At 40.9% G+C, this 62,500-nt stretch overlaps 5 protein-coding genes across 6 annotated transcripts; all 5 read left to right on the top strand.

Moving 5' to 3' along the window:
- Nucleotides 1–9,337: 9,337 nt before the first annotated feature.
- Nucleotides 9,338–12,101, top strand: LOC125376745 (aspartate and glycine-rich protein-like). The gene is made up of 3 exons (XM_048388534.1): nt 9,338–9,491; nt 10,867–11,272; nt 12,024–12,101. Exon 2 carries the CDS (start codon nt 10,884–10,886, stop codon nt 11,217–11,219), a length of 336 nt encoding a protein of 111 aa, XP_048244491.1. The 5' UTR covers nt 9,338–9,491; nt 10,867–10,883; the 3' UTR covers nt 11,220–11,272; nt 12,024–12,101.
- Nucleotides 12,102–31,520: 19,419 nt separating this feature from the next.
- LOC125376744 (aspartate and glycine-rich protein-like) lies at nt 31,521–34,319 on the top strand. 2 transcript variants are annotated; one of them, XM_048388532.1, is made up of 3 exons: nt 31,521–31,674; nt 33,050–33,476; nt 34,242–34,319. In XM_048388532.1, exon 2 carries the CDS (start codon nt 33,067–33,069, stop codon nt 33,421–33,423), a length of 357 nt encoding a protein of 118 aa, XP_048244489.1. In that variant the 5' UTR covers nt 31,521–31,674; nt 33,050–33,066; the 3' UTR covers nt 33,424–33,476; nt 34,242–34,319. The 2 variants fall into 2 exon arrangements, with proteins under 2 accessions (XP_048244489.1, XP_048244490.1); XM_048388533.1 differs by lacking the exon at nt 31,521–31,674 and adding an exon at nt 32,028–32,158.
- A 3,164-nt stretch (nt 34,320–37,483) lies between these two features.
- Nucleotides 37,484–42,081, top strand: LOC124152439 (kappaPI-actitoxin-Ael3a-like). Its single transcript, XM_046525374.2, has 5 exons — nt 37,484–37,577; nt 38,257–38,402; nt 38,747–38,867; nt 39,836–39,911; nt 41,716–42,081. Exons 3-5 carry the CDS (start codon nt 38,799–38,801, stop codon nt 41,901–41,903), a joined length of 333 nt encoding a protein of 110 aa, XP_046381330.2. The 5' UTR covers nt 37,484–37,577; nt 38,257–38,402; nt 38,747–38,798; the 3' UTR covers nt 41,904–42,081.
- Nucleotides 42,082–51,071: 8,990 nt separating this feature from the next.
- On the top strand, nt 51,072–54,231 carry LOC124127262 (aspartate and glycine-rich protein-like). Its single transcript, XM_048388576.1, has 2 exons — nt 51,072–51,384; nt 54,206–54,231. The coding sequence occupies exons 1-2, from the start codon at nt 51,072–51,074 to the stop codon at nt 54,229–54,231; spliced, it is 339 nt and encodes a 112-aa protein (XP_048244533.1).
- A 3,312-nt stretch (nt 54,232–57,543) lies between these two features.
- Nucleotides 57,544–62,069, top strand: LOC125376753 (eppin-like). The gene is made up of 5 exons (XM_048388568.1): nt 57,544–57,577; nt 58,257–58,402; nt 58,760–58,881; nt 59,849–59,924; nt 61,704–62,069. The coding sequence occupies exons 2-5, from the start codon at nt 58,264–58,266 to the stop codon at nt 61,889–61,891; spliced, it is 525 nt and encodes a 174-aa protein (XP_048244525.1). The 5' UTR covers nt 57,544–57,577; nt 58,257–58,263; the 3' UTR covers nt 61,892–62,069.
- Nucleotides 62,070–62,500: the final 431 nt, after the last annotated feature.

Raw genomic sequence — 62,500 nt, 5'->3', positions numbered from 1 at the left:
CTGGCTAGACTAACATCTAGTTTCTGAAATGAAAATAGTTTACAAAAATAAAAACAATTGTTTAATTATATTAATAAAATATATAACTGCAGTAATCTAGTCTTGCCAAATATGATTGACCTGCATCGGCTGTATTGGATATATTTGTTTTAGGAACTGTATGACAGGCCTAAAATGCGTCACGAAAGTAATGCGATTAACTTTGCTTTTGACCTGTAAAAGCTAACCAGCAAACGAAAACGGTTTAACCTCACTGTGCCTTACTTACTTACTTTGGAGATTTAACGTGCGCTTTCCGACTGATGCGTATTTCGCACACGGGCCTGGCCAGGCCATTTAATGTGTTTCCGAAAGGGACGAAAGTGGTGTGTGCAACCCAAGAGGGGGCTTTAGGGGTTGCTTATATAGAATTTGGGAATTACAAACCACCCTCAATCTAAACAAGGCTCTAACTCTAGAAGCAATACTAAACCCACAAAATAAACTAGAAAACTTCAAGGCCTTAGGCGTATTCTTAATAAAAACGGAACTAATAAAACGCATCTAAAAACACAATAATCTATCAAAATCACATAAACAAACAAACATCCTCCATACCCAGCTCCCTTATTCTCCTCCCCAACCCCATCGGCATCTATTCCAAATCTCAAAATTCCCAAATTCTATATAAGCAACCCCTAAAGCCCCCTCTTGGGTTGCACACACCACTTTCGTCCCTTTCGGAAACACATTAAATGGCCTGGCCAGGCCCGTGTGCGAAATACGCATCAGTCGGAAAGCGCACGTTAAATCTCCAAATTAAGTAAGTAAGTAAGTAAGTCATACTGCCATAACAAAATGGCTAATGCTCAACTTAATGACTTAAGTCATCCAAACATCTTTAAATTTATTGACAAGAATGAACAATCACTTTCAGAGACATTATTGATGCAAATTCATGCCGGAGGACGACTGCCACCAAAGAGAAGGAAATATCTCTAATTAGACGACAACATCCTGACAGAGAAGGACAACTTGTTGACTGGCAGACTCACACCAATTGAATATGCTGACGCTGTGGCTGAATATGTTGGATTGTGAACTGCATATTTCTGCTGTAAAGTGAATTTGAAATGTATATTTATTTATGCAATACGTAATCTATCAATATGAAATATATGAAATTTTATGAAATATATGCTTCTGTAAAGTGAATGTACTGTTGATGTGTATATGAAATTTTATGAAGAAGAAGAAGAAGAAAAAGAAGACGAAGAAGAAGAAAATTTTATTTACGTGTCACACACTGTACAACAATGACAATAAAAATACACAAATAGTGTGTATAGTGTCCGGTCATTATGGCCTACGAGACACGCAGGACGTCACATACATATGAGTAAAAATGAGAAATATCACAGTACATATATATACATAAAAATGAGTTATCACCAGTGCAAGGTCAAAAGGAGAGCATTCTGATACTAAGAAACTAAGAACTAGAGACGAAAGACTCAGTTGTCTTCGCTGATACATGTGATGAAGAAGCGCGTCTAGGGGTCTAGCCACCCTATTGTTCCGCATAAAAAACACGGTCTGAACGGCAGCGGACATCTGTATAAAGTTTGGAGTTGATTGAGAAGCTAAATTCCATAAATCATAGCGTAAATCTGTATAGAGAGAACAAAAAAGATAGAGAGGAAAGAAGTGTATTTCATCCTCAACAGCATTGCAATTACAGAATTTACACATACGTTGAATAAGCGGTGTTTTAGGGCGGGTGAATCTTCCCAATTCTATTTCTAATGGCAGTGAGCCGCAGTGAAACTTACTTAATATACTGCGCTGACATCTGTTCATCAATAAACTGACATAGGGTTCTACTGATAAAGAATCTTTAAACAATCTGTATGTACGTAAGGTATTACCATTTACCTGGCCCGTATCGTCCCAGAGCCCACGTAACCAATCAGAATAGTCTAAGGATAACAGACATACTTTAGACAAGTTAAACTCTTCAGTAGAAATATTATTTAGATCATAAATTGGTAAATGTAAACTGAGAAAGTAGTTGAAAACTGTATTATTCCAGGATCTACGGAATTTTACTGACCATCTGCAAATAAAACTCAGCATTCGGGATTGATCTGCAGCATGCAAACTGCGCCAAAACCGAAGAATTTCAATTTTTTGTAAATGAGGATGTCCAGCCACTTTTATCACGGACAGCCAAATATGGAGTCTACACGCTCGGTTTGGGACAGCATTTATACAGCTAAATTCCTTAGTTCCCCAAATTGCCGATCCATAAGATAAGATAGGCTGGACCAAGTTATTGTACAAAGTCATAAAAATGTTATAAGCTAAACCACCAGCTGCTTCGAATTTACAAATTATAACACCAAGTGCCCTATTTGCAGATTTAGCTATTTCTTTAACTGTAAAGTTCAAATCAAGATGTTCCTGTAACCAAACACCTAGGTATTTATAAGCGTGAGTACTTTCAACCTGATCAGACCCAATTGTAAAAACAAAATCGGACATTTTAATGTAACTGGGACGATAGTGCACAACTTTAGTTTTCTTGATGTTGACAAGTAAGCGCCAACGTGCGCACCAGTTTGCTACACAATCTAACATCCGCTGTAAAGAGTGCTCGTGAGGTGCTACGAGGGCAACATCGCCAGCATACATTAGGATACTCAGCATGTCAGTGTCCAGGTGGATACCACAGTGTAAGCTATCAATTTCAACAACCAAATCATTGATAAATACAGAGAACAAAGTTGGTGATAACACACCCTTGACGTACACCTGAGTATACTGGAAAGCGGTCTGTGTGGTGATCATTTATTCTAACACATGACCAAGTATCGTCATACATTGCCAAGACTGCTTGAAGAAAATTACCGTTTACACCAATTTTCATAAGTTTATATCATAGACATTTACGATGAATTTTTATCAAAGCTTTCATAGCATCAATGTAACACACAGATGACGATTGTTTTGATAGTTTCCAGTTATTTATCACTGAAAATAAGCTGTAAATGTGCTCTTGTGTATTTCTCTTTGAGCGGAATCCGTTTTGTTCATCTACCAGTATGTTATTTACCTCTAGCAAATTAAAACGACAATTTAATATATCAGAATAAATCTTACAAGGCAATGACAGGAGAGCAATACCCCGGTAGCCCAACTGGTCGCGGGGATCGGTGTCACTTTTTTTTAATTGGGTTAATCAAACTTGTTCGCCACGAGTCGGGGCATACCTTATTATCAAAGCAATAGGAAAACATTCTAAATAAGATATCGATGCAAGTATCGTTCTTTAGGGCCTCAGCCGGGAGTAGGTCAAAACCAACTGCTTTCGCGCGTTTTGCTCGTGCAACTGCACGAACAACTTCCGGCACTGTAATCGGTGAATCTAGGTCACGGGTATCAAACTGGCAGTCCACTCTCACCTGATCATTTGCCAACTCATCACAAATCTTATGGAAGTGACCATCATCAAAACTAGGAGATGTACTCTCAATGAATAGAGAACTATATTCATCTGTCCATGTATTCAAGACTACACCTCAATCTGTAGATATACCACTGTCATGTTTCACCTCACAGGGGACATCATACCCTCGGGCATTACTGATACCAATCTTGCCTACTGCTTTCCAAAAGCTGCGCGAGTCACTGTCACAGTGCTTATCTAATAGACGTTGTTGCTCACTGAGCTGATGAGCCCTTTTATACTTACGTAATAAAATATAATATAATAATATAGTGCCTGTCTGTTTGCTATGAATACACATTAATATAAAAGGAATGAAATGAAACTTTAGCTCACTAACTACTATTACTCTACAATGTAATTGTAGTCGTGTATGTGAATTTTTGCCACCAATATGTGCTCACTAACATGATAGGGCTGTAGTTCAAATAACATGTTATGTAAGGTATCAGTCACACTTATAATCACCAAATCATGTGCAGCAAGTGCACATGTATATTAGATATCAACCAAATAGCATTAAATGTTACGGTTAGTTGATATAAACTAGTTAGTAGGGCAACAATGATGTTGTGCCCAAATCTGGTACCTATTCTGCCCCCAAGCCCTATGGAAAAACGTCGAAAATAATCATTGCTTGGTTATAACTAATTGTTAACAATAAACGATCAATCCACGTTTTGTGTCTTATGTAAGATATATGCATGGAATATTTTCTGATAAGAGGGAATAGAAGTTGATCGAGGTTGTAAATATAACGATTTTGACGCCTTCTTTTGTATTTATGTGGGGCGGTCGGGTAGCCTAGTGGTTAAAGCGTTCGCTCGTCACGCCGGTGTCCTGGTATAAACTCTCCCCCGTACAAATTCTCCCCCGGGGTGTGGGGGGGGGGGGGGGGGGGGGGGGGGGGGGGGGGGTGTGGAAGGGGGTTGAGGGGGTTATTTTGGGGGCGAATATATTTCGTGACACCGGAACTACTGATGTAACTGATTTCAGAGATCTTATTAATCCTCGCAAACATTCGGTTTTAACACTAACTACGTAAAAACTGTCAACATATCCACGCCGTTATACTCTGATTAAAGATCTAAAATATATTCCTTAATACAGGCTACGATTTGAAAATGGTATCAATGTAATACCAGGGGCTAGAATATCATGGTGCAACCAGGATTCTGTTAAACATACAACATCATAACTATCTAATTCAGCACTGATTAAATCTACTTTAAAATCTACTAAGACTGCGTACGTTTACATGTATAATCTTTATAAGCAAAGTAACCCAAAATATAGATAAATGTGTATCATCTTCCCGAAATGATTAGCATGTAGAATAGATTCAAAAACACCTGTATTGAACAACATCAACCGGCATCGTCAAAGCAAAGTGTACATGTAATTGTTACAATGGGGCTGGCGGTGATTATTAATGAAGAACATCTTGTTAAAAAGACACACTGAAACTGATTTGCATAACTGATGACCACAACATATTGAAAAATATCAAAATAGTAAAAATGATACAGTTTAACCTCACACTGAAGAGAAAACAAGAACGACACAGAGAAGTAAAATAACGTCATATAGAACTGAGATAAAGTAATCTTTAAAAAAAATATATTATTATGAAAAACGAAAGGAAAGGTGGGACCCCCCCCCCCCCCCCCCCCCCCCCTTCCACACCCTCCAAATAAAAAAAATAATACTAAAATTCAACAAATAACCATCCCCCACCCCCCACCCCCCACCCCACACCCCACACAAGTAACTAAATGTATAACTCAGAAAAAATAAAGGAGAAAAAAAATGAATAAAAAAACACATAAACAAATTAACATTAAAACTATTGGCAACTGCATGGCAAGTATTTATAAAACGACCGGGGCAGGAAATATTCTGGGGGGAGATTTTATTTCGTAGGGTGGGGGAGAGTTTATTTCGAGAGGGGCGGAACTGTACCGGTATAAATTCGCCGGGGGGGGGGGGGGGGGGGGGGGGGGGGAGATTTTATTCTGGGGGCGAATATATTTCGTGACACCGGAAACCCGGGTTCGATTCCCGACATGGGTACAATGTGTGAAGCCCATCTCTGGTGTTCCTTGCCGTGATATTGCTGGAATGTTGCTAAAAGCGGCGTAAAACCATACTCACTCACTCGCTATTCATGTACAACGCGTCTGTTAAAATAATATGTATGTCCGTTTATATACAGGATTTCTCTTTTACGATTCGTTGTCGGAAGTGACAAGATCAAAGTGGGAGCTTGCGGTAAGTACAGTTTTTTGGTTCCCTAAAGTACAAGTAGATGTCTTCAAAAAGCACTATGTACTATGGGGAACAGCGTTGAGCGGGCTGTTTTTCTTTCAAACTCTTTCTCTTTCATGTTTTATTTCCTGAATGATGAGAATACTTCTCCTGCCCTTTGATTTCATAGAAGTTAGATCAACAGTTACACATGTTGAATGCAGTCTAGCATTGTCGTGTTGAAGGATAACTTGATGGAAACAACATGCGGCTGAGGGGTTTCATCACAATAGCGTTGGGTCGTTCAGTTGCCTGGCACTGGGTATATTCTAAAAGTGTGAGAGAAATTTGCCTACATTATTTTGCTGCCAAAGCCAAATCTGTCGATTTGCCGATGTCGGTGCACCCTAGCTTACCCATATTCTCAGTGCGGCATAAATCGCTTACCCAAATGTCGCTGAACAATGTTCCATCGTTGTTTGGGGCATATACTGTATGTATTCATACACCTGAAATGTTTTTCAATCTCGTCATTTTTTTCCGTTTTGATATATACAACTGTTTTTGGTATAACTATTGTAGATAAAACATGTTTTACGTTGTCGAATTTATTTATAAGCATTGACTGTGTATTTCTTTCCGGTGTGTTGAGGTATGAATCGAAAAACCGATGTGGAAACTTTTGTAAGAAACCGCTACATCGGTTTTTCGATTCATACCTCAATGAACCGAAAAAATTACACAGTCAATCCTTAATTGCAAACTTATGAGTGGACCTTGTTCAAAATGTTTGTACTTGTAAACTGTTTTAGTTTTTAACTTCTACTCAACATGTGTTGATGTGTTACATAACTTCGTTACAGTGATACAAGTTACAATAAGCAAGATGTTGCACAGTTGTGCATTATTCGCTACAGTGGAATTCTTGTGTACACGATGCCTGCATTCAGTCAGTAAGAAAAGATATGTAAAATCATCTGCGTGCGCGAGCTGAAAAGCTACATTAGGTTCTTACGCATATTGGATTATATAATTTGTGTACGCAAGCAACTCAAAAGGTTTATGGTGATTTACAAATGCAGTTTGCGTATTTTACGCAGCTTATCTGGAGATCGTGAGAAGTATGAATACATTAACATCTTGTACAGATCCCCCCATTCCCCCTTCCCCTCCCATACCCCATTGATTATAGTAGAATATATCACACGAGTACCTCGCATATACAAATATACATGAGCACCTCGCGTATACAAATATACATGCACGTGCACATGCTCGCAAACGCGTCTTAATAAAGCACTATGGTAGCCTTGACACATTCCATAAAATCACGTTCTTATCAAATATCATAAAGACAGGTTGATCAGTTTGCATACATATTTAACAATGTTGGGGAAAGTGAAGGATTTAGGTGTGTGCCATTTCACCAATGAAGAGAACAATCTGCAAAATAACGGGACGGTTAAATGTGAGCCATTATTCATGGGAACAATCGACTCGAATATCTAGACGATTGTTGATGCGGCGTTAAACAACAATCACTGAATCACTCAAAAGAAATAGATATGTTTAATTTTGAATCATCCTAAACAATACAAATATAAACCATGTCATAATTACTTATAAGCACCGCGCCAGGAAAAGTACCAGACGCCTCAATCGCTTACCCGTCAATATCATTGCAAGGAGAGAAAGGACTCCCGGTAACAGTGATGAGTACTAATTAAACATTCAAATAATGTTATACGCCACTATATCAGTTTTATTTGTAACTTGCTAATAATTTTGATTGGCTTTTTGCACATACAAAACAATTATAGAACAATACCAAGCAATATCCCCCTTTACCAACATTTACAAAGCAACACAGTGCTCAACTTAAAACTCTTCATTTTGCACATATACAATAATTATACACGAATACATAACAATTATCTACCTTTACTGATATATAAAAGAAAAACAATTTTGGATACATCATATATACAAACTTGTATATTTTTGTATATGTCATATACACAAACTTGTATATTTTTGTATATCGCATCATTCCAAACTTGTATAAGCTTTGGATATATCATCTTTCCAAAGCATATACAAGCTTGTATATATGGATGTTTTTTGCAGTGCATTGGCTTTTGGCAGGTCCCCGCCCATTTCGTGGTGTTTGGCCGTATATTCCGACCCTTCCGATGCCTGATGGGGTGTCGGTTTGGCAACGCCCCGTCTGATGTACGTGTCCACGTCGACCAGAATACACCTGTGCTGTGAGTAGAATGGTAGCTTCTCTCTTTAGCAAATTGAAATGTAATTTTAGAATCAAGGTGACTCTGAATGTCGTTCTAATTACTTCATTTTTAATCATTTGCAAGGTGGGACACAAGTACTGACGTTGTCCTCTTGATTTGGTTTTTTGGAATGAAGTATTGTACTGAATGAGGTCGATATAATGCCAAGTCTTTTTTGGTTCCATAAGCGGAAAGTCGGTGGTTCGATCCCCAGTTGCGTCATACAACACGACGCTAAGTGCAATAATTCTCTGCAGGACGTCACGCCAGGTGAACGTTCTAATCAGCCAGCTGACTTGGTAGTTTTTGAATTCTCGTTTCAAGGAAAGCATTCGGAACAACTTATCGGTATTCTGTATTTCGAAAACTTAAACGGCAGTTCCGAAGGGAGGCTCATAAAAGAGGCTTCACTTTGTGGACTCTACTTCAATGGCATCTATTCAGAAGTAAATACTATAGAACGGGCATGTTTGTTCTTCTGTGGGTTGGCTTTTGTTTCGACTGAAATTTCTGAAATTAATTATTAAAGACAACTTTCGTCTTTTCTAGGTTTACTGAATGTGGCGAGTATTTATATTTCGGCTCTGCATACAATGTGGTGAGCGTCTACATTTCGGTCCTGCATGCAATGTGGTGAGTGTCGACATTTCGGCACTGCATGCAATGTGGTGAGTGTCTACATTTCGGCTCTGCATGTAATGTGGTAAGCGTCTACATTTCGGCACTGCATCCAATGTGGTGAGTGTCTACATTTCGGCACTGCATGCAATGTCTTGAGTGTCGACATTTCGGCCCTGCATGTAATGTGGTGACTCTCGACATTTCGGCCCTGCATGCAATGTGGCGAGTGGCGACATTTCGGCTCTGCATGTAATGTGGTGAGTGTCGACATTTCGGCCCTGCATGCAATGTGGCGAGTGTCGACATTTCGGCCCTGCATGTAATGTGGTGAGTGTCGACATTTCGGCTCTGCATGCAATGTTGTGAGTGTCGACATTTTGGCCCTGCATGTAATGTGGTGAGTGTGGACATTTCGACCCTGCATGCAATGTGGCGAGTGGCGACATCTCGGCCCTGCATGCAATGTGGCGAGTGGCGACAGTTCGGCTCTGTATGCAATGTGGTGAGTGTCGACATTTTGGCCCTGCATGTAATGTGGTGAGTGTCGACATTTCGGCCCTGCATGCAGTGTGGCAAGGGTCTACGTGCCCTGTCGTACTCGTCTTTGTGGATAAAAACAATACAACAGGATGAAACCTGCCGGTTGTCAGAAATTATCTAGGGCACGAGAGGCCTATTTTAGAAGATGACAGATGGACAAAGTAAAAACCATTTGTGGAAAACTACCTCGCCATACATCATAACCAGTCACGTGGAAAACCAAGAAAAGGTATAAAGGGAGGCGTTTCGACATCCTTGCATCCCGCACTTCTCCCGCAACTGTGTCCGATCTGATCTGTAGTGAAATTGTAAGTACAGTTTTAACTTGTTCAACCATTAGTATATCTTCGTAAACCATTAATAAATCTTAGTTGAGCATTAGCAAATCTTAGTAAAGAATTAGTAAGTCTTGCTTTTTTATGCTAACCATACGCACTGACAGTGTTGTCAGTTGAACAGGACATGCTCAGCCGAACACGTGCTGCCCTCACTGTTAGTTGGCGATGATTAGAGAGTGAATGAGTGAGTTAGGTTTAACGCATGTCTTAGTGTGGGAGGAAAGTGATGCAGGTCTCAGATGTTTAGCACTTTGGTGAAACCGAAGAGCATGGGTATGGTGCTGACAAACCAAGAAACATAGTATTCAAAACCACAATCATAGGTTTCTGATGTGCCCAAGGGACTTCGCTCAGTACAGCGAATTGCGAATTATCTATAAGCCAATCTTGTCTGCATTGACAGTTGGCATCCTCCTTGGTCTAGTGGATGGAGCGTCCGGTGGGAGATCGGAAGGTCGGTAGTTCGATCCCTTGAGCGGGTCTTACCCATGAAAGATGGTACTTGTTAAAAGATGGTAGTTGTAGTTAACCTGCCTGGCCCTCGTCATTCAGGGGACAAAATGACAGTGGTCAACTCGGAGTCAGTATACTGTGACTGAGTTGGGTTGTCAATCTGAAAATGCAGTATGGTGTCTCAGTGGGCTAGAACTATAACACCAGCATTAGTCCGGATTATCACAAGCACACCACACCCTTCCACACACGCACACGTGCATGCACATCGCTTTATAAGTGCAATAAGCTTGAACGCGACGCCTCACTGAGGCTGACTTATATCATTATGGATTTCAATTTCTTTAATAAGTCTTCCAATGCAAAGTAACGAAATGTCGCATAGCAAGAAAAAAGAAGTCAATGCAATGATTCCAGATTGTAGATATCTATGAATTTGTCAGGTCCGTGTTTTGGAACTCGTGTCTGAGAGATGCGAATACGGGGATACTTCAAATAGTGGTGTCTGTGTTTACTGTTATAAGTGGCGGTGGGGTTGTCTTGTGGTTAAAGCGTACGCTCGTCACGCCGAAGGCCTGTGTTTGATTCCCCACATAGGTACAATATGTGAAGCCTATTTCTGGTGTCCTCCGAATTGATATTGCTGGAATATTTCTAAAAGCGGCGAAAAGCCATAGTCTCACTTACTGCCATAAACTAGCATGCAGGATGAAGGAATCTAATTATACGTGATTAAATGTAAACGATGTCTTAAATATGAGTCGTTCATGTTGTTTGTCACTTGTTTGTCAATTAAATCACGGCAATGAGAGGTAGTGGGGGTTTGATGGCAAGTCTTAACAAGATTTTATCAGCACATGAATGATATTGAAGAGTCTTTCTTACTTCACAGCTATTTGACCAGCAGACATGAAGTTCGCCGTATTTCTCCTTGTCTTGGCATGTGTTTGCGCTGTCGCCCTAAGCGCTCCTCGTAAAAGGAGGTGCAGACGCAAAGGGGAGAACGGCAACGGCAATGGCAATGGCAACGGTGAGAACGGCAATGGCAATGGCAACGGTGAGAACGGCAACGGCATTGGCAACGGTGAGAACGGCAACGGCAACGGCAATGGCACCGGTGAGAACGGCAATGGAGAATGTAACGAAGGGAACAATGGTGGCAAAGCTGATGACCCGAACGGTAACGGCAATGGCAACGACAACGGTAAAGACAACGGTAACGGCAATGGCAATGGCGACTCGTAACGGCAACGTTAACTGAGGTCGAACAAATGCTCTTCCAGCGCATCTTTCTAAATGTAAGTTATATGAATGTGACATACACTTTGAGTTAACTGTTTTTTGTAAATAAACGCGACGAACCTTTTCCATAAACTTGTTGAATTTATATTTCTTACCTTTGAAATGACATGCCGGCAAAGCAGCAATTTATATTTAAATAAGCATGGATGCATTGAACACATGCACAATTCACGCCAGAGGGTATATGGGCAACATTGATTCTCATCATGTCGGTTCGAAAGGCTAAATTGTACTGGTACATGCGATGGCACAAAGTGGTCAGAGCATGTACCATTATGCAATCAGTATCCATTATCCATTATCTCAACTCCTATACCTGTTGGGGATGTTGCAAACATAACGGACTGACCAGTCCTCAATGAAAATTGAGGCTAAAGAACTTTTTTTGTTAAAAACCCAAACATCTTGCAACAATGTTTTTTTTGTCAACAGTCTGAAGCATAATACAATTTTGAAACATATTATGGGATAATTCTCCCCTCCCCTTCCCCCTCCCCCATTAAATGGTTCATTAAATCATGTAATAAGCAAATATGCAGCCCTATCACGGTGGCTTGTGAGTAATCGAGTCTGTTTTACCGGTGGTCGATAGAATGAAGGCTTAACGGTGTACCAAGACGAGAATATCAGTTTTATATTGGGGTTAGAAATCTAACCATTATACCACCACACATCCAGTGTGGTCCTCAGATACGTTCTGATGATGTACGGGCGGATAACGTACTAAACGTATGCTTTTACTTTCAGGTGAAGCAGTTTCCCATCGAACGTAATCAAGAATGAATGTCCTGCAATCTTGAATAAATACTTTTCCCTATCTTTCAATCTTTGTCGACAATGCTTTTGTTGTTAATTATTGAGAGCTATGACGCTTAATAGATGTTTGACGATAGGAGTAAATTATTTAGATCGGGGCTCTCGACGAAAGTGAAAGTTTAAAACCGTAACACTCGTATTGAAATCAGGTGCCACGCGCAACACAGTATCCTATCAAAAAAACAATAGGAGAGGAAATGCCTTGGTTGGACATCATACTGGTCAGTTATCAGCTTTAGATGTCCAGTGGTATTATAACCGCAGGTCTAAATCAATACTATTGACATCATTTCTCCCCCTTTGTGGGGGGAACGGTTGGCCAGGTCGTCTAAGGTTTGTCAGTACCATACCAATACTCATGGGTTTCATCAAAGTGGTTATTTAAAACGTCTGAGGCCTGTATCACTTATACCGTTATATAAACGGCATACTGTTCAAAGCGGCGTTAAATCCATTCACTCACTTACGCAATTCAAACACAACCTGATACATTAAATACACGTCTATCTGTAATAGTAATCGGGCATGTCCACCTTGGACATTTGAGAATTCTTTCAATTGTTGGGGATTCATGGAAGAATAAGCCACAACAGGGCTTTCCCCCCACATTACACGGAAGCTGACAGGGCGTGATGTAACTGCATTAAGCCCAGCTCACTCACTCTCCACTTTTGTAGATTTAAGGTTCCCAGTATCAAATGTTGTCACACATGATAACTTTCAAAGGATTGTGGCCACTTGCAATCAGGTCAATCAGTTTATTTCGTAAAGAGGCATGCATATTTCATACCGTAAAGCGCATGATAGCAACAGATTATAATCTCATTTAGAAATGGATTTGTACATTCATGTTGTTGTGTAGTAGGATACAAATAAGTAAATTTAGCTAAAAAGAGTGTGAAATCTATTTTCAAGAGGGGGCAGATTTGCGTCCCTTGGACACACCAGAAACCTATGACTGTGGGTTCGAATCCCGGTTCGTCCAGATTATGTTTCTAAGTTTTTCATCACCATACCCGTGCTCGTGGCTTTCACCGAAGTGGTAAACGTCTGAGACCTGCATCACCTCGTGGCTTTCATCCCACAATAAGCTGATACGTCGTAGTACAACTGGAAGTCTGTTCAAAGCGGCGTTAAACTATACGCACTCACTCACTCACTTGTCATTTCCGTGTTCTCTTTTATTAACATCGTGGCAAACAATGCCGATCCGATAAATGTGAGCGCTATGACATGGTCGTCACATTTGTTATTGCCATAACCAAAGCTTTCCCTTTTCCATTGTCATTATAATATACTCATCTTTGTGCGTTGCCAGGATTCAAGGAACAAAAAGACCTTCTTTGATTGTTCTAAGAGTTAGGGTTAATCTTTTGCGACAAGAATTTGTTGGTACATTTGCTAGACCCTACAATCCATCTCTCCTGGTACGGTGTGTTATGGAGCTTTATATAGAGATCCAGGGCAAAAGTTGATGGTGATATTGTTTTGTTACATCAATCTTTACACTTATAAGCGCAACTGGATTAGTGAAGTGACAGTATGAGCGGGTCTGTTGAAGCGCCTTAAAAGGGCAGTTTATGATCATGTTTCTCACAATCCTTTCTTTAATCGTAAATAATCGCAGTGCCGTGTACGAATATGTCATTAACATATTCTTATGAGTCTATCAAAAGTGATTATACGTGAAGGTGAACGTATGCTGCCCCACCGGGAACACCCGTCACTAACACACGCAAAGGCATGTCAACTGTTCACCTAAAGCACACACGGCAATGGTGCACGCCAAAATATAGAATTGCACCAAACATCACAATAGCCACTCATGCATCATATTTGGAAATTTTCTCCACATGTTGGTCGTCAAACGTGTTGAAGGTCGTACTGAGGCATTGAATGTTGTAACCCTGATCAAACAACTTTTGAACAAGAACCGAATGACGCTGTATTCATAGAAAGAGCATTCTTGATTGCATGTCAAAAGTTGTGAAATGAAGACACCAAAGACAGGTGCTGCTGAAACAGTACTCGACATACGTATCATCCCTCGAGGAACATAAGGCCAGTAGAGCCCCTTGGCTCAACCCTTCACAGCGAATTGCGTCGTCTTTGACTGCATGGTCACTCGTGCCCTCTCATTATATCTCCCGTGGTTTATATTAATTATTATATTTATCATTATGTTACTTTTTAACTGTCATATACTAAAACCATACACAGGGTGTGTGTTAGTTTAGCTTGATAAATACCGCCTCCGTGGTCTAGTGGAGCGTCTGCCCGGAGAGCGAAAGGTCAGGGATTCGATCCCTGGCCGCGTGATACCGAAAGACGTTAAACGAAGGTACTTGTTGTTAACCTGCCTTTCGCTCTGCATTAAGGGGCTAAAATAAAGACTGCTCGACTCCGAGTCCGAGTATGCTGTGTATTCATGTTCAACTACGGCATGGTATCACAGTGTGCTAGCAATATAAACTCGGTATTACTCCGATATAGTACAGGCACACACACACCAACACACACACCAACACACACACCAAAACACACACCAAAACACACACACACACACACACACACACACACACACACACACACACACACACACACACACACACACACACACACACACACACACACACACACACACACAGAGGCATGCATGTCGCCATGAAATTGCAACGATATTAAAAAACAACAACGTGTAACCACATTTCTCCTCACCTAGCACGCACGCACACACACACACACACACACATGTAATATGGTACGATGTATGTGTTTTTTTTATATTTGTTCCAAATATATGTTATTGTCCAAGGTGACAAAGGGATGGGGCACAAGTGTCATACTGATTGCCACTTCCACGCTATATACAATTAAACATAATATCTCGCATCGGAAATGAACCCTGTACACTTGAAGTCATTGTGGAAACATAGTGCACAATACACACACACACACGCACGCATGCACGCACGCACGCACGCACGCACGCACGCAAGCACGCACGCACGCACGCACGCACACACACACACGCGCACACACACACACACACACACACATATATACATCTGACCGCGAGTACACAACCCCGTGGTTTGACACGCACTGGCTGCAGGGATTAACTTAACAATTAACAGGAAAAGCTATTCAAACCTGTATGTACAAAGCTATACAAATGTAGTTTACAAATTGAAGCCAGATAAATGTGCATGAAGCCAGTTTAAAATACGAATAGGTATTTAAAACATGGTCGACTCACCATGGTCGACTGGTATGTAAACAAGAAAGCATGGATGACTTCATTAATATTCAAAGCCTGGCTACTGATCTTGGATCGGCAAATGCGATTGGAGCAACGCCACGTGGTATTGCTGTTGGACAACGCCCCATCCCATGCTACTGTCGACATAACTAATGTGAAATGTCACTTTATTGCCACCAAACACCACATCGCACATTCAGCCACTAGACGCCGGGATCATAAAGAATTTCAAGCTTTATTATAAGAAACAGCAAATGAAATTGCACCTCGACAATGTTGATGCTGAAGAACCACAAGCCCTAGACGTCAAGCGAGCAGGGGACTTTGAGAAATGTGCCTTCAAAATGTCAGAAACAGAAAACACTGACAGACTATTTTAAGTAGATGAAGCAAGTTGTTAAGACAGTAGCACTTGCATTTACACGAGGAAACGTGTGTCGTTGATCATGTGATAAATTCAGTGAGTAATGTCTCTATTGTTATGTATAAATGGGAAAATTATTATTATTTTTGCACAGTCATTAATTATAAATTAAGGAATGAATGAATAAACAACATAACAATATTAATATTTCGTTTTTAATGATTTTATTACAAGGTACACACGGTTATTATCTATCGTGAAGACGTCCGATTTTCGATCACAAATCACTTAATTTCGTTAATCCGACATACTCGTTAATCCGACACAATCATGTGCAACCAACGATGTCGGATTAACGAGACTTGACTGTACAGTGCTTCACTCATCACAGAAATCATTTGTCTCTTTTCCTCATTTGCTTGTAAATATTGTGTTGGAATAAGGATGAATATTTTCCACTGTCTGGGAAATGTCGCCTGAAGATACTTGGATACTGAAATAGCATATATTGAGTACATGAAGGACCGCTACGTCATACATTACAAGAACTAATATCCTGAGAACTAAATCTAACAATATAGCTTATCTCATTCACAAACAATCATTGCACACTGTAGCCATTGAAGCTGGGGTCCCAGGCAGTGTATTGTGTAGTAATTCAAGACTGAGTTCAGATTGTTTCATAACCTAAGCCTTATCACCATCTCACTGTTTTTAAATAGTAGTTAGCACCTCCTCTCCCCAAAAATCACATACAAACGTCGATCGAATGGATAGCGCGTATGTTTGTGCTTAAGTCACTTGGACATTGTTTAGCTTCATAAACTGTTCATAAGAAACATGTCAGACAGCTTTGACATCATTGATGACTTAGTCTTATGAGATGATGTAAACATTAGGGGAAATGAGCTCAAGTAAATACAGAAACAGAGGGTCTAAAATTGCCACAGTGTTAGGCCCGAAAGTCTATTTAGGATTTAAATTGTGATTAAGGAGGTAGAGGGTAGAGAGAGAACAAGATAACAAATCTTAACAAAACCTACCTTCCAAACAACCTTGGCAGTCAACTCGCACAGGTAAAAATGGCTATTAATTCTCATGTGTGTCAGGTTGCCCTAACCTCGCCGTCACAGAAGAAGAAGAAAGAAAGACACAAAACAAATGCATTGTCTAAACTAGGCTACATATGCATTTCTTCAGCCGTTTCAATAATGCAGTGCGCTGTCACAGCATGCTGTGTAGGTCTGTACAGCACAACGTTTTTTATTAGTAATTGGTCGATCCTTCATAAATAACATTTTTGCCATTCATTTCACATATGCCTCGATAAAATTGAGGTAGGGGAAGGACTTCTGGTCAGTTAACAAGATATTCAGATATCCAGAAACTCGTTTATCCGGACAACATTTTAGAAAAAGCAATTGTCCGGATAAGCGAGGTTCGACTGTTAGCGCGTGATACATGACAAAACAGATGTGTTAGGACCTGATTCGCACTTGCTGAAGGGATACCAATGGACCCTGATCATTATACATTGGTTGCTTATTTATATGTATCCACGTCACACACACACCAAGAACAAGTACACTTATTTGAATATTACTAATATTACATGAATGTTACTGAGCAGTCAGTCAGCGTTTATATCTTTGTGCTTAATCAGCAGCATTGTGCCTTTCACGTATATTACAACTTTGTAAGTTAACTTTCCTTTCCAGAAATACCATAGAATTGTGACAGAGATTAACTTCTACCCCAAGAGACGTGTCTTTGACTAAAATCTGCTTTGTTATTTTGATTTCAAGTGATAGCCTTCACCTTGAAGGAATTTATATTTTTATTATTTCATTTTTTTTTTCATAAATATCACTCTGAATTTTGGGTTTTGAAATAGCATGTTGCAGAAATAACTCCTGTTGGACCCTTAGACTTGCAAGAAATCTCTAATCATTGGCCGAAACATGCCCCATTTGTGCTTCTTGCTTTGTCAGACCATACCAATACTTGTGAATTTCTCAAAAGCTTTAAAAGGGTTAAAGCTATTTTTTGAAGTATTAATGGGTTGATTGGTGACTACCACAGAAGTAGCAAATGGAGTTATGTCCGATGAAATTCTCTGTTTTGACTTGTGCCATACGTTTCCGTGTTTTTCGGGTTTAACAACTAACTTGCTTTTGCATGTGTTTGTTCCACCGGTGGTGCAGGATACGCTCACCTTTTTGCAAACACCTGTTATCCTCACTGTTTGATAGTAGTTTATACACGTGAGTATGTATAAGTTGTATGTCATCTTAATACTTCTCTTGTGTATAGTAATCCCTCTTTTTTGGGTGTACTACAAACATAAATCAAAGTTTCTTTTGAGCTAGCATGAATATCATAAAATACTTAGCAAGTCTATGCTTATCATTCCCTCTACTCCTACCAAAGGCTCTAATTGTGGCTAATCGTTAAATATTCTTCACGAATACTGTAAATCATGAAACGTGTAACCAAATTAATGCGAGTTTAGACCGCTGGCTAGACTAACATCTAGTTTCTGAAATGAAAATAGTTTACAAAAATAAAAACAATTGTTTAATTATAATAATAAAATATATAACTGCAGTAATCTAGTCTTGCCAAATATGATTGACCTGCATCGGCTGTATTGGATATATTTGTTTTAGGAACTGTATGACAGGCCTAAAATGCGTCACGAAAGTAATGCGATTAACTTTGCTTTTGACCTGTAAAAGCTAACCAGCAAACGAAAACGGTTTAACCTCACTGTGCCTTACTTACTTACTTTGGAGATTTAACGTGCGCTTTCCGACTGATGCGTATTTCGCACACGGGCCTGGCCAGGCCATTTAATGTGTTTCCGAAAGGGGCGAAAGTGGTGTGTGCAACCCAAGAGGGGGCTTTAGGGGTTGCTTATATAGAATTTGGGAATTTTGAGATTTGGAATAGATGCCGATGGGGTTGGGGAGGAGAATAAGGGAGCTGGGTATGGAGGATGTTTGTTTGTTTATGTGATTTTGATAGATTATTGTGTTTTTAGATGCGTTTTATCAGTTCCGTTTTGATTAAGAATACGCCTAAGGCCTTGAAGTTTTCTAGTTTATTTTGTGGGTTTAGTATTGCTTCTAGTGTGAGAGTCTTGTTTAGATTGAGGGTGGTTTGTAATGCGGTTCGATGTGTTAGGTAGTGTGTGCTGTGCCCTCACCCCAAATGTTGTTATAGTGGATTGTAGGGGAGTAAGAGACACAGATCACTTAATCACTTGGTATAGTCTGTGTCATTAAAGTGAACCCTCTTCTGAGGGTGAACTCTGTTCAGTGTCTAACTGTTATTTGATGATAATAGGTGAACAGTTTTCTCATGTACATTATTTGATGATAATAGGTGAACAGTTTTCTCATGTACATGATTAAATGCATAGGGATAATTAAAATTATATATGAGTGATTGGTGTCAATCTTGGAAGTGTATAAAATAGCATTTTGCAAGTCATACTGCCTAGACTACGGCTGCGCCATATACAACACCCTAAACAACTCTCTATCTAAAAAACTTGACTCAATACAATATCAGGCTCTCAAACTAATTACACGCACCCAACATGGCACCTCCTGCACCTCACTTCAGGCCTTAACAGGAGAAATGCCACTAAGTCTACGCAGGGAACAGCTAAGCTTAAATTTCTGGGCCGCGTCCCAATCAAACCCTCTCATCCAAAACTTAATAAACCAAAACATCAGCCCCAAAAACCAAGTTCTAGCTCGTAAACACCCCTTACTTACCCCAATATCCCAAAGAATAACAAACTACCTAAATGAACACCAAATTAAAAATCTTAAACAAAACTGCAAACAATCAAATATCTTCACCCCTAAACTTAAAATACCCAAAATAGACACAACACTAGCTAGCCAAATAAATAAACAAACCGACCCAAACATAGCTAAAACTACCACACTAGCATACATACACGAAAATTGGCCAAATTGGTGTCACATTTACACGGACGGATCCTCAGATCCGACCTCCAAACACACAGGTTTCGGAGTCCATACCACACAACCAACTAAAACCACACAATCCTTCCGACTCCCAAACAACCAATCAATATTCACGGCAGAACTAATGGGCATGGCCTCAGCCCTCCATAATCAAGAATCCAGAAACCACAAAAAAATCCTAATACTTACCGACTCCCTAAGTGGACTGCAAGCCCTCCAAAACAAAAATACCAAAAACCGACCTAAATTAATAAATCAAATACTTAAAAGCTCCAACGACCTAACTAAGGCAGGCAAACAAATAACCTTCTTGTGGATACCCGCCCACGTAGGAATATACGGTAATGAAAACGCCGATAAAGCAGCTAAACTATCCCTCAAAATCCCAGAAATAAGCTTAAACTTACCCATCTCAAAATCAGAAATTAAAAGTGTAAACAAGCAAAAAATCACCAAAAAATGGCATAACCTATATCTAAACTCAAATAGCCAAATCAAAAAAGTGCTCAGCAAACCACTAACCAAACCAAAAATTCTCCATCCATAAAAAAAAATCGACAGAGTAATCACTAAACTCCAAACAGGACACACCAACCTAAATAACCACCTAAAAAAATTTAAAAAACACACTACAGGTAACTGCCCACACTGCAAACAACCAGAAACCCCAGAACACGCACTCATCCACTGCACACACTACCTAACACATCGAACCGCATTACAAACCACCCTCAATCTAAACAAGGCTCTAACTCTAGAAGCAATACTAAACCCACAAAATAAACTAGAAAACTTCAAGGCCTTAGGCGTATTCTTAATCAAAACGGAACTAATAAAACGCATCTAAAAACACAATAACTCACCAAATCAAAATCACATAAACAAACAAACATCCACCATACCCAGCTCCCTTAGTTCTCCTCCCCAATCCCATCGGCATCTATTCCAAATCTCAAAATTCCCAAATTCTATATAAGCAACCCCTAAAACCCCCCTCTTGGGTTGCACAGACCACCTTCGCCCCTTTCGGAAACACATTAAATGGCCTGGCCAGGCCCGTGTGCGAAATACGCAACAGTCGGAAAGCGCACGTTAAATCTCCAAAGTAAGTAAGTAAGTAAGTAAGTAAGTCATACTGCCATAACAAAATGGCTAATGCTCAAGTTAATGTTCGATTTGTTGCTATCTCCCAAGGTGGACAGAACTTAGTTTTCAATGGACACAGATTCCGAATTAAGGACAGAAGAAACACCACCATACATTGGCGTTGCTGCTGGGAGGACTGTCCGGCGACAGGAGAGACGCGTGGAACCATTTTGGGACCCTGGGTTCCAGGACAACCAATCACTTAGAAGGCTGGCACTCCAGGCTGAAGAAATCGGTCCCAAGTCATCCAAACATCTTTAAATTTATTGACAAGAATGAACAATCACTTTCAGGGACATTATTGATGCAAATTCATGCCGGAGGACGACTGCCACCAAAGAGAAGGAAATATCTCTAATTAGACGACAACATCCTGACAGAGAAGGACAACTTGTTGACTGGCAGACTCACACCAATTGAATATGCTGACGCTGTGGCTGAATATGTTGGATTGTGAACTGCATATTTCTGCTGTAAAGTGAATTGAAATGTATATTTATTTATGCAATACGTAAGCTATCAATATGAAATATATGAAATTTTATGAAATCTATGCTTCTGTAAAGTGAATGTACTGTTGAAATGTATATGAAATTTTATGAAGAAGAAGAAGAAGAAAAAGAAGAAGAAGAAGAAGAAAATTTTATTTACGTCTCACACACTGTACAACAATGACAATAAAAATACACAAATAGTGTGTATAGTGTCCGGTCATTATGGCCTACGATACACACAGGACGTCACATACATATGAGTAAAAATGAGAAATATCACAGTACATATATATACATAAAAATGAGTTATTACCAGTGCAAGGTCAAAAGGAGAGCATTCTGATACTAAGAAATAAAATACATTGAACTAAGTAGAGACGAAAGACTCAGTTGTCTTCGCTGATACATGTGATGAAGAAGCGCGGCTACGGGTCTAGCCACCCTAATGTTCCGCATAAAAAAACACGGTCTGAACGGCAGCGGACATCTGTATAAAGTTTGGAGTTGATTGAGAAGCTAAATTCCATAAATCATAGCGTAAATCTGTATAGAGAGAACAAAAAAGATCCCCAACAGCATTGCAATTACAGAATTTACACATACGTTCAATAAGCGGTGTTTTAGGGCAGTGAGCCGAAGTGAAACTTACTTAATATACTGCGCTGACATCTGTTCATCAATAAACTGACATAGGGTTCTACTGATAAAGAATCTTTAAACAATCTGTATGTACGTAAGGTATTACCATTTACCTGGCCCGTATCGTCCCAGAGCCCACGTAACCAATCAGAATAGTCTAAGGATAACAGACATACTTTAGACAAGTTAAACTTTTCAGTAGAAATATTATTTAGATCATAAATTGGTAAATGTAAACTGAGAAAGTAGTTGAAAACTGTATTATTCCAGGATCTACGGAATTTTACTGACCATCTGCAAATAAAACTCAGCATTCGGGATTGATCTGCAGCATGCAAACTGCGCCAAAACCGAAGAATTTCAATTTTTTGTAAATGAGGATGTCCAGCCACTTTTATCACGGACAGCCAAATTTGGAGTCTACACGCTCGGTTTGGGACAGCATTTATACAGCTAAATTCCTTAGTTCCCCAAATTGCCGATCCATGGGATAAGATAGGCTGGACCAAGTTATTGTACAAAGTTATAAAAATGTTATAAGCTAAACCACCAGCTGCTTCGAATTTACAAATTATAACACCAAGTGCCCTATTTGCAGATTTAGCTATTTCTTTAACTGTAAAGTTCAAATCAAGATGTTCCGTCTCACACACTGTACAACAATGACAATAAAAATACACAAATAGTGTGTATAGTGTCCGGTCATTATGGCCTACGATACACACAGGACGTCACATACATATGAGTAAAAATGAGAAATATCACAGTACATATATATACATAAAAATGAGTTATTACCAGTGCAAGGTCAAAAGGAGAGCATTCTGATACTAAGAAATAAAATACATTGAACTAAGTAGAGACGAAAGACTCAGTTGTCTTCGCTGATACATGTGATGAAGAAGCGCGGCTACGGGTCTAGCCACCCTAATGTTCCGCATAAAAAAACACGGTCTGAACGGCAGCGGACATCTGTATAAAGTTTGGAGTTGATTGAGAAGCTAAATTCCATAAATCATAGCGTAAATCTGTATAGAGAGAACAAAAAAGATCCCCAACAGCATTGCAATTACAGAATTTACACATACGTTCAATAAGCGGTGTTTTAGGGCAGTGAGCCGAAGTGAAACTTACTTAATATACTGCGCTGACATCTGTTCATCAATAAACTGACATAGGGTTCTACTGATAAAGAATCTTTAAACAATCTGTATGTACGTAAGGTATTACCATTTACCTGGCCCGTATCGTCCCAGAGCCCACGTAACCAATCAGAATAGTCTAAGGATAACGGACATACTTTAGACAAGTTAAACTTTTCAGTAGAAATATTATTTAGATCATAAATTGGTAAATGTAAACTGAGAAAGTAGTTGAAAACTGTATTATTCCAGGATCTACGGAATTTTACTGACCATCTGCAAATAAAACTCAGCATTCGGGATTGATCTGCAGCATGCAAACTGCGCCAAAACCGAAGAATTTCAATTTTTTGTAAATGAGGATGTCCAGCCACTTTTATCACGGACAGCCAAATTTGGAGTCTACACGCTCGGTTTGGGACAGCATTTATACAGCTAAATTCCTTAGTTCCCCAAATTGCCGATCCATGGGATAAGATAGGCTGGACCAAGTTATTGTACAAAGTTATAAAAATGTTATAAGCTAAACCACCAGCTGCTTCGAATTTACAAATTATAACACCAAGTGCCCTATTTGCAGATTTAGCTATTTCTTTAACTGTAAAGTTCAAATCAAGATGTTCCTGTAACCAAACACCTAGGTATTTATAAGCGTGAGTACTTTCAACCTGATCAGACCCAAATGTAAAAACAAAATCGGACATTTTAATGTAACTGGGACGATAGTGCACAACTTTAGTTTTCTTGATGTTGACAAGTAAGCGCCAACGTGCACACCAGTTTGCTACACAATCTAACATCCGCTGTAAAGAGTGCTCGTCAGGTGCTACGAGGGCAACATCGTCAGCATACATTAGGATACTCAGCATGTCAGTGTCCAGGTGGATACCACAGTGTAAGCTATCAATTTCAACAACCAAATCATTGATAAATACAGAGAACAAAGTTGGTGATATAACACACCCTTGACGCACACCTGAGTATACTGGAAAGCGGTCTGTGTGGTGATAATTTATTCTAACACATGACCAAGTATCGTCATAGATTGCCTGGCCTGCTTGAAGAAAATTACCGTTAACACCAATTTTCATAAGTTTATACCATAGACATTTACGATTAATTTTATCAAAGCTTTCATAGCATCAATGTAACACACGGATGACGATTGTTTTGATAGTTTCCTGTTATTTATCACTGAAAATAAGCTGTAAATGTACTCTTGTGTATTTCTCTTTGAGCGGAATCCGTTTTGTTCATCTACCAGTATGTTATTTACCTCTAGCCAATTACTTAAACGACAATTTAATATATCAGAATAAATCTTACAAGGCAATGACAGGAGAGCAATACCCCGGTAGCCCAACTGGTCGCGGGGATCGGTGTCACTTTTTTTTAATTGGGTTAATCAAACTTGTTCGCCACGAGTCGGGGCATACCTTATTATCAAAGCAATAGGAAAACATACTAGATATCGATGCAAGTATCGTTCTTTAGGGCCTCAGCCGGGAGTAGGTCAAAACCAACTGCTTTCGCGCGTTTTGCTCGTGCAACTGCACGAACAACTTCCGACACTGTAATCGGTGAATCTAGGTCACGGGTATCAAACTGGCAGTCCACTCTCACCTGATTATTTGCCAACTCATCACAAATCTTATGGAAGTGACCATCATTAAAACTAGGAGATGTACTCTCAATGAATAGAGAACTATATTCATCTTTCCATGTATTCAAGACTACACCTCTATCTGTAGATATACCACTGTCATGTTTCACCTCACAGGGGACATCATACCCTCGGGCATTACTGATATCAATCTTGCCTACTGCTTTCCAAAAGCTGCGCGAGTCACTGTCATAGTACTTATCTAATAGACGTTGTTGCTCACTGAGCTGATGAGCCCTTTTATACTTACGTAATAAAATATAATATAATAATATAGTGCCTGTCTGTTTGCTATGAATACACATTAATATAAAAGGAATGAAATGAAACTTTAGCTCACTAACTACTACTACTCTACAATGTAATTGTAGTCGTGTATGTGAATTTTTGCCACCAATATGTGCTCACTAACATGATAGGGCTGTAGTTCAAATAACATGTTATGTAAGGTATCAGTCACACTTATAATCACCAAATCATGTGCAGCAAGTGCACATGTATATTAGATATCAACCAAATAGCATTAAATGTTACGGTTAGTTGATATAAACTAGTTAGTAGGGCAACAATGATGTTGTGCCCAAATCTGGTACCTATTCTGCCCCCAAGCCCTATGGAAAAACGTCGAAAATAATCATTGCTTGGTTATTACTATTTGTTAACAATAAATGATCAATCCACGTTTTGTGCCTTATGTAAGATATATGTATGGAATATTTTCTGATAAGAGGGAATAGAAGTTGATCGAGGTTGTAAATATAACGATTTTGACGCCTTCTTTTGTATTTATGTGGGGCGGTCGGGTAGCCTAGTGGTTAAAGCGATCGCTCGTCACGCCGAAAACCCGGTTTCGATTCCCGACATGGGTACAATGTGTGAAGCCCATCTCTGGTGTTCCTTGCCGTGATATTGCTGGAATGTTGCTAAAAGCGGCGTAAAACCATGCTCACTCACTCGCTATTCATGTACAACGCGTCTGTTAAAATAATATGTATGTCCGTTTATATACAGGATTTCTCTTTTACGATTCTTTGTCGGAAGTGACAAGATCAAAGTGGGAGCTTGCGGTAAGTACAGTTTTTTTGTTCCCTAAAGTACAAGTAGATGTCTTCAAAAAGCACTATGTACTATGGGGAACAGCTGTTTTTCTTTCAAACTCTTTCTCTTTCATGTTTTATTTCCTGAATGATGAGAATACTTCTCCTGCCCTTTGATTTCATAGAAGTTACACATGTTGTATGCAGTCTAGCATTGTCGTGTTGAAGGATAACTTGATGGAAACAACATGCGGCTGAGGGGTTTCATCACAATAGCGTTGGGTCGTTCAGTTGCCTGGCACTAGGTATATTCTACCAGTGTGAGAGAAATTTGCCTACATTATTTTGCTTCCAAAGCCAAATCTGTCGATTTGCCGATGTCGGTGCACCCTAGCTTACCCATATTCTCAGTGCGGCATAAATCGCTTACCCAAATGTCGCTGAACAATGTTCCATCGTTGTTTGGGGCATATACTGTATGTATTCATACACCTGGAATGTTTTTCAATCTCGTCATTTTTGTCTGTTTTGATATATACAACTGTTTTTGGTATAACTATTGTAGATAAAACATGTTTTACGTTGTCGAATTTATTTATAAGCATTGACTGTGTATTTCTTTCCGGTTTGTTGAGGTATGAATCGAAAAACCGATGTGGAAACTTTTGTAAGAAACCGCTACATCGGTTTTTCGATTCATACCTTAATGAACCGAAAAAATTACACAGTCAATCCTTAATTGCAAACCTATGAGTGGACCTTGTTCAAAATATTTGTACTTGTATACTGTTTTAGTTTTTAACTTCTACTCAACATGTGTTGATGTGTTACATAACTTCGTTACAGTGATACAAGTTACAATAAGCAAGATGTTGCACAGTTGTGCATTATTCGCTACAGTGGAATTCTTGTGTACACGATGCCTGCATTCAGTCAGTAAGAAAAGATATGTAAAATCATCTGCGTGCGCGAGCTGAAAAGCTACATTAGGTTCTTACGCATATTGGATTATATAATTTGTGTACGCAAGCAACTCAAAAGGTTTATGGTGATTTACAAATGCAGTTTGCGTATTTTACGCAGCTTATCTGGAGATCGTGAGAAGTATGAATACATTAACATCTTGTACAGATCCCCCCATTCCCCCTTCCCCTCCCATACCCCATTGATTATAGTAGAATATATCACACGAGTACCTCGCATATACAAATATACATGAGCACCTCGCGTATACAAATATACATGCACGTGCACATGCTCGCAAACGCGTCTTAGTAAAGCACTATGGTAGCCTTGACACATTCCATAAAATCACGTTCTTATCAAATATCATAAAGACAGGTTGATCAGTTTGCATACATATTTAACAATGTTGGGGAAAGTGAAGGATTTAGGTGTGTGCCATTTCACCAATGAAGAGAACAATCTGCAAAATAACGGGACGGTTAAATGTGAGCCATTATTCATGGGAACAATCGACTCGAATATCTAGACGATTGTTGATGCGGCGTTAAACAACAATCACTGAATCACTCAAAAGAAATAGATATGTTTAATTTTGAAACATCCTAAACAATACAAATATAAACCATGTCATAATTACTTATAAGCACCGCGCCAGGAAAAGTACCAGACGCCTCAATCGCTTACCCGTCAATATCATTGCAAGGAGAGAAAGGACTCCCGGTAACAGTGATGAGTACTAATTAAACATTCAAATAATGTTATACGCCACTATATCAGTTTTATTTGTAACTTGCTAATAATTTTGATTGGCTTTTTGCACATACAAAACAATTATAGAACAATACCAAGCAATATCCCCCTTTACCAACATTTACAAAGCAACACAGTGCTCAACTTAAAACTCTTCATTTTGCACATATACAATAATTATACACGAATACATAACAATTATCTACCTTTACTGATATATAAAAGAAAAACAATTTTGGATACATCATATATACAAACTTGTATATTTTTGTATATGTCATATACACAAACTTGTATATTTTTGTATATCGCATCATTCCAAACTTGTATAAGCTTTGGATATATCATCTTTCCAAAGCATATACAAGCTTGTATATATGGATGTTTTTTGCAGTGCATTGGCTTTTGGCAGGTCCCCGCCCATTTCGTGGTGTTTGGCCGTATATTCCGACCCTTCCGATGCCTGATGGGGTGTCGGTTTGGCAACGCCCCGTCTGATGTACGTGTCCACGTCGACCAGAATACACCTGTGCTGTGAGTAGAATGGTAGCTTCTCTCTTTAGCAAATTGAAATGTAATTTTAGAATCAAGGTGACTCTGAATGTCGTTCTAATTACTTCAGTTTTAATCATTTGCAAGGTGGGACACAAGTACTGACGTTGTCCTCTTGATTTGTTTTTTTGGAATGAAGTATTGTACTGAATGAGGTCGATATAATGCCAAGTCTTTTTTGGTTCCATAAGCGGAAAGTCGGTGGTTCGATCCCCAGTTGCGTCATACCACACGACGCTAAGTGCAATAATTCTCTGCAGGACGTCACGCCAGGTGAACGTTCTAATCAGCCAGCTGACTTGGTAGTTTTTGAATTCTCTTTTCAAGGAAAGCATTCGGAACAACTTATCGGTATTCTTTATTTCGAAAACTTAAACGGCAGTTCCGAAGGGAGGCTCATAAAAGAGGCTTCACTTTGTGGACTCTACTTCAATGGCATCTAATCAGAAGTAAATACTATAGAACGGGCATGTTTGTTCTTCTGTGGGTTGGCTTTTGTTTCGACTGAAATTTCTGAAATTTCAGAATCCAGTTCAACAAACGAAATTGTTTTGGAATTATTAAAATCATCAAAACCCTTTTCATAACCATGCCAAATCTCTGCTGCTCTGCAATTCCGATTACAGTATACTGATGTGTTTATGAATCAACATACCATGTGTTCGCTACATAAAGGGAGCACCCGTCACAAACGCATGCATATGCAAGTCAATTATTCACCACCTCATCTGACGTGACTCCTATTGAGGGTTTATTATATTTTGACGGGGACAGTTATCAATTAAAACCACAGAGTCCGTTCAGGCAATTGTTTCCTATCGTTTAATGTGTAACCCATAATGTGTTTCAGCAATTGAAATGTACAGATGACCAGGTGTGTAAGGTGTTGTTTGGCCGATTCCCCCGCTGTGTTACAGATCAGGCAGGTAAGTCGCACAGCGCCTCCAAATGATCGTAGCTTAACGATAGACTATATTATAATCATCTGTGTGCGTTGCCAGGATTCCAGGAACAAAAAGACCTTCTTTGATTGTTCTAAGAGTTAGGGTTAATCTTTTGCGACAAGAACTTGTTGGTACATTTGCTAGACCCTACAATCCATCTCTCCTGGTACGGAGTGTTATGGAGCCTTATATAGAGATCCAGGGCAAAAGTTGATGATGATATTGTTTTGTTACATCAATCTTTACACTTATAAGCGCAACTGGATTAGTGGAGTGACGGTAGGAGCGGGTCTGTTGAAGCGCCTTAAAAGGGCAGTTTATGATCATGTTTCTCACAACCCTTTCTTAATCATATTTGATTGTTTGTTTGGTGTTTAACGCCGCACTCAGCAATATTCCAGCTATATGACGGCGGTCTGTAAAATAATCGAATCTGGACCAGACAATCAAGTGATTAACATCATGAGCATCGATCTACGCAATTGGGATCGATGACATATATCAACCAAGTCAGCGAGCCTGACCACCCGATCCCGTTAGTCGCCTTTTACGACAAGCATTGCCGCCTAAAGAGATCGCAGTGCCGTGTACGAATATATCATTAACATGTGCTTATGAATCTATCAAATAGTGATTATACGTGAAGGAGAACGTATGCTGCCCCACTGGGAACACCCGTCACTAACACACGCAAAGGCATGTCAATTGTTCACCTAAAACACACACGGTAATGGTGCACGCCAAAATATAGAATTGCACCAAACATCACAATAGCCACTCATGCATCATATTTGGAAATTTCCTCCACATGTTGGTCGTCAAACGTGTTGAAGGCCGTACTGAGGCATTGAATGTTGTAACCCTGATCAAACAACTTTTGAACAAGAACCGAATGACGCTGTATTCATAGAAAGAGCATGCTTGATTGCATGTCAAAAGTTGTGGAATGAAGACACCAAAGGCAGGTGCTGCTGAAATAGTACTCGACATACAGGAAAACATACGTATCATCCCTCGAGGAACATAAGGCCAGTAGAGCCCCTTGGCTCAACCCTTCACAGCGAATTGCGTCGTCTTTTACTGCATGGTCACTCGTGCCCTCTCATTATAAGTACCGTGGTTTATGTTAATTATTATATTGATCACACACACACAGACACACAGACACACAGACACACACACACACACACACACACACACACACACACACACACACACACACACACACACACACACACACACACACACACACACACACACACACACACACACACACACACATACACACAGGCATGCATGACGCCATGAAATTGCAACGATATTAAACGCGACGTGTAACCACATTTCTCCTCACCTAGCTTTAAATGTTAAATGTATGTGTCACTGTTCTAACAAAACAATAGCACATCATATACAAGATTAATGGTATCGTTATGTCGCATATGTTCTCCAACATTATAAAACACGGATCTCTTGTTTGTGGCGTGATTCACAAACACAAACAGATACTATTTATGTTTCACGATACAAGTGTTTCTGCATCCATAAAATTATGTATACTGCATGCAATGTTGTAAGCGTCTACATTTCGGCCCTGCATGCAATGTGGTGAGCGTCTACATTTCGGCCCTGCATGCAATGTGGTGAGCGTCTACATTTCGGCCCTGCACGCAATGTGGTGAGCGTCTACATTTCGGCTCTGCATGCAATGTGGTAAGCGTCTACATTTCGGCTCTGCATCCAATGTGGTGAGTGTCTACATTTCGGGCCTGCATGCAATGTGGTGAGTGTCTACATTTCGGCTCTGCATGTAATGTGGTAAGCGTCTACATTTCGGCACTGCATCCAATGTGGTGAGTGTCTACATTTCGGCACTGCATCCAATGTCTTGAGTGTCGACATTTCGGCACTGCATGCAATGTCTTGAGTGTCGACATTTCGGCCCTGCATATAATGTGGTGACTGTCGACTTTTCGGCCCTGCATGCAATGTGGCGAGCGGCGACATTTCGGCTCTGCATGTAATGTGGTGAGTGTCGACATTTCGGCCCTGCATGCAATGTGGCGAGTGGCGACATTTCGGCCCTGCATGTAATGTGGTGAGTGTCGACATTTCGGCTCTGCATGCAATGTTGTGAGTGTCGACATTTTGGCCCTGCATGTAATGTGGTGACTGTGGACATTTCGGCCCTGCATGCAATGTGGCGAGTGGCGACATTTCGGCCCTGCATGCAATGTGGCGAGTGGCGACAGTTCGGCTCTGTATGCAATGTGGTGAGTGTCGACATTTTGGCCCTGCATGTAATGTGGTGAGTGTCGACATTTCGGCCCTGCATGCAATGTGGCAAGTGTCTACGTGCCCTGTCGTACTCGTCTTTGTGGATAAAAACAATACAACAGGGTGAAACCTGCCGGTTGTCAGAAATTATCTAGGGCACGAGAGGCCTATTTTAGAAGATGACAGATGGACAAAGTCAAAACCATTTGTGGAAAACTACCTCGCCATACATCATAACCAGTCACGTGGAAAACCAAGAAAAGGTATAAAGGGAGGCGTTTCGACATCCTTGCATCCCGCACTTCTCCCGCAACTGTGTCCGATCTGATCTGTCGTGAAATTGTAAGTACAGTTTTAACATGTTCAACCATTAGTATATCTTCGTAAACCATTAATAAATCTTAGTTGAGCATTAGCAAATCTTAGTAAAGCATTAGTAAGTCTTGCTTTTTTATGCTAACCATACGCACTGACAGTGTTGTCAGTTGAACAGGACATGCTCAGCCGAACACGTGCTGCCCTCACTGTTAGTTGGCGATGATAAGAGAGCGAATGAGTGAGTTAGGTTTAACGCATGTCTTAGTGTGGTAGGAAAGTGATGCACGTCTCAGATGTTTAGCACTTTGGTGAAACCGAAGAGCATGGGTATGGTGCTGACAAACCAAGAAACATAGTATTCAAAACCACAATCATAGGTTTCTGATGTGCCCAAGGGACTTCGCTCAGTACAGCGAATTGCGAATTATCTATAAGCCAATCTTGTCTGCATTGACAGTTGGCATCCTCCTTGGTCTAGTGGATGGAGCGTCCGGTGGGAGATCGGAAGGTCGGTAGTTCGATCCCTTGAGCGGGTCTTACCCATGAAAGATGGTACTTGTTAAAAGATGGTAGTTGTAGTTAACCTGCCTGGCCCTCGTCATTCAGGGGACAAAATGACAGTGGTCAACTCGGAGTCAGTATACTGTGACTGAGTTGGGTTGTCAATCTGAAAATGCAGTATGGTGTCTCAGTGGGCTAGAACTATGACACCAGCATTAGTCCGGATTATCACAAGCACACGACACCCTTCCACACACGCACACGTGCATGCACATCGCTTTATAAGTGCAATAAGCTTGAACGCGACACCTCAGTGAGGCTGACTTATATCATTATGGATTTCAATTTCTTTAATTAGTCTTCCCATGCAAAGTAACGAAATGTCGCATAGCAAGAAAAAAGAAGTCAATGCAATGATTCCAGATTGTCGATATCTATGAATTTGTCAGGTCCGTGTTTTGGAACTCGTGTCTGAGAGATGCGAATACGGGGATACTTCAAATAGTGGTGTCTGTGTTTACTGTTATAAGTGGCGGTGGGGTTGTCTTGTGGTTAAAGCGTACGTTCGTCACGCCGAAGGCCTGCGTTTGATTCCCCACATAGGTACAATATGTGAAGCCTATTTCTGGTGTCCCCCGAATTGATATTGCTGGAATATTTCTAAAAACGGCGAAAAGCCATAGTCTCACTTACTGCCATAAACTAGCATGCAGGATGAAGGAATCTAATTATACGTGATTAAATGTAAACGATGTCTTAAATATGAGTCGTTCATGTTGTTTGTCACTTGTTTGTCAATTAAATCACGGCAATGAGACGTACTTGGGGTTTGATGGCAAGTCTTGACAAGATTTTATCAGCACATGAATGATATTGAAGAGTCTTTCTTACTTCACAGCTATTTGAACAGCAGACATGAAGTTCGCCGTATTTCTCCTTGTCTTGGCATGTGTTTGCGCTGTCGCCCTAAGCGCTCCTCGTAAAAGGAGGTGCAGACGCAAAGGGGAGAACGGCAACGGCAATGGCAATGGCAACGGAGAGAACGGCAACGGCAATGGCAACGGTAAGAACGGCAACGGCAATGGCAACGGTGAGAACGGCAACGGCAATGGCAACGGTGAGAACGGCAACGGCAATGGCAACGGTGAGAACGGCAATGGAGAATGTAACGAAGGGAACAATGGTGGCAAAGCTGATGACCCGAACGGTAACGGCAATGGCAACGACAACGGTAAAGACAACGGTAACGGCAATGGCAATGACGACTCGTAACGGCAACGTTAACTGAGGTCGAACAAATACTCTTCCAGCGCATCTTTCTAAATGTAAGTTATATGAATGTGACATACACTTTGAGTTAACTGTTTTTTGTAAATAAACGCGACGAACCTTTTCCATAAACTTGTTGAATTTATATTTCTTACCTTTGAAATGACATGCCGGCAAAGCAGCAATTTATATTTAAATAAGCATGGATGCATTGAACACATGCACAATTCACGCCAGAGGGTATATGGGCAACATTGATTCTCATCATGTCGGTTCGAAAGGCTAAATTGTACTGGTACATGCGATGGCACAAAGTGGTCAGAGCATGTACCATTATGCAATCAGTATCCATTATCCATTATCTCAACTCCTATACCTGTTGGGGATGTTGCAAACATAACGGACTGACCAGTCCTCAATGAAAATTGAGGCTAAAGAACTTTTTTTGTTAAAAACCCAAACATCTTGTAACAATGTTTTTTTTGTCAACAGTCTGAAGCATAATACAATTTTGAAACATATTATGGGATAATTCTCCCCTCCCCTTCCCCCTCCCCCTCCCCCATTAAATGGTTCATTAAATCATGTAATAAGCAAATATGCAGCCCTATCACGGTGGCTTGTGAGTAATCGAGTCTGTTTTACCGGTGGTCGATAGAATGAAGGCTTAACGGTGTACCAAGACGAGAATATCAGTTTTATATTGGGGTTAGAAATCTAACCATTATACCACCACACATCCAGTGTGGTCCTCAGATACGTTCTGATGATGTACGGGCGGATAACGTACAAATTATATAAACGTATGCTTTTACTTTCAGGTGAAGCAGTTTCCCATCGAACGTAATCAAGAATGAATGTCCTGCAATCTTGAATAAATACTTTTCCCTATCTTTCAATCTTTGTCGACAATGCTTTTGTTGTTAATTATTGAGAGCTATGACGCTTAATAGATGTTTGACGATAGGTCCGGCCATTAACTGATATTCGGAGAAATTATTATGGCGATATCTTCATCATTTTGTCAGATAAGGATAGCTGAGATCGGCGTTAAACAACAAACAAACAAAACAAAAAGGACAAGGAGAGTTGAAGGTTCGTGGATTCTGAGAGATTTTCTAGCATCGGTTAAGTTGGAAAAACACAAACAATTGTTTGTGGAGTAAATTATTTAGATCGGGGCTCTCGACGAAAGTGAAAGTTTAAAACCGTAACACTCGTATTGAAATCAGCTGCCACGCGCAACACAGTGTCCTATCAAAAAACCAATAGGAGAGGAAATGCCTTGGCTAGACATCATATTGGTCAGTTATCAGCTTTAGATGTCCAGTGGTATTATAACCGCAGGTCTAAATCAATACTATTGACATCATTTCTCCCCCTTTGTGGGGGAACGGTTGGCCAGGTCGTCTAAGGTTTGTCAGTACCATACCAATACTCATGGGTTTCATCAAAGTGGTAATTTAAAACGTCTGAGGCCTGTATCACTTATACCGTTATATAAACGGCATACTGTTCAAAGCGGCGTTAAATCCATTCACTCACTTACGCAATTCAAACACAACCTGATACATTAAATACACGTCTATCTGTAATAGTAATCGGGCATGTCCACCTTGGACATTTGAGAATTCTTTCAATTGTTGGGGATTCATGGAAGAATAAGCCACAACAGGGCTTTCCCCCCACATTACACGGAAGCTGACAGGGCGTGATGTAACTGCATTAAGCCCAGCTCACTCACTCTCCACTTTTGTAGATTTAAGGTTCCCAGTATCAAATGTTGTCACACATGATAACTTTCAAAGGATTGTGGCCACTTGCTATCAGGTCAATCAGTTTATTTCGTAAAGAGGCATGCATATTTCATACCGTAAAGCGCATGATAGCAACAGATTATAATCTCATTTAGAAATGGATTTGTACATTCATGTTGTTGTGTATTAGGATACAAATAAGTAAATTTAGCTAAAAAGAGTGTGAAATCTATTTTCAAGAGGGGGCAGGGGTGGCCCCGTCGTCCAAGGCGCCGCAATTCGCTGTGCAGATTTGCGTCCCTTGGACACACCATAAACCTATGACTGTGGGTTCGAATCCCGGTTCGTCCAGATTATGTTTCTATGTTTTTTATCACCATACCCGTGCTCGTGGCTTTCACCGAAGTGGTAAAGGTCTGAGACCCGCGTCACCTCGTGGCTTTCCTCCCACAATAAGCTGATACGTCGTAGTACAACTGGAAGTCTGTTCAAAGCGGCGTTAAACTATACTCACTCACTCACTCACTCACTCACTCACTCACTCACTCACTCACTCACTCACTCACTCACTCACTGACTGACTGACTGACTGACTGACTGACTGACTGACTGACGCACGCACGCACGCACGCACGCACGCACGCACGCACTCACGCACTCACGCACTCACTCACTCACTCACTCACTCACTCACTCACTCACTTGTCATTTCCGTGTTCTCTGTTATTAACATCGTGGCCAACAATGCCGATCCGATAAATGTGAGCGCTATGACATGGTTGTCACATTTGTTATTGCCATAACCAAAGCTTTCCCTTTTCCATTGTCATTATAATATACTCATCTGTGTGCGTTGCCAGGATTCCAGGAACAAAAAGACCTTCTTTGATTGTTCAAAGAGTTAGGGTTGATCTTTTGCGACAAGAATTTGTTGGTACATTTGCTAGACCCTACAATCCATCTCTCCTGGTACGAAGTGTTATGGAGCTTTATATAGAGATCAAGGGCAAAAGTTGATAGTGATATTGTTTTGTTACATCAATCTTTACACTTATAAGCGCAACTTGATTAGTGAAGTGACGGTAGGAGCGGGTCTGTTGAAGCGCCTTAAAAGGGCAGTTTATGATCATGTTTCTCACAACCCTTTCTTAATCATATTTGTTTGTTTGTTTGTTGTTTAACGCCGCACTCAGCAATATTCCAGCTATATGACGGCGGTCTGGATTATTAAATCTGGACCAGACAATCAAGTGATTGACATCATGAGCATCGATCTACGCAATTGGGATCGATGACATGTATCAACCAAGTCAGCGAGCCTGACCACCCGATCCCGTTAGTCGCCTTTTACGACAAGCATTGCCGCCTAAAGAGATCGCAGTGCCGTGTACGAATATATCATTAACATGTGCTTATGAATCTATCAAATAGTGATTATACGTGAAGGAGAACGTATGCTGCCCCACGGGGAACACCCGTCACTAACACACGCAAAGGCATGTCAATTGTTCACCTAAAACACACACGGTAATGGTGCACGCCAAAATATAGAATTGCACAAAACATCACAATAGCCACTCATGCATCATATTTGGAAATTTCCTCCACGTGTTGGTTGTAAAACGTGTTGAAGGCCGTACTGAGGCATTGAATGTTGTAACCCTGATCACACAACTTTTGAACAAGAACCGAATGACGCTGTATTCATAGAAAGAGCATGCTTGATTGCATGTCAAAAGTTGTGGAATGAAGACACCAAAGGCAGGTGCTGCTGAAATAGTACTCGACATACAGGAAAACATGCGTATCATCCCTCGAGGAACATAAGGCCAGAAGAGCCCCTTGGCTCAACCCTTCACAACGAATTGTGTCGTCTTTTACTGCATGGTCACTCGTGCCCTCTCATTATAAGAACCGTGGTTTATGTTAATTATTATATTTATCATTATGTTACTTATTAACTGTCATGTACTAAAACCATACACATGGCGTGATTCACAAACACAAAAAGATAATATTTATGTATAACGATACAAGTGTTTCTGCATCCATAAACTTATGTATACTGCGCATTGCATGACAGTCAAACAACTTGTTGATCAACCAGCAAACCACGACATGCTCCTGGCAATGGTAATAGTAATTCACATGCATAAAATATGCATATTGAGCGTGACGCATCATGGGTAATCATGGGTGTGTGTTGATCCTGTCTTTTGTGACGTCCCAAAGCAGGTTCTGCATGGAGTTAAAGAGATAAAATATGACATATTGTGTATGATAAATGAGAACTAGGTCAGGCATGACATTACATGTGTGTCTATATAATAAGAGAGTGGACGGTCATCAGGAAACGTTACCACACAAGAATATAATATTCGTTAACACCACTGGTCTGATGTAAGTATAACAATTGTCATTCTTTGTGCATTTATTACTTCTCAAGTCAATGTCGCACGAGTTATGATTATTACATACAAGGAACAAACATTTTTTATAAGGAAGAGAATTAATTGATGCCAACCTCTTTATTATGAGGAACAAAACGTTTGGGAGTTTATACTTACTCCTTCATCGGGTGAATAAATGCTATGAAGCAGAGAACTGTAAAGGGTTGGATACCACTTATCGATTACTAATCACCTGTTAGCGTCAATTAACTATTGCCGTCCCTTGTTAAGTTTCCACCTTCGTTACCTTTTTACTTTTGTTGTTCTTACAGGTACATACATATGTACCAAAAGCCGTTGAAAGATGGCACTTGTTATTACCCTGCCTGGCGCTCGGCATTAAGGGACTAAAACAAGGAATGGCCAGCTCGGAGTCAGTATACTGTGTCTGAGTGGGGTATTTATGTTAAACTGCGGCATGGTATCTCAGTAGGCTAGCACTATAAAATCGGCATTTATTCCGGACTAGTACAAGCAGCCACACACACGCGTGCATGCACCTCACAATAAGTGCAATAATTTTGAACGCGACATTAAACCCCCATTTCACCCCACCTCAACACAATTGGCCCATAACGATCCAACACATTTTAAGACTATTTAATCTGCTAATTTTTAATTGTTTTCAGATTCACTATGACATCACACGGTACAGTACCGTTTACCATTCTTACGTGTGTCAGCGTTGCTCTAGTGTCTGGCGACGATGCATCAATGACGACAATGCCATCTTCTGTGGACACGCCCATCCCAATTCCGATCATGGACTGGCAAGGTAGATAACAGTAAATGTAGACTTTGATAGGCATTTAGAAGTTGGAAGAACATGAATATATGACACATATAGCAACTCCCTTTTTCTTTGTACGACGTTTCAGAGCTACTTCTTGCTCCTTCATCGGCGAAGTAGCTCCTACAAACGCTGTTTCTCCTATACAAATATGTAATCTGTCTGGTAATATTATTTATCAGCCTGTACTACGGATGAAATCGACTGATTTGCTTTTTTATATTGTGCCAGGAGGTACTAATTGTTTTCGAACATTCGATTTGATCATTTGTAGTGATGTGTTCTTTCTGTATATAAGTAATGACTTCAGAACCATTGGCTTTTGGCAGATCCCGGCCCATTTCGTGGTTTGGCCGTGTATTCCGACCCTCCCGATGCCTGATGGGGTGTCGGTTTGGCAACGCCCCGTCTGACTGTACGTGTCCACGTCGACCAGAATATACCTGTGCTGTGAGTAGAATGGTAGCTTCTCTCTTTTGCAAAATGAAACGTAATTTTAGAATCAAGGTGACACACTTACTCTGAATGTCGTTCTATTTACTTCATTTTTAATCATTTGCAAGGTGGGACACACATACTGACGTTGTCCTCTGGGTTTGTTTTGTTGGAATGAAGTATTGTACTGAAAGAGGTCGATCTTAAGTTATGATTGTTAATTGTTATTGTTATTTGTGGTATTATCGGGAACCCCTGCCGTTCATACCACACGTAACACTAATGCCAAGTCTTTTTTGGTTCCATAAGCGGAAAGTCGGTGGTTCGATCCCCAGTTGCGTCATACAACACGACGCTAAGTGCAATAATTTTAATGTGACAACCCATCTGCAGGAGGTCACGCCAGGTGAACGTTCTAATCAGCCAGCTGACTTGGCAAATTTTGAATTCTCGTTTCAAGAGAAGCATCCGGTACAGCTTATCGGTATTCTGTATTTCGAAAACTGAAACGGCAGTTCCGAAGGGAGACTAATAAAAGAGGCTTCACTTTGTGGACTCTACTTCAATGGCATCTAATCAGAAGGAAGTACTATAGAGCAGGCATATTTGTTCTTCTGTGGGTTGGCTTTTGTTTCGACTGAAATTTCTGAAATTTCAGAATCCAGGTCAACGAACGAAATTGTTTTGGAATTATTAAAAGCATCAAAACCCTTTTCATAACCATGCCAAATCTCTGCTGCTCTGCGATTCCGACTACAGTATACTGATGTGTTTATGAATCAATATACCATGTGTTCGCTACATAAAGGGAGCACCCGTCACAAACGCAAGCATATGCAAGTCAATTATTCACCACCTCACCTGACGTGACTCCTATTGAGGGTTTATTATATTTTGACGGGGACAGTTATCAATAAGAACCACAGAGTCCGTTCAGGCAATGGTTTCATATCGTTTAATGTGTAACCCATAATGTGTTTCAGCAATTGAAATGTACAGATGACAAGGTGTGTAAGGTGTTGTTTGGCCGATTCCCCCGCTGTGTTAGAGAACAGGGAGGTAAGTCGCACAGCGTCTCCAAATGATCGTAGCTTAACGATAGTATTATTCATCACATACGTTTACAAATCTGCACTGTTACTGTCGTCTTATTAAAATCTTAATGCCTACACAGGGCCCTGTCATGCAATAGAGACGTTAAAAACGATTTAAATGAAATATATATATTGCCAATGCAAGAGAATATCCACTCTAGATTATCCTCCGAAACAGATTCCATTTGGCGTAATGGGCAAAATAGCTGTGAAAATTATATGAATGGCCTACTGGAAATCAGTGATGACACCAGGTGTTGGCGAAGAGGGTGAGCATCTCCTGCCCTAACACATTGAACACCGCAAAAAACCTGATCATGTGCCTGGACACCACGCCTATATTTCTGAAAAGAATATTTTTTCTCTACCCATGATTCCAGAGCTTGGACCGGTTATATCCGGATTGATAGATTGATAAGAATATTATTGAATTTTCAAACTTCATTTATCTGATCTCACAACTGTACGAAGCACAATTTCCTAACCATAAGGCATAACGTACCGTTGTTGTGTTACATATATTTTGCAGGATTTGTAGGGTTTGTTACATGCTGGTATTGTCATTGTTTGTACGTGCTTGTCATTCCATTCCCTTTGACGATCCGAGTTAGAATTGGTCTTCAGTAACTCATGCGACTAACGATTTTGGATGGGCAGGCTCGTTGACTTGGTTGATGCATGTCATCGCATCCCAACTGCGTAGACCAATGCTCATGATGTCAAGTACTGAATTGTCTGGTTGCGATTATTTTCAGACCGCCGTTATATAGCTGTAATATTGCTGAGTGCGGCGTTAAACAACAAACAAACATTTCAATCACTATGGTTGAGTTCTCTGCATGAAAGAAATGTTTGAAACTCTTCTGCTGTTATGCGCCGTGCAATTGTTGGGATATTGCCGAAAGCGGCGTACAATCATGCTCATCCAATCACACTTCACAAATTAAAGGTATTGCAATAACAAGTGTTTGAATGACCACGTGTTTGGTTTCATTGTATACTTTAGTGTGGAAGAGTTTTTCTAAATTTGAGAAAAATGATATTTGTATTGCAGTGAACATACCACTTGATATTTCACTGCAGTAAACATAACACTTTGACGTAGCTGTTGTCGTACAAGAGTTATCTCCCCGCTAAGTGTCTCCCGATATTGTAACTGTCTGGCCCGTACATAAACTGTTGACTTCTTTTTTTACGTTAGTTCCACATCGACAATGCAAAATATAAAGAGATGGTCATTTATGGAGTTAATATCGCTTCTTGCCCTTTGTTATTCTCTTGAAAATGTTTTCTTATTAACTGTACATTTCTCATTTAACTCGTCAATGGAGACTCGTCTCGCAAAGCGCCATTTTTGTAACTCGACCAGCGTGTATTCCTTCGCTTCCAACAACTTTCTCGTAGGTTTCAAGAACAATTTTAGTTGAAGTTGATTTTGTATTTGATCATATCCAAATGTACGATAAATAATGCAAACTCAGAACTACTTTTGAAGTCGCAATAACAAGGGGTGGTGAAACGCCGCTGTTGGTTAGATAGAGTGAATTTACATGTTTCAACGTCTTACATTTGCAATGACAAAAATAATCCGGTAGACAACTACACAATAAGTATATAAGACATAGGTTATTCCATTGTCTCGTCAAATATTATGTTTCTCTCATCTTGTAACGGGGGAAAGGAGAGTATCTACTTTCCCACATCACTCGATGAGAGAAACATGATATTTCATTCGACACAAGAAATTTCCTCTTTTTATACACCTGTAGTTTGCGAACTGAGCAAGGACGCAGGGACATGTTCAGAGCTGGTGCACCGTTTCTACTACAACAAAGCCACCCGAAGGTGCGAGGAGTTCCACTATGGCGGCTGCGGGGGAAACGAAAACAACTTCCGGAACAAGAGGGCGTGTATGAGAACCTGTAGGAAGAGAGGCGCCTTCTTTAACAGACCTTAACATTGTAACTGTAGTAAATCCATGCTTTACTTGAATTCCATGTAGACCAGAGCCATATTGTCGTATCCACATAAAGTTGATCACACGTCATGCATCATTGCCAAAAATTGAAAAATAACTTGAGTATTGTCTTGAATATTGTCCATCAATCGTTTTACAATAAAATGTGTTAATTTTGCATAGTTTTTTCTTTTTTTTAAATGCCTCATGATCAATACGCTGTGCTTATTGAATATGTTCGAATCATGATCTTGTGTTTTGGGCACCAACACCTCTAAGTACGTCAATGTTTACGAGCTTTTCCATAAGGCCAAAGGATATAAATATCTTGTTTTCTCAGTATTGTGTGAAATATGCTGTAGGTTGGACAGATATATTATTTATTTTGAGATTCATTGTTTTGATCACAATATTTTCACCATTGAAGATCCGGTTTTCAATTGGTCTTCAACAACCCATACAGGTCGTAAGAGGTGGCTAACATAACTGGATCGGGTGGTCAGGCTCAGTTACTTGGTTGATGCATGCCATCACATCCCAACGGCGCAGATCGATGTTCATGATGTCAATCACTGTATTGTCTTGTTCAGATTCGATTATTAACAGACTGTCCTCACATTGCTGGAATATTGCGTTAAACAAACAAATAAACAGACAAACAAACAAAACTAATTTTTTCATAAAATTATATAACTTTAGTTCTCCATGAAGCCTTGTGGTATAAAGCGCAATAATCCGCTCTCAATGTTGCATCCCTTCGTCGTGCTATGATCCGCCGATTGTGAATTCAAATCACAGATTCGCCAAGATATTAATCCTTGAATCGATCCGACAGGCCCAGGCCCATATTGAAACAAAGTCTGATCTCAAGCCAAAAAAAACCCTTCCTCCCTCTTATTTACAAGGAAAAAAAGTGAATATGAAATCTTTCCAACTTCTACGAACGCCGACATTTCTGTCATTTGTGCCGTGTCACCTAGGTTGAGTGATGGCTGGAGCAGTTTGAAACGTCTTTCTGGTGAACATTTATGTCCTCTTCCAGTTCGTCAGCGAAGGTACATACGCGTGATATGTTTGAAATGGAAAAAACACAACAACGTTAATGAATGTTGTCTGTTCGGAGGCTCGACGACCAAACTGTATGTGTTGGCCGACACTTTGGAATAATGTACACAACGGTGTCCGTCTGGGAGCGCCAAATGTGATTTTTAAGAGGACAACTCTTCGTAGCGTTCCCGGAACCAGTGAGGGCTCAGACACGGTTCATTGACACAACATTTACCGCTCCCGGTACCAGGAAAATAAAACGAGAACAGAAGAAGTACCGCTAATCAGTTCCATTACCGTATTTATGCATGTTAAGTTAAAATGTTTTAAATTTTAAAATGTACATATTCCTATCAATGTTCAGTAACGATGAAGTAGTTCCGATAAATGGACTGTATAGTCAGTGTCAGACAGATGGTGGCTGACCAGGTCCTCCTTCAATGACCCGGGGTGGGCGTCGATCTGGCGGTAACGACGCTTACGAGGAGGTTCAGAGGGGTTGCCGACCATGCCAAGGATGCTGACTTTGGTGTTGGACTGCTCTCTCTGGACAGCTGCACCACCTCGCAGATGTTGGAGTGGCTCTTCCTGGCTAGATGGTTGGTCATGTGGTGCCACTCTTCAAGGTTGTGAGTCCGATGATCAGAGTTGCCAAAGTGGTTCTAGATGCCTCAGCTCCTTTCAACCCAAGATGTTGTGACATAGTATATGCAGGCGATAATGTATCGGCAATCGTCTCCAACCACACATCTACCAGTGGCCCAAGGGACCGGGCAGCGGCACGCCTAACAACCTTCACCTAAATACCTTATATGTTTTTATTTTAATATATTTCTATCTTCTAGAGTAACGTAATAATAAAGTGTACAAGAGGAACGATGCTGCACCGTACTCAGCTCTAAAGATATACTAGAAAGAGTACTAGAAAGGGTGACGTTACCGCCTATGTTCACACATTTACTTATATACGACACAAGGAGGACGCATATTTGCTCACTTCAATGCATAATACTGAAAGTAAGCCCTGAAAGAGTGAGTTAAATATTCACGTCACGTCGGCAATATTTCAGCCATAGTGTGACTTGAACAAGTTGTACAAACCCATGCTGGATCGGGTGGTGAGGATCAGTGACTTTGTTGATGCATGTCATCATATACCAATTGCGCAGATCGATGTTCATGATGTCAATCATTATATTGTCTTGTCCAGACTCGATTATTTACAGACTGCCCTCACATAGCTGGAATATTACGTTAAACATAAAACAAACCCAAAACAACCAAAACTAATATTTTCATAAAAGTATATAACATTATTTCTCGGCGAAGCCTTGTGGTATAAAGCCAATAATCCGCTGTCGAGAGTTGCATCCCTTCGCCGTGCTATGATCTGCTGATTGTGAATTCGAATCACAGATTCGCCAAGATATAAATCCTTGTATCGATCTGTCAGGCACAGACCCATGGATATTGACATTGAAACAAACGCTGATTTTAAGCTAAAATCCCCTTACCCCTCTTATTTACAAGGAAATAAGTGAATATGAACGCCGACATTTCTGTCTTTCAAGCTCTGACACTTGTGCTGTGTCGCCAGGGTTGAGTGATGGCTGGTGAGTAATACAGGGATGTCTGACTCAAGCAAACTTGACAAACCGAATTAAAGTCAGACTTGTTCTGTCTTGACAGTAATCTGCAGTCAAACATAACCTGGAGGTTGATTTATAGCCTGATTGGCCAATGAGAACCGCCTTCTGGCATAGGACTCTAGGCAGATTTTTAAAATATTCAAACATGTGATGTTTTCCCATAATTACTATGATGAATATCAGCATTTATTCAAAATTGAAATTTAACATGCTCAGGGCATGGCACAACCAGCCGATTGATAGAACCGGGCCCATTCTAACACCCGTCCAGGTGAAGTTAGGGTCCAAGTGGTGTGTTGGGCAAAGGAACCGTCCTCTTGGAACCAGTGCCAGACTACCTTCTTCCACCGATAGAGGGGCGCAACCCACGGCAAACGGATTGCCCAAGTTTGACGCTTTTTACGACAAGCAGTAGGGTGCTGGGGACACATTCTACCACGGGTCCCCACGAGGCAGCACTGAAAGATATCATTATTATGTTAAATATATTCTTCACTTTGTTTCTTAAGGTTTGACACATGGATTACATTCTTCTCATTCCGGGTAGGAATATAGGTCCCTCACAATCTGTGATTGTCATATAAATCGCCTAATTGATCGGGCAGTCAGATTCAGTGACTTGGATGATTGCATATCATTGTATCCAAACTGCGTCGATCGATGCTCTGGATTCTCTGATCCATATTATATTATTTACAGAAATATATGCGCTGAAGAACAAACAAACATTTTAGTATTCATAAGAAATGTCCACCAAAATTGCACAATTCCAACCATATCATGAGGAAGCGTCGATTAATCACCATCAATAGGTGATGATACCAGGTGGTCGCGAAAAGGTGAGCGTATCCTGCCCCACCTGTGGCACCGTCACAAACTGAAGCAAATGCAAGACTTAAAGTTCACTTATTCTTTATTCAGTACAGAAGGAGGCCATCGACCCACGGTACATTGTATAGTACAGTACACAGCTCAGTCCGATCATACATCATGACACTGTCTAGACTTTCAGATCATAATAACAGTTTTCAAACATTCATTCCGTGGTAAATAAAGGTAGTAAAATGTCTTGAAATTTTTTCATTTGAAGTAAATGTTTCCAGGATGGACATGTCGCAGGGCGTGGAGTCATCCCACAGATGACATCCTAACCTTGTCAGCTTGCTGACGGGGTTAACCTCTTTGGTCATGTGGACAAGGCGTCCGACTTCTGATCAGAAATCGGACATTTTATGGCCGCTAAATTTACTTCCCTGTCAACAGAATGCACGTCCCGGGCCGAATAGATAGGGTACTGAGACTTATTTTGCTCAAATTTAATATGAAAGTGCTCAGCCCCACGTTGGGTGCCAATGTAGCTGCCATAAAATTTCCGAGTGCCGTGATGTGATTCGAAGCACGGACCTTCTGATCAGAAGTCGGACGCCTCGTCCACATGACCAAAGAGGTTAACCCCGTCAGCAAGCTAACAAGGTACGGATGTCATCAGTGGGATGACTCAACGCCCTGCTACACACAGAATATTTCTGGAACTCATTGGCTGAGATCATGTTAGACATTACAGATGAGCAAAACAGGGTACTCCGTCTCTACATAGCCTTGATTTCATACCTTGCACAGTCTTTGCTGTCTAGGTACATGTACATATCTACCTGTTTCAAGAAATAACTGATGTGAGCTACAGCGGAACTGTGTAATAGCATACCTGAATTTACTTATTCTTACTGCAAGGCTCAACAGAAAATTGATTCTTGAACGATGAATAAAGAAACATATTAGTACTACCACACAACTGAGCATGCCAGTCCTGTTGATATTTGTTTGTTTGTTTCTTGTTTAACGCGGCTCTCAGCAATATTCCAGCTATATGACGGTGATCTGTAAATAATCGAGTCTGGACCAGACAATCAAGTGATTGACATCATGAGCAACGATCCACGCAATTGGGATACGATGACATGCATCAACCAAGTCAATGAGCCTGACCACCCGATCCCGTTAGTCGCCTAAGACAAGCATAGTCGCCTTTCACGGCAAGCATGGGTTGCTGAAGACCTATTCTATTCCGGATCTTCCTGTTGATGGGTAGTATTTAATCTATAAATAAATTCTGATATATTTCTTTACTGTTCTTGACTCGAGTCTCTGGTTTTCTCAAATATCCAAATCCATATTTTTAAAGATGAGACTTTATCTTTGACTTTATCAGTTATTTTTTTCCATTATTACATGCCTGATATATCTTTTCATAACTTTTATGGATACTGTGAATCTGAATTTGTTATTACTTCACGCCAATATTTGATACAACGTTTAAACGCTAATATATAATATAGATATCTACCACATTCTCCAAGTGCGACATGATTCGGCGTGAGAATTTGATTGCTAGGGATCTTCTACATCAAGTATGTGTTCAGCTTCTATTTCTTTAATTTCATCCATACCCCATTTGTTTTTGAAAATAGTGTATACGGAAGAGGTTTATATCCTAAAGTGATTTCATGATGGAAAACAGATGGAATGTTACACTATAATAGTTTTGACCAAGATAAATTATTTGCAAAACATGCACCAAAATGGATAAATGATGACACCCATTCATTTAGGTGAGGATCATACTTTATTAAAGACAACTTTCGTGTTTTCTAGGTTTACTGAATGTGGCGAGTATTTACATTTCGGCTCTGCATGCAATGTGGTGAGTGTCTACATTTCGGGCCTGCATGCAATGTGGCGAGTGTCTACATTTCGGCCCTGCATGCAATTTTGTGAGTGTCTACATTTCGGCACTGCATGCAATGTGGTGAGTGTCGACATTTCGGCTCTGCATGCAATGTGGTGAGTGTCTAAATTTCGGCACTGCATGCAATGTGGTGAGTGTCGACATTTCGGCACTGCATGCAATGTGGTGAGTGTCTACATTTCGTCCCTGCATGCAATGTTGTGAGTGTCTACATTTCGGCACTGCATGCAATGTGGCGAGTGTCTACATTTCGGCACTGCATGCAATGTGGCGAGTGGCGACATTTCGGCACTGCATGCAATGTGGTGAGTGTCATTTCAGCACTGCATGCAATGTGGTGAGTGTCATTTCGGCACTGCATACAATGTGATGAGTGTCTACATTTCGGCACTGCATACAATGTGGCGAGTGTCTACATTTCGGCACTGCATGCAATGTGGTGAGTGTCTACATTTCGGCCCTGCATGCAATGTGGTGAGTGTCTAGATTTCGGCTCTGCGTGCAATGTGGTGACTGTCTACATTTCGGCACTGCATGCAATGTGGTGAGTGTCTACATTTCGGCACTGCTTGCAATGTGGTGAGTGGCGACATTTCGGCACTACATGCAATGTGGTGAGTGTCGACATTTCGTCCCTGCATGCAATGTAGTGAGTGTCGACATTTCGTCCCTGCATGCAATGTAGTGAGTGTCGACATTTCGGCACTGCATGCAATGTGGCGAGTGGCGACATTTCGGCCCTGCATGCAATGTGGTGAGTGTCTACATTTCGGCCCTGCATGCAATGTGGTAAGTGTCTACATTTAGGCACTGCATGCAATGTGGTGAGTGTCTACATTTCGGCTCTGCATGTAATGTGGTGAGTGTGGACATTTCGGCACTGCATGCAATGTGGCGAGTGGCGACATTTCGGCCCTGCATGCAATGTGGTGAGTGTCTACATTTCGGCACTGCATGCAATGTGGTGAGTGTGGACATTTCGGCCCTGCATGCGATGTGGTGAGTGTCTACATTTCGGCACTGCATGTCATGTGGTAAGTGTGGACATTTCGGCCCTGCATGCAATGTGGTGAGTGTCTACATTTCGGCTCTGCATGCAATGTGGTGAGTGTCTACATTTAGGCACTGCATGCAATGTGGTGAGTGTCTACATTTCGGCACCGCATGTATACAACAGGATGAAACCTTCCAAATATAAGATAAGCATTATTTTCTTGCCCGTTGTCAGAAATGATCTAGGGCCTATTTTAGTAGATGACGGACTGACAAGGTTAAATCCATTTATAGAAAACTACTTCTTTATTTTGCTGTAATAGCGCCACGTTTCGGTACAGACCCTTAAATGTCGCTGTTGCACAACATAATGACGTTATTATCCACAAAATATGACAACTTTGTAAGAAAAATATCGCCATAATCAGTCACGTGGAAAACCAACAAAAGGTATAAAGGGGGATCCCTTCGATATCCTTTCATCCCGCACTTCTCCCGCAACTGTGTCCGATCTGATCTGTAGTGAAATTGTAAGTACGGTTTTAACATGTTCAACCATTAGTATATCTTCGTAAACCATTATTCTACCATGAATTTGGAATTTACTCGATTCTGATTGGTCAATCAGAAGCTATTAAATCACAATAAACCCCCTCTGATTTAAACAGCTGGTTTGACAGCCGCATCACCGCGGAAGCTAATATTCATAGAATAGTACTATTTTCAGTCATTGTCGGTAGGCATATTTAAATAATTATATCTACAATTACAGGTTACAAAATGCACAGATGCAGTTACTATAATATTCAAAGGATGTGTGGCAATACAATATCGTGCAGAAAAACACGACAGAAACCAACAAAGGGAATGTATTTACATTTTGGAGACAACAGAGAGCTTGGAATTTTGGCGATTTTCTATATACGACTGTGATGTTATATCTTTCGCGTCACAATGAGCGATATGACGTCATAATGGTGACGTGCGATGTGGTGCGAAAGCCTTGAAAAGCTTGCTTTGTTTTCTTTAGGGATGCCCACCTCATGTTAGCTTACCAAGTTGCCGTGCTTATATGCTTTAAATGCCTTGTCATATGTTCGAGTGAAGTATTACGGTGTAAACAAACTGCTTGAGTATATACAGCACCATATTTTGTTCGGCGATTCCGTAATTCAGATCGTTAACCCACTCAAAACACTGAACTTAACCCGTGCCGCTTCACTCAGTATATTTGCTAACACCAAAGAGTTCGCGTTTTATTTAGTCATGGTAGAATGGAGATAAACATGCGCGTTCGGTTCCAAATTCAATTTAGCGGGGTTAAATCTACAGGTAACCTAGCTATACATTGAAAACACAGTATGTTTATCTCCTAAGTAAACCTTAGTAGAGCATTATCAAATCTTAGTAAAGCATTAGTAAGTATTGCATTTTTGTTACGCTAACCATACGCACTGACAGTGTTATCAGTTGAACAGGACATGCTCAGCCGAACACGTGCTGCCCTCACTGTTAGTAGGCGATGATTAGAGAGTGAATGAGTGAGTTAGGTTTAACGCGTGTCTTAGTACGCGAGGAAAGTGATGCAGGTCTCAGATGTTTAGCACTTTGGTGAAACCGAAGAGCACGGGTATGGGGCTGACAAACCTAGAAACATAATCGGGGCGAACTGGTATTCGAAACCGCAATCATGGGTTTCTGTTGTGCCCAAGGGACTTCGCTCAGTACAGCGAACTGCGAATTATCCATAAGCCAATCTTGTCTGCATTGACAGTAGACATCCTCCGTGTTCTAGTGGACGGAGCGTCCGGTGGGAGATCGGAAGGTCGGTAGTTCGATCCCTTGAGCGGGTCTTACCCAAGAAAGATGGTACTTGTTAAAAGATGGTAGTTGTAGTTAACCTGCCTGGCCCTCGTCATTCAGGGGACAAAATGATAGTGGTCAACTCGGAGTCAGTATACTGTGACTGAGTTGGGTAATCAATCTGAAAATGCAGTATGGTATCTCAGTGTGCTAGAACTATAACACCAGCATTAGTCCGGATTATCACAAGCACACCACACCCTTCCACACACGCACACGTGCATGCACATCGCTTTATAAGTGCAATAAGCTTGAACGCGACATCTCACTGAGGCTGACTTATATCATTATGGATTTCAATTTCTTTAATTAGTCTTCCCATGCAAAGTAACGAAATGTCGCATAGCAAGAAACAAGAAGTCAATGCAATGATTCCAGATTGTCGATATCTATGAATTTGTCAGGTCCGTGTTTTGGCACTCGTGTCTGAGAGATGCGAGTACGGGGATACTTCAAATAGTAGTGTCTGTGTTTACTGTTATAAGGGGCGGTGGGGTAGTCTAGTGGTTAAAGCGTACGCTCGTCACGCCGAAGGCCTGGGTTCGATTCCCCACATGGGTACAATATGTGAAGCCTATTTCTGGTGTCCCCCGAATTGATATTGCTGGAATATTTCTAAAAGCGGCGAAAAGCCATAGTCTCACTTACTGCAATAAACTAGCATGCAGGATGAAGGAATCTAATTATACGTGATTAAATGTAAACGATGTCTTAAATATAAGTCATTCATGTTGTTTGTCACTTGTTTGTCAATTAAATCATGGCAATGAGAGGTAGTGGGGGTTTGATGGCAAGTCTTAACAAGATTTTATCAGCACATGAATGACATTGAAGAGTCTTTCTTACTTCACAGCTATTTGAACAGCAGACATGAAGTTCGCCGTATTTCTCCTTGTCTTGGCATGTGTTTGCGCTGTCGCCCTAAGCGCTCCTCGTAAAAGGAGGTGCAGACGCGAAGGTGAGAACGGCAACGGCAATGGCAACGGTGAGAACGGCGATGACAATGGCAACGGTGAGAACGGCAATGGCAATGGCAACGGTGAGAACGGCAATGGCAACGGTGACAACGGCAATGGAGAATGTGACGAAGGGAACAATGATGACAAATATGATGACTCGAACGACAACGGTAACGGCAATGGCAACGGTAAAGACAACGGAAATGGCAACGGCAATGGCAACGGCAATGACAACGGTAACGGCAATGGCAACGGCAACGGTAACGGCAATGACAACGGTTACGACAACGGTAACGGCAACGGTAAAGACAACGGTAACGGCAATGGCAACGGTAACGGCAATGGCAACGGTAGAGACAACGGCAATGGTAATGGCAATGGCAACGGGAACGGCAACGGTTACGACAACGGTAACGGCAATGGCAACGGTAAAGACAACGGTAACGGCAATGGCAACGGTAAAGACAACGGTAACGGCAATGGCAAATGTAAAGACAACGGTAATGGCAACGGTTACGACAACGGTAACGGCAATGGCAACGGTAAAGACAACGGTAACGGCAATAGCAATGGTAACGGCAATGGCAACGGTAACGGCAATGGCAACGGTAGAGACAACGGCAATGGCAATGGCAATGGCAACGGGAACGGCAACGGTTACGACAACGGTAACGGCAATGGCAACGGTAAAGACAACGGTAACGGCAATGGCAACGGTAACGGCAATGGCAACGGTAAAGACAACGGCAATGGCAACGGTTACGACAACGGTAACGGGAATGGCAACGGTAAAGACAACGGTAACGGCAATGGTAACGGCAATGGCAACGGTAGAGACAACGGCAATGGCAATGGCAATGGCAACGGGAACGACAACGGTTACGACAACGGTAACGGCAATGGCAACGGTAAAGACAACGGTAACGGCAATGGCAACGGTAACGGCAATGGCAACGGTAAAGACAACGGCAATGGCAACGGTTACGACAACGGTAACGGGAATGGCAACGGTAAAGACAACGGTAACGGCAATGGTAACGGCAATGGCAACGGTAGAGACAACGGCAATGGCAATGGCAACGGGAACGGCAACGGTTACGACAACGGTAACGGCAATGGCAACGGTAAAGACAACGGTAACGGCAATGGCAACGGTAACGGCAATGGCAACGGTAAAGACAACGGTAACGGCAATGGTAACGGCAATGGCAACGGTAGAGACAACGGCAATGGCAATGGCAACGGGAACGGCAACGGTTACGACAACGGTAACGGCAATGGCAACGGTAAAGACAACGGTAACGGCAATGGCAACGGTAACGGCAATGGCAACGGTAAAGACAACGGCAATGGCAACGGTTACGACAACGGTAACGGGAATGGCAACGGTAAAGACAACGGTAACGGCAATGGTAACGGCAATGGCAACGGTAGAGACAACGGCAATGGCAATGGCAACGGGAACGGCAACGGTTACGACAACGGTAACGGCAATGGCAACGGTAAAGACAACGGTAACGGCAATGGCAACGGTAACGGCAATGGCAACGGTAAAGACAACGGTAACGGCAATGGTAACGGCAATGGCAACGGTAGAGACAACGGCAATGGCAATGGCAACGGGAACGGCAACGGTTACGACAACGGTAACGGCAATGGCAACGGTAAAGACAACGGTAACGGCAATGGCAACGGTAACGGGAATGGCAACGGTAAAGACAACGGTAACGGCAATGGTAACGGCAATGGCAACGGTAGAGACAACGGCAATGGCAATGGCAATGGCAACGGTAACGGCAATGGCAACGGTAAAGACAACGGCAATGGCAACGGTTACGACAACGGTAACGGCAATGGCAACGGTAAAGACAACGGTAACGGCAATGGCAACGGTAACGGGAATGGCAACGGTAAAGACAACGGCAATGGCAACGGTTACGACAACGGTAACGGCAATGGCAACGGTAAAGACAACGGTAACGGCAATGGCAACGGTAACGGCAATGGCAACGGTTACGACAACGGTAACGGCAATGGCAACGGTTACGACAACGGTAACGGCAATGGCAATGGCAATGGCAATGACAACGGTAATGGCAATGGCAACGGCAACGGTAACGGCAACGGCAACGGTTACGACAACGGTAACGGCAATGGCAACGGTAACGGTAATGGCAACGGTTACGACAAAGGTAACGGCAATGGCAATGGCAATGACAACGGTAACGGCAATGGCAACGGCAACGGCAACGGCAACGGTAACGGCAATGGCAATGGCGGCGGGTAACGGCTAAATTAACTGAGGTCGAACAGATGCTCTTCCAGCGCATCTGTCTAAATGTAAGTTATATGAATGTGACATACACTTTGAGTTAACTGTTTTTGTTCGACAAAACTTTTCCATAAACTTGAATTTATATTTCCTACCTTTGAAATGACATGCCGGCAAAGCAGCAATTTATATTTAAATAAGCATATGCATGGATGCATTGAACACATGCACAATTCACACCACTGGGTATATGGGCAACATTGATTCTTGTCATGTCGGTTCGAAAGGCTAAATTGTACTGGTACATGTGATGGTACAAAGTGGTCAGAGCATGTACCATTATGCAATCAGCATCCATTATCCATTATCTCAACTCCTATACCTGTTGGGGATGTTGCAAACATAACGAACTGACCAGTCCTCTATGAAAACTTTTTTGCAACAATGTATTTTTTGTCAACAGTCTGAAGCATAATTCTATTTTTCAAAAATATTCTGGGTTAATTCTCCACTCCCCCTCCCCCCATTAAATGGTTCATAAAATCATGTAATCACAAAATATGCAGCCCTATCACGGTGGCTTGTGAGTAATCGAGTCTGTAGAACCGGGGTCGATAGAATGAAGGCTTAACGGTGTACCATGACGAAAATATCAGTTATATATTGTGGTGAGAAATCCAACCATTATACCACCACACATCCAGTGTGATCCTCAGATCCGTACTGATGATGTACAGCCGGATAACGTACTAAACGTATGCTTTTACTTTCAGGTGAAGCAGTTTCCCAGCGAGCGTAATCATGAATTAATGTCCTGCAATCTTAAATAAATACTTTTCCCTATCTTTCAATCTTTGTTGACAATGATTTTGTTGTTAATTATCGATAGCTCTGACGCTTAATAGATGTTTGACGATAGGTCCGGCCATTAACTGATATTCGGAGAAATTATTATGGCGATATCTTCATCATTTTGTCAGATAAGGATAGCTGAGATCGGCGTTAAACAACAAACAAACAAAATAAAAAGGACAAGGATAGTTGAAGGTTCGTGGATTCTGAGAGATTTTCTAACATGGGTTAAGGTGGAAGATCACAAACAATTGTTCGTGGAGTAAATTATTTAGATCGGGGCTCTCGACGAAATTGAAAGCTTAAAACCGTAACACTCGCATTGCAATGAGCTGCCACACGCCACACAGTGTCCTATCAAACACCAATAGTAAAGTAATACCTTGGTTGGACGTCATACTGGTCAGTTATCAGCTTTAGATATTTAGTGGTATTATAACCGCAGGTCTAAATCAATACTATTGACATCATTTCTCCCCCTTTGTGGGGGAACGGTTGGCCAGGTCGTCTAAGGTTTGTCAGTACCATACCGATACTCATGGGTTTCATCAAAGTGGTAATTTAAATCGTCTGAGGCCTGTATCACTTCTACCGTGATATAAACGGCATACTGTTCAAAGCGGCGTTAAATCCATTCACTCACTTACGCATTTCAAACACAACCTGATACATTAAATACACGTCTGTCTCAAATAGTAATCGGTCCACCTTGGACATTTGAGAATTCTTTCAATTGTTGGCTATTCATGGAAGAATAAGCCACAACAGGGCTTTCCCCCACATTACACGGAAGCTGACAGGGCGTGATGTAACTGCATTGAGCCCAGCTCACTCATTCTCCACTTTTGTAGATTTAAGGTTCCCAGTATCAAATGTTGTCATACATGATAACTTTTAAAGAACTGGCCAGTTGCCATCAGGTCAATCATTTTATTTAGTAAAGAGGCATATATATTTCACACCGTAAAGCGCATGATAGCAACAGATTATACTCTCATTTAGAAATGGATTTGTACATTCATGTTGTTGTGTAGTAGGATACACATCAGTAAATTTTGCGTCCCTTGGACACACCAGAAACCTATGACTGTGGGTTCGAATCCCGGTTCGTCCAGATTATGTTTCTAGGTTTTTCATCACCATACCCGTGCTCATGGCTTTCACCGAAGTTGTAAACGTCTGAGACCTGCATCACCTCGTGGCTTTCCTCCCACAATAAGCTGATTCGTCGTAGTACAACTGGAAGTCTGTTCAAAGCGGCGTTAAACTATACGCACTCACTCACTCACTTGTCATTTCCGTGTTCTCTGTTATTAACATCGTGGCCAACAATGCCGATCCGATAAATGTGAGCGCTATGACATGGTCGTCACATTTGTTATTGCCATAACCAAACCTTTCCCTTTTCCATTGTCATTATAATATACTCATCTGTGTGCGTTGCCAGGATTCCAGGAACAAAAAGACCTTCTTTGATTGTTCTAAGAGTTAGGGTTAATGTTTTGCGACAAGAATTTGTTGGTACATTTGCTAGACCCTACAATCCATCTCTTCTGGTACGGGGTTTATGGAGCTTTATATAGAGATCCAGGGCAAAAGTTGATAGTGATATTGTTTTGTTACATCAATCTTTACACTTATAAGCGCAACTGGATAAGTGAAGTGACGGTCGGAGCGGGTCTGTTGAAGCGCCTTAAAAGGGCAGTTTATGATCATGTTTATCACAACCCTTTCTTAATCATATTTGTTTGTTTGTTGTTTAACGCCGCACTCAGCAATATTCCAGCTATATGACGGCGGTCTGTAAAATAATCGAGTCTGGACCAAACAATCAAGTGATTGACATCATGAGCATCGATCTACGCAATTGGAATCGATGACATATATCAACCAAGTCAGCGAGCCTGACCACCCGATCCCGTTAGTGGCCTTTTACGACAAGCATTGCCGCCTAAAGAGATCGCAGTGCCGTGTACGAATATATCCTTAACATGTGCTTATCAATCTATCAAATAGTGATTATACATGAAGTTGAACGTATGCTGCCCCACTGGGAACACCCGTCACTAACACACGCAAAGGCATGTCAAGTGTTCACATCTCCACATGTTGGTCGTAAAACGTGTTGAAGGCCGTACTGAGGCATTGAATGTTGTAACCCTGATCAAACAACTTTTGAACAAGAGCAACTTGACGCCGTATTCATACAAAGAGCATGCTTGATTGCATGTCAAAAGTTGTGAAATGAAGACACCAAAGGCAGGTGCTGCTGAAATAGTACTCGACATACAGGAAAACATACGTATTATCCCTCGAGGGCCTGCCTTTCGCTCTGCATTGAGGGGCTAAAATAAGGACTGCTCGACTCCGAGTCCGAGTATGCTGTGTATTCATGTTCAACTACGGCATGGTATCACAGTGTGCTAGCAATATAAACTCGGCATTACTCCAAAATAGTACAAGCACACACACACACACACACACACACACACACACACACACACACACACACACACACACACACACACACACACACACACACACACACACACACACACACACACACACACACACACACACACACAAAGACACACACACACAAAGACACACACACACTAACACTAACACACACACTAACACACTAACACACTAACACACTAACACACACACTAACACACACACTCAGGCATGCATGTCGCTATGAAATTGCAACGATATTAGACGCGACGTGTAACCCTATTTCTCCTCACCTAGCTTTTGATGTTAAACGTATGTGCCACTGTTCTTACAAAACAATAACACATCATATACAAGATTAATGGTATCGTTATGTCGCATATATTCTCCAACATTATAAAACACGGATCTCTTGTTTATGGCGTGATTCACAAACACAAAAAGATAATATTTATGTATCACGATACAAGTGTTTCTGCATCCATAAACTTATGTATACTGCGCAATGCATGACATTCAAACAACTTGTTGATCAACCAGCAAACCACGACATGCTCCTGGCAATGGTAATAGTAATTCACATGCATAAAATATGCATATTGAGCGTGACGCATCATGGGTAATTATACCGCGGTTTGTTGATCCTGTCTTTTGTGATCGTCCCAAAGCAGGTTCTGCATGGCGTTAAAGAGATAAAATATGACATATTGTGTATGATAAATGAGAACTAGGTCAGGCATGACATTACATGTGTGTCTATATAATAAGAGAGTGAACGGTCATCAGGAAACGTCACCACACAAGGATATAATATTCGTTAACACCACTGGTCTGATGTAAGTATAACAATTGTCATTCTTTGTGCATTTATTACTTCTCAAGTCAATGTCGCACGAGTTATGATTATTACATACAAGGAACAAACATTTTTTTATAAGGAAGATAATTAATTGATGCCAACCTCTTTATTACGAGGAACAAAACGTTTGGGAGTTTATACTTACTCCTTCATCGGGTGAATAAATGCTATGAAGCAGAGAACTGTAAAGTGTTGGATACCACTTATCAATTACTAATCACCTGTTAGCGTCAATTAACTATTGCCGTCCCTTGTTAAGTTTCCACCTTCGTTATCTTATTACTTTTGTTGTTCTTACAGGTACATACATATGTACCAAAAGCCGTTGAAAGATGGCACTTGTTATTACCCTGCCTGGCGCTCGGCACTAAGGGGCTAAAACAAGGACTGACCAGCTCGGAGTCAGTATACTGTGTCTGAGTGGGGTATTTATGTTAAACTGCGGCATGGTATCTCAGTAGGCTAGCACTATAAAATCGGCATTTATTCCGGACTAGTACAAGCAGCCTACACACGCGTGCATGCACCTCACAATAAGTGCAATAATTTTGAACGCGACATTAAACCCCCATTTCACCCCAACTCAACACAATTGGCCCATAACGATCCAACACATTTTAAACCTATTTAATCTGCTAATGTTTAATTGTTTTCAGATTCACTATGACATCACACGGTACAGTACCGTTTACCATTCTTACGTGTGTCAGCGTTGCTCTGGTGCCTGGCGACGATGCATCAATGACGACAATGCCATCTTCTGTGGACACGCCCATCCCAATTCCGATCATGGACTGGCAAGGTAGATAACAGTAAATGTAGACTTTGATAGGCATTTACAAGTTGGAAGAACAGGAATATATGACACATTTTATGGATAGCAACTCCCTTTTTCTTTGTACGGCGTTTCAGAGCTACTTCTTGCTCCTTCATCAGCGAAGTAGCTCCTACAAACGTTGTTTCTCCTTTACAATTAAAAATATGTAATCTGTCTGGTAATATTGTTTATTGGCCTGTACTACGGATGAAATCGACTGATTTGCTTTTTTATATTGTGCCAGGAGGTACTAATTGCTTTCGAACATTCGACTTGATCATTTGTAGTGATGTGTTCTTTCTGTATATAAGTAATGACTTCAGAACCATTGGCTTTTGGCAGATCCCCGCCCATTTCGTGGTTTTGGCCGTGTATTCCGACCCTCCCGATGCCTGATGGGGTGTCGGTTTGGCAACGCCCCGTTTGACTGTACGTGTCCACGTCGACCAGAATATACCTGTGCTGTGAGTAGAATGGTAGCTTCTCTCTTTTGCAAAATGAAATGTTATTTTAGAATCAAGGTGACACACTCACTCTGAATGTCATTCTATTTACTTCATTTTTAATCATTTGCAAGGTGGAACACAAATACTGACGTTGTCCTCCGGGTTTGTTTTGTTGGAATGAAGTATTGTACTGAATGAGGTCGATCTAATGTTATGATTGTTAATTGTTATTGTTATTTGTGGTATTAGCGGGAACCCCTGCCGTTCATACCACACGTAACACTAATGCCAAGTCTTTTTTGGTTCCATAAGCGGAAAGTCGGTGGTTCGATGCCCAGTTGCGTCATACAACACGACGCTAAGTGCAATAATTTTAATATGACAACCCATCTGCAGGAGGTCACGCCAGGTGAACGTTCTAATCAGCCAGCTGACTTGGCAAATTTTGAATTTTCTCGTTTCAAGAGAAGCATCCAGAACAGCTTATCGGTATTCTATATTTCGAAAACTTAAACGGCAGTTCCGAAGGGAGATTAATAAAAGAGGCTTCACTTTGTGGGCACTACTTCAATGGCATCTAATCAGAAGGAAGTACTATAGAGCGGGCATATTTGTTCTTCTGGTTGGCTTTTGTTTCGACTGAAATTTCTGAAATTTCAGAATCCAGGTCAACGAACGAAATTGTTTTGGAATTATTAAAAGCATCAAAACCCTTTTCATAACCATGCCAAATCTCTGCTGCTCTGCGATTCCGACTACAGTATACTGATGTGTTTATGAATCAATATACCATGTGTTCGCTACATAAAGGGAGCACCCGTCACAAACGCATGCATATGCAAGTCAATTATTCACCACCTCATCTGACGTGACTCCTATTGAGGGTTTATTATATTTTGACGGGGACAGTTATCAATTAGAACCACATAGTCCGTTCAGGCAATGGTTTCCTATCGGTTAATGTGTAACCCATAATGTGTTTCAGCAATTGAAATGTACAGATAACAAAGTGTGTAAGGTGTTGTTTGGCCGATTCCCCCGCTGTGTTAGAGAACAGGCAGGTAAGTCGCACAGCATCTCCAAATGATCGTAGTGTAACGATAGTATTACTCATCACATACTTTTACAAATCTACACTGTTACTGTCGTCTTATTAAAATCTTAATGCAACACGGGGTCCTGCCATGCAATAGAGACGTGAAATATGAAATATTAATATTGCCAATGCAAGAGAATATCCACTCTAGATTATCCTCCGAATCAGATTCTATTTGGCGTTAAGGGCAAAATAGCTGTAAAAATTATATGATTGGACCACTGGAAATAAGTGATGACACCAGGTGTTGGCGAAGAGGGTGAGCATCTCCTGCCCTAACACATTGAACACCGCAAAAAAACCTGATCATGTGCCTGGACACCTCGCCTATATTTCTCTAAAGAATATTTTTTCTATACCTATGATTCCAGAGCTTGGACCGGTTTTTTTTATCCGGATTGATAGATTTATAAGAATATTATTAAATTTTCAAACTTCATTTATCTGATCTCACAACTGTACGAAGCACAATTTCATAACCATAAGGCATAACGTACCGTTGTTGTGTTACATATATTTTGCAGGATTTGTAGGGTTTGTTACATGCTGGTATTGTCATTGTTTGTACGTGCTTGTCATTCCATTCCCTTTGACGATCCGAGTTAGAATTGGTCTTCAGTAACTCATGCGACTAACGGTTTTGGATGGGCAGGCTCGTTGATTTGGTTGATGCCTGCATCGCATCCCAACTGCGTAGACCCATGCTCATGATGTCAATTACTGGATTGTCTGGTTGCGATTATTTTCAGACCGCCGTTATATAGCTGTAATATTGCTGTAGGGTGCGGCGTTAAACAACAAACAAACATTTCAATCACCTTGGTTGAGTTCTCTGCATGAAAGAAATGTTTGAAACTCTTCTGCTGTTTTGCGCTGTGCAATTGTTGGGATATTGCCGAAAGCGGCGTACAATCATGCTCATCCAATCACACTTCACAAATTAAAGGTATTGCAATAACAAGTGTTTGAATGACCACGTGTTTGGTTTAATTGTATACTTTATTGTGGAAGAGTTTTCTAAATTTGAGAAAAATGATATTTGTACTGCAGTGAACATAACACTTGATATTTCACTGCAGTAAACATAACACTTTGACGTAGCTGTTGTCGTACAAGAGTTACCTCCCCGCTAAGTGTCTCCCGATATTGTAACTGTCTTGCCCGTACATAAACTGTTAGTTCCACATCGACAATGCAAAATATAAAAGGATGGTCATTTATGGAGTTAATATCGCTTCTTGCCCTTTGTTATTCTCTTGAAAATGTTTTCTTATTAACTGTACATTTCTCATTTAAGTCGTCAATGGAGACTCGTTTCGCAAAGCGCCATTTTTGTAACTCGACCAGCGTGTATACCTTCGCTTCCAACAACTTTCTCGTAGGTTTCAAGAACATTTTTAGTTGAAGTTGATTTCGTTTTTTATCATATCCAAATTGTACGATAAATAATGCAAATTTGGAATTACTTTTGAAGTCACAATTACAAGGGGTGGTGAAACGCCGCTGCGTGTTAGGGTTCATTTACATGTTTCAACGTCTTACATTTGCAATAACAAAAACAATCCGGTAGACAACTACACAATAAGTATATAAGACATAGGTTATTCCATTGTCTCGTCAAATATTATGTTTCTCTCATCTTGTAACGGGGGAAAGGAGAGTATCTACTTTCCCACATCACTCGATGAGAGAAACATGATATTTCATTCGACACAAGAAAATTCCTCTTTTTATACACCTGTAGATTGCGAACTGAGCAAGGACGCAGGGACATGTTCAGAGCTGGTGCACCGTTTCTACTACAACAAAGCCACCAGAAGGTGCGAGGAGTTCCACTATGGCGGCTGCGGGGGAAACGAAAACAACTTCCGGAACAAGAGGGCGTGTATGAGAACCTGTAGGAAGAGAGGCGCCTTCTTTAACAGACCTTAACATTGTAACTGTAGTAAATCCATGCTTTACTTGAATTCCATGTAGACCAGAGCCATATTGTCGTATCCATATAAAGTTGATCACACGTCATGCATCATTGCCAAAAATTGAAAAATAACTTGAGTATTGTCTTGAATATTGTCCATCAATCGTTTTACAATAAAATGTGTTAATTTTGCATAGTTTTTTTCTTTTTTTAAATGCCTCATGATCAATACGCTGTGCTTATTGAATATGTTCGAATCATGATCTTGTGTTTTGAGCACGAACACCTCTACGTACGTCAATGTTTACGAGCTTTTCCATAAGGCCAAAGGATATAAATATCTTGTTTTCTCAGTATTGTGTGAAATATGCTGTAGGTTGGACAGATATATTATTTATTTTGAGATTTATTGTTTTGATCACAATATTTTCACCATTGAAGATCCGGTTTTCAATTGGTCTTCAACATAACATAACCGGATCGGGTGGTCAGGCTCAGTGACTTGGTTGATGCATGCCATCACATCCCATTTGCGCAGATCGATGTTCATGATGTCAATCACTGTATTGTCTTGTTCAGATTCGATTATTAATAGACTGCCCTCGCATTACTGGAATATTGCG

This window comes from Haliotis rufescens, unplaced genomic scaffold (assembly GCF_023055435.1).
Source record: "Haliotis rufescens isolate VD_foot unplaced genomic scaffold, xgHalRufe1.0.p SCAF_73, whole genome shotgun sequence".
Classification (NCBI taxonomy): Eukaryota; Metazoa; Mollusca; class Gastropoda; order Lepetellida; family Haliotidae; genus Haliotis; species Haliotis rufescens.
This window is presented reverse-complemented; position numbering and strand designations above follow the sequence as displayed.

Bases quoted from the DNA above. Each gene is read 5' to 3' on its own strand.
- LOC125376744 (XM_048388532.1), top strand. From the start codon at position 33,067: ATGAAGTTCGCCGTATTTCTCCTTGTCTTGGCATGTGTTTGCGCTGTC.
- LOC125376753 (XM_048388568.1), top strand. From the start codon at position 58,264: ATGACATCACACGGTACAGTACCGTTTACCATTCTTACGTGTGTCAGC. The intron at 58,403-58,759 runs GTAGATAACAGT...GGCTTTTGGCAG, and splicing joins TCCGATCATGGACTGGCAAG to ATCCCCGCCCATTTCGTGGT. The intron at 59,925-61,703 runs GTAAGTCGCACA...ATACACCTGTAG, and splicing joins CTGTGTTAGAGAACAGGCAG to ATTGCGAACTGAGCAAGGAC.
- LOC124152439 (XM_046525374.2), top strand. From the start codon at position 38,799: ATGGGGTGTCGGTTTGGCAACGCCCCGTCTGACTGTACGTGTCCACGT. The intron at 38,868-39,835 runs GTGAGTAGAATG...AATGTGTTTCAG, and splicing joins GACCAGAATATACCTGTGCT to CAATTGAAATGTACAGATGA. The intron at 39,912-41,715 runs GTAAGTCGCACA...ATACACCTGTAG, and splicing joins CTGTGTTAGAGAACAGGGAG to TTTGCGAACTGAGCAAGGAC.
- LOC124127262 (XM_048388576.1), top strand. From the start codon at position 51,072: ATGAAGTTCGCCGTATTTCTCCTTGTCTTGGCATGTGTTTGCGCTGTC. The intron at 51,385-54,205 runs GCAATGACAACG...TTTTACTTTCAG, and splicing joins TGGCAACGGCAATGGCAACG to GTGAAGCAGTTTCCCAGCGA.
- LOC125376745 (XM_048388534.1), top strand. From the start codon at position 10,884: ATGAAGTTCGCCGTATTTCTCCTTGTCTTGGCATGTGTTTGCGCTGTC.